Below are 60,948 nucleotides of genomic sequence, written 5' to 3' on the forward strand. Positions count from 1 at the left end.
TTCCATTCCCTTTAAAGTCTCATTGAGTGGTTATGATTGTCTTGCGTGGTAGCTAAGATGGACGTCTGGGTTATTTTCTTTGCCACAACCGCGGCGCTGCCGTAAACTCAAGGTGGATACATACATACATACATACATACTACACACTTAATCTTTTCTCCTGTAATCGGGACGATTTTGTCCTGTACTTTCAACAGCTGAAAATTACAGGACAATCTAAGGACAGCAAAACCGCACAGGAAAACAACTTTCAAACTCTCCTGTATGTTCGAAACAGGTTTCTCCCGAAGTTTGCAGTAAGTTGCGAAATTTTACTGCACGCTCGAGACGGTTTCTTCTCGATTTATACATGAATATTAAGGATTTGTTTTGCAAAAAAATAACATTTTTATTATCAAAAGCACCTTAATTATTTTACCAGATGAACTTTTATTATTTCAACTTCACTGCTGTTTTGATGATTTTTAGCGATTGTCCAATATTCTGTGTGAAAAAAACGATGTGTGAAAAAACTTCACCTCCAGGCTTTCAGCAACACTGACTGTTGCAGCCAAACAGCCTCCTGCCGCCGTTTCTTGTATCCATGATTTCTATGAAAGAGGAAAAATGGGTATTTATGATGCAGGTATTAAATGAATCAGTTGCTATGAAAGTTTTTTTTTTTTCAAAGAAAACACAACTAACTACTTTCTTAGCGGAACTTTTGAATTATGACACTTTAGTGACTTCGTAACCGTTATAAGCAACATTAGCAGCTCGTTTCCTTAAAAGTCTTCCTTTGGCCTTCGTCGTCACCGCTCGAATCTTCAACATGTCTCTATCACACAACCTAAATCTGTACGTGAAATCACGGACACGATGAAAAAGGATAAGCAAAAAAACACGACAAAAATCGTTTGACAGCTGAAGTTCCCCCGTGACACAGGAAGATTGTTCGAGTACCTGTGTACTCGTAGGAAATTCATCCAGGATTTCAGGAGAAACGATGAAAGTCCCGAGATTCGAAGGAGTTTCCAATTCTCCTGTGATTCGGAGAATCATTATCCCGAGGAGAAAAATTGCATTTTTAGTATGTACACTCGCGCTCACTCAATCGATAAACCGGGAAATTACTTTCGTGTAGGCATCCGGATTATCGTTGTTATACGGATACAGACGGTTCGAAACGCGATCACTTGTAGCGTGTGATGTCGCAATCATCACTCACCCGGACTAGACTTTGTTAAAGAAGAGCTCTTATTTCCGATCCTTCGATCTATATATAGGTTTAAGGTATAATCTTCTCCTTCTCTCATTTCCGCTTAAGTCCCAGTCCCCATCGATGACGTGTCCATTGGTTGACAGGATCAATACAAAGTTTTATTATGGTTGGTGTCTTATAATTCGATGTTTTTGTGGCATATTATATATTTTTGAATTTGAATTGTGATGTTCCGAAGAATAATATAAGAATAAAAAAAAAGAAATTTAAAAATTTACGAACAATAGTAAAAAAAACATAGTAATATTTTCAAATATCAAAATCAGTTGACCCGAGCAGCAGAGTTTAAATTGTAAACAGCAGAAGGCTGGTTACAATGGAGGAAGAGCGATCCACCGATCACCATGTTGTTGCTGCCACAAAACTCCGCCGAGTTGGGGGAAATATTACAAAAATCGTCTTAAAATTGTCCCGAGTTACCCCTATTTCAAGGATGCTTAAAATTTTATGTCCTGATACGTACTCCAGTACTCTCCGGCACTGATGGTGTTTCTAATATCTAACGAGTTTACAATTTCAACAGTACGTTAGGTACACGTTAAACGTAAGAGTATTTTTTCAAGTAACACCAGATCTAAAATTGGCACTCTTCTCAACCAAAAACTGTGCCTCCTACAGACGATATTCAACTCCGGCCTTGAAAATCGCATAGCAAATAGAATACAAAAAAAAATTACTGTTGGTAAATGATTTTTTCTTATTTTCAATATATGTTTAATAACAACTGATAACACTTTTAGTTCCATCGCGCTGCCAAGAGATGATAGATATTTTAAGCCTATAGCCTCGTGATAGCCAGAAGATAGAAGAAATTTTCATGAAATCACCTACTTACATATAGGTATAGGTAACAATCGTTTATCCCTCTTCTATGCAATGATGAAGTTATATCATCACTGTTAAAAAGTTTACTAAGAGGTAGTAGGTATTAAAGAAGGTCTGGTACCGTAAGAAAATGGGCTTATAATATAACACCAAGCACACAGAATATTGCCATTTCAATGATATTTCTCATTAAAATTTCTAATTACAAATAAGTTCTCAGTTTACTGAGACGATTATCCTTTACCTTCTTATAATTATTTGGAAGCGAGAATATCTAATATCACAGCAGAAGTGAAAATCCTTTTAATAAATGATAACGTAGAATACTGTAATAGAAATATCTATCAAGAATAAAAAAGCATAGTCTAATCGAGCTTGATGCAAATGCTTTTGCTAATTGAAAACACACTACTATTTTAGAGTTCTAGCTCAACAGTATTGCACAAAATTCTCTCAATGGACTCGATTTTTCAGTTTCTTCTTGGGATCATAAATGGTGGTTTCGATTCGAGCCAACTGCTGATGCTGTCCTACGATATGATCAATCCAGCCATTCTCGCGGTACTCCGTCTCGAATTGCTTGCACGTTTCGAGAAACACCGGATAAAGCTGGGGCAAGATGGCATGATCCAGCGTCGGGAACAGGTGATGCAAACAATGATCGCCGTACGTGATCAACACTGCAAACAGCGATCCTTTGACGTCGGACCGGTCGACAATCGTTGCAATTTGATACAGTCCAAAGTCCATGTTATCCCTGAAGCGAGAAAGAATATTGTGGTTTGTAATTTTTAATATACATTTTATTCGAACACAGAACTTGAAAGCGTGCTAAGTGACATTTGATTGAACAGGAATTGTAAGAATCATTGCTGAAAAGTTTCCACCAAAAATACTTGTATGTAAAGGGCTCCCATTTTCTTATTTACATCATATCTTTTTGAAAAAACTAAGCAACTCGATGTGTTTTGCTTTTTAGAAAATATGTAATTTTAATAGTGTTTTCGTTTATTGGAAGTGGCAACCTAGTTATCCACGAGTTTTACCCTAACTGCTGTCTTTGTGTTCGTTTATTGATTCAGAGCAAGTTCACTGGTGTTGGGAAAAAGTGGTAGAAATTTTGACATTTTGAAAACATGTTGTAAAAAAACTTGATTGCCACAGATCTTGAAAATGTTTTTGCATGGAAAATTTTCCAAAATGTGCTCACAGTCACAAAATTCTACCACTTTTTCCCAACACCAGTGAACTTGCTCTCAGAAGTCCTTCAGTTTTGCCCGAGGTTTGAACCTCAAGTAGGCGGTTGCAACCCGTAGAAATTGTCAGTGTTGGGGGTAAGCTAAGGGTGAGTATAGCAACCATGTGTTTGCATCCTCCTGGGTGAGGATTCTGTTTGTTTATTCAGCAAAAGTTTTGCCCCGCGCCAGTGGAGGAAAACGAAAACGGCATAAGTATTTTCAACACACAGGCCAATTATGAGAAGTTGTGATACTTAATCTGATCATTATTTTTCAAATTGAAAAACATTTGTTAGAAAATTAAAAAAAAACATGGAAAACTGGAAGAATCGAACCCGCGAAACTGTTGGTAATACTTACGGAATAAGATCGCCATTATGCACGATATCCGGATGGTGATGGGCTGAATTCGCACTCGTAAACGAAAAGCAGAAACTTGCAACACAGATTATGAAAATCCACATCGATAGCACCTCGGTCAGGCTTGTGTCGGGATATCCAATCAAAAACATGAATATCGGCAGAATGAATGACACACTGTCATCCCAGTGGAAGGCAGGTTTTAGATCTTTTATACTGATTACAAATCTGTGAATAAATAAAAACATAGAATCCAATTCTGAACAATGTTTCGTCTTCTGATTGAAAAATAAAAGAAAACATTAGTTGTATACCATAAACTTACCTGTTCAAAAAATCTATCATACACCCAAGGGCGTAGAAAGTTGGTCCATAAACCCACGATCCATACCGTTGGAAAGATCCTTTCGTATTTGGATCAGGTAGCCAACAGAATACCGGTTCGAAATAGGACATTTCCAAATCGAGCAACGAATTCGGATAGAGATGATGGGACAGGATGTGGGCAATGCGCCATTCTCTAAAATTTTATACAAAAGTTAGCTATAAGGATCTCATCCGAAAGTTTAAAATTTAACCTATAACTCAGGAAAGCTAGGTTGAACAATCTCATTCGCCAGTTGTCTCGTTTGTGGAAGTAGTTGTGGGACGCGATCATCGTCCATGATACTAACACCCCAGTGAGGGCGGCAAACAAGTAGCTTTGCTGCCTGATGGCCAAGGCCGCAAAAAGCGATACCGTAACTATGAGGCAGTCGATGATCGTTTTGGAAGATTCAATCGGCGTTCTATTAACGAATCGCAACTGCTCACGAACTCTGCGTTTCAGTGTTCTAAAGAATCCGTCCTCGTGGAATGTTAGCGTGACATTACGTGGGTGCTTTGCTTCACCAACTTTAAACCTGGGCAACAGCTTCTCGGCGTAGGTTTCGATATGGTGAGTTTCGAACGCTTCCGTTATGTCTGTCCCCTAAAAATGTAAGGAATATTTTTCAAAAATAGCCACCAAAAATCTTCCCCAACGCACCTTGGTCAACCGAATCCAACTTGTCCCGCCCGGATGTTGATCAGCAAAATCGCTTAAATCGTACAAAGTATCATGAATCCTCCACAAGTTTCCAACTGCATCGTCCTGGCGTTTTCCTTCCAACCAACGATAAACCGTTTTGAAGGGTTGCTCATCCCTCAAGGTAGGATATTTGCGGCAAATAGTTGACACCAGCTGTTGATCCGCCTTGTCGGAACATTTTTCCATTCTCTCCGTCATAACCAACTGATGTTTCAAAGCAGCTTTCAGTTGAGGAGATTCGGTAGCCTGAACAACAGATTAATATAAGTTAAAAGCCAGTTTTACGGTACCCGTGAATATATTTCGCCTGGTCAGGCTCCACAAATTTTACAAGAATGAACAATCACTATATGCATCAATTGTTTTAATATCTCTCTTTTACGACAAGTTTTAACGGTCGCCATACAGACCGTTAAAACTTGGCGAGAGAAGTTTCAATTGGCTCACGTTCATATAACTGATGAATCAACCACACATTATTAGAGTTGAGATAAAGTGCAACTTCGAGTTTGCAACATTGTTTAAAAATTTAAAAAAAATCTCACAGGGGATCTTTCGTTGAACTTGAAGATCATGGAGGTTCTTAACAAGATAATTCAGAAAATTCCGTATCATATTAAAAAGCATTATCAACAGAAATAATAAAAAATCACGAAAATATATAGAATACAGTTTCTTTTTTTTTAGAATTTTGTTTATTTGAAACGGCTTGTAGGTTTTAAAGAGCCAAACTTATGTTTTTGTATTTATAATTCATTAGTTTCCTTTTCTTGTGTTAAATTTGAATAAAATGATATTCGGTGTTAAAAAAAAATATATAAAAAACACACCTTAATTTCAAAATATTTATAAATTTCGGTGAAAATTCATAAAACGGTTTCGATGAAACCGGTAAAACCGTCAATTTTCTCAATACCAAAATACCGATTTTTGAACAAAATAATAACCGGTATTTCCGGTATATTTTTGTTCATCCATTGGCATTATGATGTACCGATTACCTGTTGAAATTTTTTGGATTGATTTCATAAAATTCACATAGTTGGATTTTTTTTAATCAAATACAGACCCCGCTCGATCATGGCAACATGCCCGTACATTTTGTGTAGCCAAAATCTAATGTTGCCAAAATCGAACGGTTTTTTTCTCAACTTTTTTTTACTTATTTCTACAAAAAACTATTGTTATTACCATTAACATTATTTTTAGTCAATTTTCGACCATTTTCAGTAATTTTTTTATCATGTTTTTGATGTAATTAGCACTTTTCTTGTTTTGGGAGAGAAAGCCATGAGTTTTGGGCGACGCACGCGTTTTTGTTTTCGTCCGGGCCGTGAAAAATTACCTTAATTTATTATGTAAAAAGTGAAAATTATACAGAAATTTGGATTAGTAGCTTTAACCGGATATCCAAGGAATGTGTATGGTGCTAGAGATAGTTTGATGTGATAATACTGATAATTAATATCGTTTCAACTGCGTGGGGGACGGTTCGCCGGATGTTTCTATTCTTTACTCGGAAGGGTGGTGAATTGTGTGTACTTACTTATGTACTACATACACACATATTGATATGTATGTTAGAAGAAAGTGCAAGAATTCGAACACTTAAAGAAAATAATGTGATTCAAATCATGTTTCATTTGGCTGATGATCTGGATGGAATATCCCATCAACAACAACGTGTTAAAAAAGGGACTGCGTGCAAAACCAGGATGGGACCTTGGATGCACGGATTCACCGCAGTTGTGGCTAAGGCTTCATCAACAAGTCACCGTGAGTTACGCTATATCCAGTTAATAACAGCTGGATGAGACGTTCAAGGGAATGGATTCGAAAACTTCAGACATGCTAGCTTTACATTTCAACAATCACTCTGCAAACTTTCAATAAAAAATGTAGCGTAGTTTCTGAGATATTGCAGTATGAATGAGAAAAGTCCAGAAAGTCCGATTTTCGTAGAATTACTGTATCTCAGGTCACACAGACTCCAGAAAGCTCAAATTTTGTGATATAATAGTGCGATAGTTGATCTATTCAACGCAAAAAATTTGATCAAAATATATCATCAGAGTAAAAAGTTATGGAAGTTCAAAGTCGAAGTGACAGGGCGCGTGCTTCCAATTTCTATACAATTATGAACGGTACTGTATTTTTCTTTTGAAATGGCAGTAACGATGACCTGGTTATCTGAAAAACTGAAAAAGTATTACTATGAATCGATGAAACATTGCCAGATATTTCCAAATCGCGAAACTGGCTTAAGGTGTGAACATTATGATGCAAATTGATAGAAGATCTAATTTTTAAATTTTCAAATTATCAAAATTGATGGACACAAAAGGAGCTCCATGAAAGTTTTAAATTAAATTGGTTTTGGGTGATGGAATCGAAAGTGTCCATCCAGAGCCTTTTTTGTTCAACATACAATTATGTTGATTATTGTCAAGTTCAAGGGTTGTTTTGCAGAAATTAACTATTAATGAAGGAATAATATTGGTAGCTTTAAAAATATAATTATTGGTCTTTGTTTTTGCTGCTTATAAGCTTAAGAGATTTTTTTAATTTAAATTTTCGAGCTGGTGAGTTCTATTTTAATGAAAAAGTACGTATACGATAATGTCATTTTTATAATTTTCACCATGAAATCTTTTGGAAGAGTAAGTTTCAAAAGATTTTATGAAGATTCTAACTATTTTTTTCTGTTTTTCGTGTTTCTTTCCAAGAGCGAGTAATGGCGCTATATCCAAGGTCATAGACCATGAATGAGGTACAGAGAAATTCAAAATTTACAAATTTAAAATCTGAGAAAAAAATTAGCATTTGCTTTTTGATGTTTAATGCAGAACATTTTTGAATCAACCACTTTAGATTTTGATTTCTGTGTGAAATATCATCATTTCCATCCAAATTGAGAAAGAGTAATCAAGGACCGGCATCCAGGAGCACATTACTTTCTAGCAAATGAGCTCCCAACGATAGATATAACTTATCATGGGAACGTATGGTACTGTTGTCCACGTTTCTTCCTCTCCTGTGTTCCAGTTGTCTCTGCGTTCATTACTGCACAGTGGGCACGGCCGTGTAAAGATGAGTAGTAAATGTACTTTTACTACTCACCGGGATGCTGACAAGATCTGGATGTGTATGTATCATAAGCATAAGCATAACTAGCACTTTTCTTGTTTTGTTTATAATGTTCGTTTTTTTTATATTTGTCATTTTTGACATTCTTCATTATTTTTCAATCATTTTTAGTCTTTTGTTTGTATTTTTTTTTTATCTTATTAAATTGCCATTTGTTTGTCATTTTTGAGTACTTTTTAATTTTTATTTAAATTTTTGTTTTAGTTGCTATATTTGATCACCATTAATAAACGTAAAAACATATTTATGGTGCTTGTCTAAATTATATTGGTCCTGTTATAGCGAAAACTATAAGGTAAGGTAAAACAGGGCACGTTCAGGTTAGATAGCATACATTTGAACTGGAATTCCCATTTTTACACAGTTTTGATAAGTTGGTTTCGAATTAAAATAAAAAAATATATATATGTATAAAAATCTTTAAAAACTTCAAATTCAAATTTCGTTCTCCGTCGCCGTCTTAAATTCCAATACCAATATTGTGAAGCTTTCGTGCGATTTTTAGTCATTTACAGAATTTTAAAGTTCAGTGGAAGCCGCCATCTTTGGATTTCAAGATGAAGTCAGAAAGAGAAATTCAATTTCTACTGGTTTTGACCTCAAACCCAATAATAATATTGTGGGCGTTTCATGCGATTTTCAGCGATTAACAGCATTTTAAAGCTAGTCGGAAGCCGCCATCGTGGATTTCATGATGGCGTCAGATACGGCGGCGAGTTCTACTAGTTCAGTTATTTCTCTCAATATTGACTAATTCCAAATTGACTAATTCCATATTGGTTGCAAAATCGAAGGGCACAAAATGACGCCATGTTGATGGATTCACAATGCAAGCATTTGAAAATATTTTTCAGGCCTTTTTTCCATCAGTTCCATCATGATCGACCATCAGATTGTAAGAGGCGCATTTATTTTAAGATACTATTTCATACACATTTTAAAGAAAATCTTGACTAGCACACGGAAAAACTCAGCTATTCATAAAATGAGTAGTGATTACACCTTGGTTATAACTAATCGTCTAATGCTCTAAATATGTATAACCCCAATTCAAATTTGGGTTGCCAAAATACAGAAGTAACTAAATAATTAACATCGTTTAGACAATTCTGTATAAAAAGTTGTTGTTGTTGGAATGTTAAGGGATGTCAGGCCTGACAAAAGCAAATTGCAAAAGCTTTCCTTTGCAATAGCGGCAGAAAATACTCGCAAGTAAAAGAGAAGAGGAACTTAATCGATCGGACGCTTGTTGTATGTTGTTGGTTTGGTTCCGGTTAATTTACACGAAAATCGTCAGAAGAATCGGGTAAGTAAATAAATGAAAAAAAATCTGAGCTTCTCCCGCTGCATTTCCGCCGATAGACAATTATTTAAGATCTATTGCAATTTTCTTTTCATGTAGAGTGTTATCACGTTTTATGAACAACGTTTGAAAATCAATGGGGCCGCATAACGATAAAGTTACATATACGGTCGACAGCAACCGAAATCCTTTCGGATCAGGAGAACTCAATATGCGCATCCAAAACAACGGAAAACACAAGAGGACCCGAAACAAAAAGAATTTAAGGATGATTATCATAAGACAGCAGCAGAAATCCCACGGTTTTATACTTTTTTTTTTATTTCTTTTTTCTCAGGGATTTTAAACCAAGTTGGTTTATTCATCCCGAAGTGGAGCGTTTCATGTGTTTTTGCAGACGATATTTGTATTTATCCTTGGTGTTATCTTTTCCGTTTCTTTATCCTGGGTTTTTTATTTGCTTGGACACGGTTTTATACCATTTTTCATTTAAGGTAAGCTAGAACATAATGTTTTTTTTTCACAACAAATTTACTTAACCTATCTATTTCTATTCTAGTGACCAGTAAATGAGTAAATAACCGTAATAGCTATCACTTGAAAAAGTCGCCAGTTCCGGTCGAACTAAGCAGAAGCTCTTAAAAAAGATACCGGGAAGGGGGAGAATTAAGCGATACAATTCAACGACCTGTTTGATTCGGCGATGACTGCAAATGCAAAATTTAAAAGGTATCGAATTTGTTTTCTAAACCATCTCGTTGAATCAATTTTTAGTTATTGCTTTCTCCACCTATTTTGGTTTTAATTTCTCAATAACCTTGAAAATAATCATTAAAACCACTGTGTTTTTCAGGCACTACGTTAACTTTACAAAAATATCGGGCCTGATGATGAACGCAGAAGGAGGACATCCTTCGACGGAACCGGATATTCAAGGACTATCTGTGCCGAATTACTTTAAATTTAGAACATTTTTATATGTATGTGTTTTTTATTGTAGTGATGTAGTTTTAAAAATGTTTTTTATTAAATAAATAATAAGAATTATGAATAAGATTTTTTGCAAATCGTATTTAATTAGCTGAAATTTATTTAATTCAAGAGAAAACCATTTCTTAATTGTTCTGGCATCCCTTCAAAATATACAGAATTGACTAAACTGGTTGAAAGCTCAAAATGTATAAAAGCTTATTGCTCACGCTTTGTGTAAAGCGCCCAAAGTTAAAACTAAGTGGAGACACTTTTCTTGAAACTGTATGGATTTTTATACAGAATAGAGTAACTTTGGTTACCGTGCAGTATCTATTCTACTGCTAGTCAAGATTTTATTTAAATAATATGGCTATTAATTATACCACATCATATCTCAATAATGCAACCATCATGATTACTGGAAAAATAAAAAATAATCTCCAAGAACTCACAGAATCGAAAAAAAACGAAAATGGCTAACATGTTTAATATGTAATAGCTTTTTAAAAGCTTTGGTGTCCAAAATTTTAAAGAATAATGATTTTATCGAGGTTTAAAAAATTGGCCATGATGACGTTTTTAGGATAGGGCCAAATAGCTAGATTTTAGCTTTATTTATTAGAGTTCTGGTGATGTTATAGAATGCGCTTTAGCTTTTTATGAAGATTAATGAATGCTATAGTCCTATATATTTTTAAAATTCTGTTACCTGTCCGGGGTAAGATGCAACAAAATGCAAAAAGAAAAGAAACCTGGTAAATTTCCTTTCCATATGCCAGATAATGATTTTTTGCATCCTTCGTTTATCAACATTCAAATTTCATTCATCCAAACCTTAATTTTTATGATTTTAGCTAGTAAAATTTTGTGTAGTATTTTTTTACCTCTTAATGTATGCATCAACATTATGTTCAGAAAAAATGTTAAAATTAGTTTTAAGGAGACTGAAAATTACTGCAATTGTTGTTTTTATGCGTAATGGCTTTTATGGCATCACAAATTTATCAAAAATTACAGATTTTCATACGTAGTGAAAATCGCATGTTTTAGAAATTGAAAAATAACTGAAGAAACCAATAATTTGTCTGACTACGTCAATGTGATGTCCCACTAACCTTAAAACTTTTGATGCATAAGGGCGAGGTATGATTATCTGTAGACATAAGTTTTTTAGAAGCCATTGGAGTTGAAAAGTGTTGCATGTTGCCCCAGTTTACGGTATTAATTTTTGAATTATTTTTTTTAACTACAGTACACGCAAAATAATTTTCACTTAAAAATAAGTGACATCTGTAGTAAATTCTCGCCATACGTAATTTCATTTGAATTTCAAGTGATGGGTCAAGTGAATTCACTTAAGTGACCGGTCAAGTGACCGGCCAAGTACACTATGACGTTCGAGTGAAATTTATCTGAATTTCTAAGTAAGTTTCTAGTTAATTATTTGTACCGTTTTCAAATAAAAGAACATTTATAGAACACCACTTCGATTTCAAATACTTACATTACGCTTTCGTCATAAATTTATTGATTGGAAAATTCCATCGTAGTCCCAAGCAGATTGGTTACTGCGAATAGTGCGACTTCTAAATCTTCCCTGCTGCAAACCAGAAAATCTGTCCAGTTCAACCCACAAGCTGAAACATGATAACACCTTTAAATAACTTTTTCTTACATCACGTTTAACACAAACTACCCCCTAGTAAAGAATTGGGAAAATCCAAATCCAGGATAAGCTTTAAACGCTGCTCTTTAGAATTCGCCATTTTGAACTCTGAAAATAAACACAATTACAACCCGACATTCACTTGAAATTCAAGTGATGGAGAAGTGAATATTTTTTCTCACTTCAAATTCAAGTGACGACTGAAGTGAATGTGGATGAATTCACTTGAAATTTAAGTGACTGCCAAGTGAAATGTATATGGCGCACTTGAATGGAAGAAAATCACTGGATTCTTGTTTTTAAGTGAAAAATCATGTGTTTTTTAAGAGTGAATTTGAGTTCAGTGTAGCATTCAAAAAATAATGGAATGGAGCGCACTTCCTTCTAACATTGACAAGCTGCCGCCTCTCTCTCTTTTTACTTATGAGATTTTCACACAATTTACTCCCGCTATCCAACTTACGCTCCAAGAAATTTGAAGACTGTACAATGACTGGAAAAAAGGAAAAGATATAGGAAAATTTGAGATTACGTCACAGCAATCAGTTTTATCAAAATTGATCCACGAGTTTAAGGATGCCGGTTTTTCACTAAATTAGAATTTAACACTAAACATTAGAGTGCCCCAAATGACCCGACTTCTGAAAAAATTATACGTTGCTGGCTAAAATTGATCCTAGTCCTAGTACAAGATCTCATGCCAAATTTGGGCCAGATCGGATCACAGAAAGGGGTCGCTCAACGAGCCTGAAGTTTGTATGGGATTTTGAGACATTTTGTTCGAGAGAAACATGAAAAACCAGTTTTTCATCAATAACTTTGATTCCCGTCGGCCAAATTCTTTCAAAGATGGGTTTTCTTAAAGCCTAAACTATGAAAAATATTTCATCCAAAGACTGCATTTCGATAAGAGTTAAGATAAAAAAGTTATTAGGCTTCAAACATGGGCTAACTTTTTTAACGGTGGTATTCATCAGTGTTAATGAGGCGACGATATGTTCGACCGCCTCGACTCTTGAACAGTAATGAATACCATCCTTAAAAAAGTTAGCCCATTTTTGAAGCCTTATAACTTTTTTATCTCAACTCTTATCGAAATGCAGACTTCGGATAAAATATTTTTCATAATTTAGGCTTTAAGAAAAATCGTTTTTGAAAGAAATCAGCCGACGGAATCCAAATTTATTGATGAAAAACTAGTTTTTCATGTTTCTCTCGAACAAAATGTCTCAAAATCACATACAAACTTCAGGCTCGTTGAGCGACCCCTTCCCGTGATTCGATCTGGCCCAAATTTGGCATGAGATCTTGTACTAGGACTAGGATCAATTTTGGCCTGCAGCTCATAACATTTCACAGGTTTTGAATTTCCCATACAAATTTGGGGCAGTCTACTAAACATGTTATTAATTGTTAGATACTTTATTCCTTTTTTTAAGAGTCAACACATGAATGCATTAGAGTGCCCCAAATGACCCGACATTTGAAAAGTTATGAGCTGCAAACTTTTAGCAGGATCCTAGGCCTAGTACAAGGTCTCATGACAAATTTGGGTCAGAAACTCTTATCGAAATGCAGTCTTCGGATAAAATATTTGTCATAGTTTAGGCTTTAAGAAAAACCGTTTTCAAAAGAAATCAAAAGTTATTCATGAAAAACTAAAAACTGGATTTTCATGTTCCTCTCGAACAAAATGTCTCAAAATCCCATACAAACTTTAGGTTAGTTGTAGGGTGGTCGGATTTACCGGTTTTTTTCAAATCCGGTATTTCGGTATTTGTAATTTATAAAACCGATAAAACCGGTAAAACCGGTATTTTTCAAAGTATATCGAATTCATGAAAAGTTTTCATGTAATTGCAGTAGTAACGGCATAAAATGCTCAGAATTTATAACGCAATAGATTCAGCAACATTTCCAATAAAAAATGGTATTGTGCCTTTAAATTATTCCTTTGTCATAAATCTATCATCATCCTCATAATAATCATAATACTTATCATCTTCATTTTGTTATTATAATTTCGATGTGAGGTTGCAGAAATTCTAGAAGTTTCATTTTTTTTAACGAATTTTTGTCCTATACTCTGTAAAACAGTATTCATATTTAAAAACAGATTTTACAGATTTATAAAAAGTTTATATAGCCTTGAATGAAAATGTTATGAAATTGGTATAAAAAAGATTTTTCGTCAAAACAACGACTTAACTAATAAATAAACAAAACTCAAAACACTGTCACAAAGTTTTTGGTTGACTCACTCCCCGCAACCTAGGTCGTGATTGCATTAAGTTTGCGCTCCCAATAATAAAACGAACAAATAGAAATAAAAATTCTTGAAAAACCAGTCAAAATTCAGCAAAAAAATAGTTGTTTGGATCTGATCCATACGCTTTTTGTTGCTATAATACTGTTGCAAATTTAGAAAAACTTTGTTACTGCTTTATCTGGAACAGAAAATGCTTCAACAGCATTAAAAATAAAAAATAACAGAGTATCATCAATTACCTTGAAAATATTGACAAAAAAAAAATACAAACAGTCTAACATGTGTTCAAATGCTGACTCTGCTGAAGCATTTTATGTTTTGAAACAAACTAGGAAGTTTCTAATCAGTTTTCAATATTTTTCATTTTAAATTTCAAGTTTGTGAAAGCCTGGAACCGCTTAGAACGATTTTGATAAACTTGGCCTGTTTATAGATAAATCATTTTTGCAAATTTTATCAAATTCCAGCTTTTCAATGAAAAATTCAGTGATTTTTTTTTAAAGAAAACTTAAATTTCTTGTAGCTGTATCTTTTTTCAGTCATTGTAAATTTATACAGCCTTTAAATGTTGTGGAGTTCGATAGCTGATCTGAAATGTGTAAAGTTTCATGAAAAAAAGCTTTAATTCAGAAAGTTACATCGACAAGTTTTAGCAAAAATCAAATCTCACATAAACCTTGCAGTAAGGTTTATTGAGCTTGGATTTTGAAGCTGATTGAACAAAATTTGAGTATTTGTACTCATAAATATTTGGTAAAAAAACGTTTAGCTGTGTCCATTTTAGAATGCCAAATGATGATGAAAAATTTACCGGAAATACCGGTTTTTTACCGTCCCAAAAGTCGGTATTCCGGTATTGAGAAAATGGACGGTTTTACCGGTTTTACCGGTTTCGGTAAAACCGGTTAGACCACCCTAGTTAGTTGAGCGACCCTTTCCCGTGAACTGATCTGGCCCAAATTTGGCATGAGACACTGAGCATACGTATCAGAGTAAATTTATTGCTGAATAATCAAAATTTTAAATGTTTTTTTCAAGAGTTTTTTGTGCCTTTTATTTGCTTCAATTTTGGAAAGGAAAACCAAATGTGATCAAGACCGAGGTGTTGCGGAAACATTCGTATTTTGGATAAAATTGCAAAATTTTTTTTCGCCGAAAAATTAATTTCTTTTTTAAATTTTCATGAAAGACTATAAAAAGTTTTATTGAATTTGTAAGATTTGTGAAATGTTCATAAATATGTAATCTGTGTTCCAGAGTATAAGATATAAAAAAAAATCGCTCAAAATAGTATGAAACTACTGTGATTTTGGTAACCTCACAGCTGTGTTATAATGATAAATACATATAATTGTGATAAAGATAATAGATTTTATCATGAGGGAAATAAACAGTGTCATTGATTTCAATTTGAGTATCACTAATAAGAATACAAGTGTATGTAAGATAATTTTAAGATAGCCGGGATGACGGGCACAACCCATATATTCGCCAATAAATTAATTAATTTATTATTTTTGGCAGTTCATTATAAATTATTCAAAATAATATATGAAGCACTCAAAAATGACGAAAAGATTTAAAAATAGCCAAAGAATGGCGAAGATTGACAAAACTAGCAAATAGATATTACAAAAACAAACAAACATTATAAACAGAACAAGAAAAGTGCTAAATGCATCAGAAACATGATAAAAATAAATTAAAAATGATCTAAAGGACACACCTTAGAAAACTTGTTCTAAACCAAATCTAGAGTCAACGTTTTGTTCAACTTTTCAAAGCTCAAAAGCTCAAAAAATATTTCTGTTTAAAATTTGCGAGCTAATAGCATAGTTTTTTTTTTGCTTCATTTGACACCCCAAGGACCAAGTTTGCTCACTATTGTTTTTCTTGCGCAAAAGTGAAGCCTGTGAGCAAATTGGATGATCCAACGACGCGTCTTTGCTAGCCCACACCTGATACAAAAAAAACACCTCTAGTGGAGAAATATCCTTAAATGAGAAGTAGAAAACCGGCAGCGCATCTAATTAAATAGCGCCATATGTAGAACGTGATTCGCAAACACCAAATTGCATCGCATTTGAACAAATGTGATATAATGTAAGGCGCCCTTACAACAACAGAAATTCGCTGAATCCATCAGTTCTAGGCACTATACGCCACAACATAAATAATGCTAAGAGTCCGTTATTATTTCTTTGCATTTGCATAGTTTTTCTGGCCACTTTTTCTGTTATTTTTCGATCATTCGCATGATCCAGGAAATTTACTGAACAAATAAATAACCGTAAAAAGCATGATATTCACCCGTTTAAAAACACTATAACTTGCGTTTCAATACAACAAGAATAATGTTTACATTGTTTTCATACAGTCTTTTGCAACTATTAATTCAGAATGAAAAATTCTTCATTTTATTATTTTTGAGTGGAACTTCCGACCAATTAGGGGTTAACCGTTTGCGATTTCCAACATTTGTTACACATCACTCAACACAACATGAACTTCGACCGATCATCAATAGCTGAAAAATTAGGTAGGTACCTCACGTGTGTGATCCAAACGACGGATTTGACCTTTCTGTCACCGCACGGAACTTAACACAGAGCAATGATCCACTCTTGATCGAGGCTTCAGGTGGACTGAAAACGCCAACCGAAGAAGATTCCCAATTAAACAATTTTTGTCGCCATTCTATTTTTGCGAGTTTGGGCTTCTGTCAACTAAAGCACCAAGTTGCTGATCTAATAATATACGAAGTTTTTTTTTGTTTTTTACTTCCACCTTGACATCCGTACCTATTTTTAGTTGGCCAAAGTTTAAACATGAAATTAAAGCAAGTTTAAATTTCTCTGAGGGTGCCCATGATCAGTACCACCTATATACCATTTGAAGAATATTTCTCGCGCTCGAATTAGCTTGAACAATTGATCTTAACCGAAACATAAAAACATTAGAAAAAATACCATTTTTTAATGATGGAAATAAAATAGCTAACAATAGGATTAACTAAGGGTGACTTTAGAATTGAAGTGTTCTGAAGTCGAATCTTCATCTGAAATTGTTTTTCAATAATTGTTTCAATCTAATATCAAGAACTCGTTTTTATTTGCCTTTCTCCCCTGCAATGTGGGGAGAATCCATGAACTGCCGAAACAAATTTTTCGTAACCAAATAACATCACATTTCACATATGTCTTCATCTGCTTGATAAGTTTTCAAGCTATATGGAATCTCTCTAAAAAAAATGAAAATATTGTTCGTACTACAATTCTTTTCCTTTCAAACTTGGTTCCATTTGTTGGATGAATTTTCAAGTCAAACAAAAAATTGTACTTTTTTCCCCTCTTTTATTCCCAACTGGAAAGTGACATGGTTTTTTTTAATAAACTTAGAATCATTTCTCGTACCCTTATACTCTCCCATGTAAAATTTGCTTAAATTTATTGGATGAGCTCTTGAATTTATCTCTACCTCTTTTCATTTGCGTATCCTGTGAGGGGGAACCAAATCATCTTAGAAATATTTCCTGTATTTAATACTCTTCCCAATTTGTTACCATCTATGAAAAAAAATTATGAAAAAAAAATGTATGGAAGCAACCCTTAACCCTTTCAGTCGAATAAGTGAAAGGAGCAAGAAGCCTCAAACAATCATAGAAAAAAAATCTACTCAAATAATCTCTGCTATTAAATTTGAATAATAAGTTCTCCAGTGAGCCAACAATATTGTATGAAAATCTTCCTCCATCTTCCCCTCTTCCCGTTGGAGAGTGGTAGGGGTCTCGAAACATAAAAAATCATATCTCGTACTCGAATATACTCCCAGGATAAATTTGGTTCCCTACTTCCTTCTTATCAACCCAGTGGAAGGACAGTTGGGTTCCAAACTTCGTTGAAACTTGACTCGTAGCATTATACCTTCCTATGTGATATTTGAATTAATTTGCATGATAAGTTATCGAATAATGCAATAAATTGTATGGAAGAGGGGAAGGGGCTCCTTGCTATCTCCCCAATCGAAGAGGGTGGAGTCCTAAATAATAATAGAAACATGTTTCGCACTCAAATAATCACCCATGTCAAATTTGATTCCATTTGTTTGATAAGTTCTCGAATTTAGCAAAAAATTGTATGGGAGACCCCTCCCTATAGCAACATAGAAACTTATGAGCTACTTAAGATTTTAAAAAAAATATTTCAGAGATATATGAGGTTGGATTTTTCCGTGAACAAATTTAAACCATTTTTCACATGCACATAACTATCTCATATTTCTTGGAAAACATAAAATAGCACTCAAAAACGTATTGAAATATTATAAGCTTTTCAAATAAAATATTTAAAAAAATATTAGTTAACTGGTACATGTATAATCTAAAATAAGCTTTTAAAATTATTTTCCGTCTACGTCACTAAATATTCTTTTGAAAAAATATCCAGTTGTAGCTTATTTATTTTGCAACTTTTATCTGAAGTCACCAAAATGGGCCATTCACTCATTGAAGCAAGCTTTAAAACACTTTTTGACTTATTTTCTATCCTACGTGTACAAGTTTACTGACAATCCTTTTTTTAAATATTTTATTTGAGAAGTTTTCAAGAAAATTTCAGTGCATTTGATGTGCTTTTCTATGATTTCCATTGAATTATGACAAAGTTATGTGTATTTGTACTTCAACAGTAATTATTTCGTTGCGCACAAAACAGTATTGAACGATCCCTCGTCGCTTTGTTTACATTAAATCTTAGCTATCATTGGATGTAAGTGTTACTTTTGTAATCAGGTGTTATCCGGAAAAATGGATCTCGAACAGAAACGTAGCGCTGTGATTGCCTTGTTCCTAGATGGCAAACGGCAGAAGGACATAGTTCGTAAGCTGTCCGATTTAAGTGTGTGCAGAAGTTTTGTAAACCATACAGTTAAAAGATACCTGGAGACCGGAAGTGCCAAAAAACGGAATGGTGGGGGACGCCGACCTACTGTGGTGACACCTGCCATGGCGAAGATCGTCAAGAAACGCCTTAAGAGAAATCCTCGTCGTAGTGCCAAACATTGACAGAGGATCTGAACATATCGGATCGAAGTCTTCGTCGGACCCTGAAAGATAAACTTCAGACCTACAAGATCCTAACGGTTCAAGACCTTACGGTGAAGCAGAAACAAGAACGGGTAAAAAGAGCGAAGGCGCTGCTGAAGAGGGCCGCGGAAGGAAGGTTGAAGAATATCGTGTTTACCGACGAGAAACTCTTCACCGTACAGCAGTTCGTGAATAAACAGAACGACAGATTTTGGTTGCCAGACAGATCACGAAGCCATGCCGAGTTGCTGACGGCCACCTGGCGGCGACAGAAACCAGCATCGGTGATGGTTTGGGCCGGAATCACCCGTGATGGCCGAACTCCGCTGGTTTCTTTCCCTGAAGGAGTGAAGATCAACCAAAATACATATCGGGAACTAGTTCTACATAATGTCGTCGAACCGTGGGCACGTCGACATTTTGGTTCCAGGGATTGGGTTTTCCAACAGGGCTCGGCGCCGGCTCACAAAGCGAAGAAAACCCAACTTTGGATTGCGCAACATTTTCGATCTCCGAGTGGCCGGCGAGTTCGCCAGATCCGAACCCTTGTTACTGATAGATGAGCAGCGGCTAGACCAGCCAAGGCAAGGTACTCTAAAAGTACGGAACCTTAGGGCCGGCTGGCTACTGGGTAACCAAGGACTTTACGGATAAAATACAACAAATCGGAAAATTTCATGTTTCTATGGTTTTTTTATTTAAAGTTTTCTTGTGGCGTGTTGTCTGTGTGTGTAAACAATGTTCTGGGTCTTGTGTAATTGTAATTGTTTCACTAACCGTGATGTGCTTCTGCTGTTGCTGTTCTGTCGCAGTTCCGGAAATCCAATTCCGGAAGCAGGAGGGCCGTCGATTTAAGGGCGTATCGACGGGGTGCCAAAACCGTCGGCGCCAGCGGGCGTTGCTGGACTCGGTCGTTGCAGGCGTCTTCCTTCGTTGGCTATTAATCGGCCTGCCCACGAGAGTGCCCCGTATCCGGACAGGCCGAGAAGGGAAGTCCTCCTTAATAATTAGGGATCCGCAGAACCCGAGGACGAAGATGATGATCCTATTACGCTTAGGCGCGAAATCACAAGGATCTGCGGGCCGAGCCGTGGGGAAGCCAACCGGCGTTTCCGGGCGAACTCCTTGGAACTTCACAACACTAAACGGGGACTAGACTTCACACACGGACGCCTGATATAGAAGAGAGCGATTTTCACGGAAGCAAGCTTCCTTTTCGCCTTCCATTTTCTCTTTTTCTTTCCTCCTTTTCCTCCTCTGTTAATTGACAACAGCCAGCAGTAAAATGTAGCCTACTGTGGTGCTATCTTGTTGTGAGACTGGACAAGGAACATGAATTTTCTAGAGCTAAATATACAAAACTACAAAATGAAAACGAAAATCAAACGAGTCAAAATTTCAACCAATGAGGAACCAGAATGATTTTTGTGTTAGTGTGCCCACCCATTTATAATTCTCTAGAATTTGACATCTAGTCCGGTTCCATGACAGCAAAATGTCAGGTTTGTTATGGGCCCACAAAATCGTGGGCCCATAATTTTGATGGTTGTCAAAATCAATGACAAAGGATAGGGATGTCACCCCCCTGATTTACATCCGAAAAATTTATTTTCATTGTAGTGGTTTACAAGATAAAGCTGAAAAAAGTAAGCGATGACTTTTACCAATCGCACGCGTTTTTCTCTCGCTCCGCGAAAACATAATAAAATAATATATTTTACTATGTAAATTTGATATTAAGTTTTCAAAAAGTGATGAAAAGTGATGTCTAAGCAGATGAACTGTTAAAGTGTCACCGGATGCTCCGGGAATTCTCGGTGATGTAAGATTTATTGCATTAAACGTGTTGCTTGCCGCGTGGCTGTGGAAGTGACGTGTTTTGTTACTTTTTTATGTATGAATTATGGTTCTTAATGATTTATGGGAAAGGGATTTATGTAAAGAGCGTCTGGAAAAGCGGTTTGGATGAGAGAAGTTAGTCTCAAAGTAACTTATTCAGAACAAAATGGTGATTTTCATTGAAATGTGATGGCGAAGGAAGCTTTTACTTGTTGGGGATACGATGTTTGTTTATTTGTCTGGGATTTTAACACTATCGTGTTATTCATCCCTACTTGTTGTTGTTGGGGATACGAGTCCTCTTCAGACCCTTATATATAGATCATACAAATAATCAAGGTTGCTACGATGTGTGTCGAGTTGGCAGAATGGTCGCTGAAGTTCCGCATTCGGTGTGTTATCAAGATGAAGAAAGTGAAGTATTCCAGAAAATAGAATATTTTGAAAAATTTCGGAAGAAGACAACCAACGATCATAAGGAGCCATCCGGAAAATAATCTAATTAGAAGTCAAGAAATCTAAGATGAACAACCTTTTACCGTTGTTGGCGCAGTTCTCATGCTTTTGAATTTGGTAAGCTCGTTCCTTAGTTTTCGTACTGTTTTGAGATTTTATATTACCATTCTTTTCTAAATTTCAAACTTCCTTATTTGAATAGAAATTAGCTAAGGTCTATTATTGGGGTTTAGTGGGTGTGGGTAGGACAGGGCATCAAACGAACGGAAAACTGATATACAATGGATTGTGGGTTCAAGCCAGCCGGAGTATCTCGGCAAATTTGGAATCTCGAGCTACTCAGGTACCTTTCCAGGATTCCTCATTTGTTTCGAACAGTTTGAAGGTAGAGAGATGAGTCAAACCTGTCCCAAGCCAGGGGTAACGGACCCCTTGGTAGTGCTGCAATTATTGGTAATGAGTTAAGGATGAACAATATTTGAATGCGCGAGACTTCCCGTACCGACTCGGGTCGAAAGACCTATCAGCCACTGCACAGTGGTCCAAAAGGGCTAAAAGTGGAACTTTTTTCGTTGCGCCTCTATCTTTTATCTTATCTCTTAAGTGTGTTGAGAACATTTGCTTCTTCAAATATGCTTCATAACTTGAAAGTATCAAAAGTTTGTCAAAGTCCACTATAAAAAAATTGAAAATTTTAACTTTTTTATTTCAATAGATTAAGCTTTGTTTTATATTACAAAGTTGTAGAATACGTAAAAATATGAAACTTTGCTGAATACATCAAAACTCTATCTCTTTTCAGAGCAGAGTTATATAGGTTTTATTTTGAAAGTTATTTAAAAGTTAGTTTTTTAAACTTAACTATAGTTAGATGAGGATTTACATGAACAAGATGTTCTGAACATTTGTTGGGGCATTCAAATCACACGTTTTGCACAAGATTTCAACATTCTACGACGTTTCCTAGCCAACTTATTGCAACTTTAAGTTTTCATTTACTCAACTTCACGAGCGTTTATTGCGAAAACGTGCAAGTGAATTTTTAAAACTAATGAACCACATTGAAGCTTGAACCAAGTGCAACAAATTAGTGTTGTTGTCATTTGTCTCCACGCGCTTATATTTGAACACAACAAGCATATATTTGATTTGTTTTACGTGTTTTCATACAAAAAAAGGAAAAAATTCATTTCCAGGCTACGCAGATACTACACAAAGCAAAGGCAGAAGGCAGTTGAAAATAATTTTTGTTTGGAAACACGTAAAACACATCAAATATTTGCTTAATGTGTTCAAACATATGCGCGTGGAGACAAATGAAAACAACACCAATTTGTAGCACTTAGTTCAAGCTTCAATGTGGTTCATTAGTTTTAAAAATTCACTTGCACGTTTTTGCAATAAACGCTCGTGAAGTTGAGTAAATGAAAACTTAAAGTTGCAATAAGTTGGCTAGGAAACGTCGTAGAATGTTGAAATCTTGTGCAAAACGTGTGATTTGAATTCCCCAACAAATGTTCAGAACATCTTGTTCACGTAAATCCTCATCTAACTATAGTTAAGTTTAAAAAACTAACTTTTAAATAACTTTCAAAATAAAACCTATATAACTCTGCTCTGAAAGCTTAGCTTAGCTTAGCTTAGTTGACTACTCATATCCACCTTAAATCATAGAACTTGAAGTACTTAGAAATAATCATTCATTTAAAACTTAAGATAATATATTTGATTAGAATTTTTTCAACTTACGCACTTCAAATTCCATGATCGCTGGCGTGGCTAAGAAGAACAAGTTCTACCTCGCCAATGGTTGCTACTCCGTGATTGATCGAGGCCATCAGTTTTGTTCAAGGGCCAAAAGAATGGTGCTTGGGACTAGCAGTTCATTCACAATGCACAAAACTCATGCTCTCCCTTTGAAAATGATCAGTAACGACGCCGGCCACGTCCTAGTAGTCAATGAGGAATGAAGGAAGGATTATTAGTAGGATACTTAAAAGGATCAATTAACCACCTTTTGTTCCTTTATGTTCCAAAGATTTATTCTAAAATTTTAAAACAAAGGTAAAAGGTAAGTCAATATCACCAACTATAGAAACCGTCTATACGTCTGCGAATCTATATTTAAATATCCAAGGAAGGGGTTATGTCAATAGGGGAAAGGTAATAGATCAGGATCCATTTTGGTGAATGGTGCGATCGAGTTTTCCTACACCTCCTATGCTCCTAGATTTTTCATAAGGAAACTCCTATTTCTATATTTGAGGCAGTAATGAGAAGTTTAATAGTAAAGTAAGAAATGTATTAAAATTTTCCTTAAACTAACTTGTTTTCCTAAATTTTGTTCCCTGATACACTAATGTGTTTCCAAAAACGACCCTTTAGTGTAAAGATACTTCTATAAATTTTCTAAGAATATTTATAAGCAGATATAAAGAATATTAAAATTTTGTTGAGGGATGAAGTGAATCTCCTTTTTCATTTTTTACTTGTTTATTACGTTGTGATAACTGATTAAGATCGTTTTTGGAAACTCATCAGTGCAATTCAACACTTTGCCTCATACTTTTTTCACAATTGCCCGAAGAAATCAAATCAACAAAAAATGTCAGTTATTTATAGTATACAAGTGAGAAAATCGAGTTTAAAAATTTCAATTACAAAAAAAAACCAAAACTATTTTAATATAGGTATGTATGTATTTATGTATTACTATCACCCAACTAGCAATTATTTGCTTTATAACTTGATCAAGTTCATCAACTCTAAAAATCCAAATGTCTTTGAGTGGACTATTACAAAGAACAAGACATGTAAGCAGAGGCACTTACATTTCTTAGTACGGGTAGGATAAAATTGTCTCTACCGGAATAACAAATCTAAATTATACAGCGTTTGATTCGAGGCTTTATAATGCTAAGCGCTCCATTGGATGGGGAGAGAACTCACTGTAAATCAAATGTTTGGTAAGGATAATTATCATACGTGAAAAATGTATTCAAAAATCGATTGAATTCCTCCTGTATCACATTTTTCTTGTCTTATTAACATCACAATTTACATGATTTTATCAGTTTTCAACATTTTCTTAATTACCATTTATCTAGTTGACTTTAAGTATCAAGTGTTTTTTTTTTATTTTTAGATTATTCTTAGTTTCAAACTTTAAACTTCTGACAATCTAAAAAGTTAATTCATGTTCTAAAATTTCAAAATGTTCTAGTTTCTTAAATTTCCCAATTTGATGTGTTCGAAACCTACAAGTAGGGGGAAGTCGTCTATGGCCGGACATCGCCTATGGCCGGACAACATAGATTTTTTGAAAACACAATATCCTAATAATGTTTTAACGCCATGAAAATAAAGTAAATTGTAGCCTGATATGGTGTTAGAAATATGGTAATCTAATCTGAAAAGGTAAACCAATGATAGGCATCTAAAGCTTTTGCCTAGTAGTACGGAGAGGATCGCCTAAACTTTGCATTTGTATTGTGGTATGTTTTTTCGGCTTGTAAAATATGAACTGCACATGAACGACATCGTTGGTTGGTTATCTTTCGACTACAGTAGATATAAGATAATAAAACGGAAGTTCAAACGAAATATTAGGAAAATAAAAAAAATGCGATTTGTCTATGACCGGACACCAAGTTGTTGTCTATGACCGGACAAGAAAAAATTAGAAATTATAGATGATTTTAACTTGAAACTTACATTTTTCATCTCTATAGCACCTTCAAATGGTTAGCAGAAGATAAGGATTCAATAACGGAACTATTTTGGTCCTCTGAGAAACTTAAGATTTTGCTGTCCGGTCATAGACAATTTTTCTCTAGTTTTTTCGAAGCAAATGTTTCATTCTGGTTTGTCAAAAAAACTTTTATGACTGGCTTTATGGAACGTTCAGTATTGGAAAACACATACTCACAAGACCTGTGCAAGTGATTTCAGTCATTTTGCTACGTTTTTGTGCCATTGGTGACAACTTGGGTGAAGTAAATCGTAGTGTCCGGCCATAGACAACACTTTTGGAAATGAGTGAAAACTAACATGAAATGATTTCTCTTACCACATGAATATGTTGTAAATTAATTTTTTTCTAATATAGTTAAGTGATCATAATATTGATACTCTTCAAATCAGTAGAGGGACCAATATTTACAAAATTCGAACATGATAGCTTTTAATAGAAAACCGATCAACAGCCAATTTCTTATGACCGATTCTATTTAATCCAAAACAGTGTTTCTATGGGAGTAAGAAAATGTTGCAGCTATACCGATGCTTATTTAAAATTAAGTTGATTCGCTTCCACTTTGCTCATGAAAAATTAAGCACTATGCCAAAATAAAAAAGGAACAATCTCATCAGCTTTCTCTAGTTATTGCCAAAGCCTTGGGAATATATGCCGTGGAGCTGTCTGTTAGACAAAATCAGATCCACGCTCACTCTCCGTTCTTTCTGGTCTTCACAACAACATCTATCGAACTGATACGATAAGCGTATGTTAAATCGTCTCGCTTAACGCGGCGTTTCGAAAACTCCTCTAAACGAACTCCCACTAAAATCTTCTACACCATCTTCACCAAAAAAAACCAATTCACATTTCCAACCAGCCCTCTCTAAAGACACCTCTTACCACACGATCCACCGTGTCGATTAAAAACAAGGCGCCACGCTTTCAACCCCAATCCTAATCTATAAAATCCCAAAAATATCAAAAACGAGGATTCATACTTAGCTTGGAATCCTTGGAGCTGTAACTCTTAGGCTCTTCTTAGAATTTGATGTCAAAGGCTAGCCTGAGTCCATCATTCTGTCTATCCAATCCAAAAATCTGATTTCTCTTGCTATGAAATCATTCAAAAAAAACTACATGCTCTTCAATTGATTGTCTATTTCACTTCACACACAACTTTCCGAAAAAAATTAGACCATTTTTCTTCAAATTTCCGTTCACATATTTTCAGTCGGTAATCTAAGGGCGCAGCCTCCGATCATGAACCTACGGAAAATTCAATCAAGGTCTAACGACAGAAAGTTTATGCACTTAATTCACAACGCCAGCCAACGCAAAATAACTTTGCAATCTCGGATTCTAGAGTTAAAACAGTCTCGCACTAATTTTCGTACGAAAATTTAAATATATTTAAATTTTCCAAAAAGAAATTTTCCAGCTCCGAAAAAACGCGTCTGACACATTCCCCTATATAACTCTGCTCTGAAAAGAGATAAAGTTTTGATATATTCAGCAAAGTTTCATATTTTTACGTATTCTACAACTTTGTAATATAAAACAAAGCTTTATCTGTTGAAATAAAAAAGTTAAAATTTTCAATTTTTTTATAGTGGACTTTGACTAACTTTTGATACTTTCAAGTTATGAAGCATATTTGAAGAAGCAAATGTTCTGAAGACACTTAAGAGATAAGATAAAAGACAGAGGCGCTACGAAAAAAGTTCCACTTTTAGCCCTTTTGGACCACTGTGCACTGGTGGGTCAAACATACATACATACATAGATACAGTGGTTTACAAGATAAAGCCTTTTTCCTCCGTTGCGTCACATCACGCGACTTTTCAGCGTTTTGAAAATTCTTTACGGTATCGAAGATTTCTGCTTTGTTTGACGACATAATTAAACAAAAATTTGTCGAAACGTTTTGAATGAATAGACAAAAAAATATAGTTTATGGTTTTCAATTCAAGTGCGTTTTGTAATGGTAATGGTTTGAAAACTACCTAGAACTCGAAATGTTAACTAATCAAAAGTAAATATATAATTATAACATTAGTGTTGGTTGGATTTTTTGCAAACTATAATCACACGATATTTAGAATTTTATATATTCCGTCAAACTTGTGTAGACTACAAGGCAAGGCTAGCTGATTCGAGCGTTTTGCGTATTTGTTCAACATTTTTTTCAACTTTGAAGGTTAATGACCACAATAAATAAACCAATGCACAGTGGGAAAAGTTGGACACAAAATTCTAAAAAAATCGAGGCCGCATCTTTTTTGGTCAGGCTTTTTTATGAATGTATTTCCAACTAAAAATTTCAACCAATGCTAATCAACAAAAGCAACTGAAAAGTTTTGAATTTATAAAATCATTTCAAAGGTATCATTTTCTGATACGATTCAAAAAGAGGTTTCTTTTAACCTTCTAAAGGAAATGTGGCTTTTTATTTAAAAAAAATCTCACTTGAGTGTTTAATAGAACCAAAAAATGTCAAGGACTGGGATGATTTGTTATGAGTGTAACTTCTATCGCGTATTATCAATTTAAAGGAAACTTTACATCACTTAAAAATTGTTTCTAAAACATTTCTTTAGGTAACTACAGCTTAATACCGTCAAACGGGGCATCATGCAACAGCAGGGTTCGATGCGATTATATAAAACCACACTAAATCAATTTTTAATTTTAATGTCTTGTAATAAAGTTATCTTTCAATGATTACTAAATGATGATGACATAATTTCTCGCATCTATAGCTTGTTTTTTAATGTTTTTTTATTTTTATTTAAAATTTGAAAAATCGAGTAATAAATGTACAAATTCAAACATTTTTCGATGCCGTAAAAAAACTTTACCCAGTATGACGGATTGGCTTGATAATATTATCTACAAACTTTTTACTGGTTTCCTCATGCTATACCAACACTGTTGGTGTAAAAATTTTTTTCGAACAATCACTCAATTTTTTTGAATAAATATTTTTATAATTCAGTTAGGTGTCTGCAATGCAATGCAATGCAATGCAATGCAAATCAAAGAAACACCTTATAAATCTCATATCCATGTGCTGGAATATGAATGTTTTGCATCACGCATTTGTAAACATTGAAATTTCATTCGTCCTGAAATTTATTTTTATAATTTCAGCTTGTAGAATTTTTCGTATTATTATTTTACCCCTAAATGTATGCAGCATCCTTATTTGCAGAAAAATGTGAAAATTAGTTTTTACAGACCAAAAAATTATTTTTCCAACTACGCTAATTTGATGTCCCATCATCCTTGAAACTTTTGATGCATAAGGGGTAGGATTAACTGTGAACATAAGTTTTTAAGAAGCGATGGAAGTTGAAAATTGTTGCATGTTGCCCCAATTGACGGTACTCCAAAAACAAACTGAAACCAATAGATTTCACATAAGAATTGTATGGCTCCAGGTCTGTCAACCTGCATCTTCGATTTTTTTTTTGGAATTCAATGCTATATGATAGGAAGAAATTTTTGTAATCCATCTCCAAAAGATCAATAAAATTTTAAAGAGAAAATCTTCGGCAAGTGCTGCCGAAATTGAACCGAGCTCAAATCTAGTGATTCATCGAAGATATTGTATAGATAGAACTTTGTTAACTCACGACACATTGAATACTCAATGAAGTTTATAGATAGGTGCTTATCAGCGTATCAGCTGGTCCGGCTTTACATTTTTGTTCGATTCATTTCGGCTATCGAATCAATGGCTGGCTTCCCATTATCTCCGCACAGTTTTTTATCAACCATTCGATGGGTTAGTGGGTTAGTGTTTTCCATCACAATTCGAGGGAGAAATAGTTTTCCGTGCCGAGATGCGTCATGAACCCGTTAAGAATTGCAGCAAAGTAATGCTTAGTATAGAGATCCTTTTGAAACAAATTAACTTAAACACCTTATCCTTTTTCAGGATTCCATTGTTCTGGAAAATCTATTTGCCTACGCTGTTGTGTCTCATAGTTTACAATGAATATCTCATTCATTTTTTCCATCGCCTTCAATGGGCCCAGATCGAGTGTAGAACTGGTAACCAAACGAGTGTTCTAAGCTCAAGTGGTCAAGAGTGTAGTTGAATGATATTTAACCATAAAAATTTCACAGATAAGTGCTTGAAACTGCTGCTAGTTGCCGACCCACAGATACTCGGAAATACCTTCGACACTAAGCTGTACTGGCCGTTGGCAAATTATGACTCAGACAGGTGATTGATTCTAAACGTTTATGTGTAACGCTTGTTTGGATGTGTCAAAATTAATCCTTTCCCAGTGTTTATATCGGAGGCTATAAATCAATCGTAAAGTGAAACCAGAGCCAAATAAAACTTAACATTTCCTGTACCTGAATTCATTGTTTAAAAGTCGCGCAGAGGCTCAACGGGATCGATTATCTAAGGCCTAAATCTGAATATTAGACGCAAACCAAGAACAAAGTAAGCTGGGTAATTGAAAACATGAAATTATAATTCCTACTTTAACAAATAGATATTTGTAAAAATTAGAGTACAATTTAGCAATTTAGATAACGCGCTAAATCCGCCGTTCGATAGAATTACTGTAACTTCGCTTAAAACATGGACAGGCATATTTAGCCCGCAGAGATTTCAACATAAAAATGTATTCATCCAATGTATGGAAAACGGATTTCTGTCCTTGTGGCATGCTTGCTCCTCTCAAACAACAAAGAGCCGGGAAAAAAACCCTGTTTCCAGTTCGACTTCCGAGCAGGGTTGCCAAGATTTTTTTTTCAAAAATCAGGGAACTGGTGAAATAAAAATCAGGCTCCACATTTTCACCCTAATGTTGTGAGCCTACTTGGTTGAATAATTCTACTGAATCAAAGCAATCGAAAGATTGTCTCTTATTCCCTTTTTCCTTTTTAAATAAGATTTAAAGGGAATCTTTCGATTGCTTTGATTCAGCCACACTTTCACTTTTTAACTTCAGTAATGGTACCTAATCCAGTTCCTTACTACCCATTTTTCATCACATTTGCAAAAAATCAGGCAAAATCAGGCATTTTTTAAAAATCATTGAAATTCAATGGCTTATCAGGTTTTCAGGCTGAGCTCCGGAAAATCAGGCAGATCCTGAAAAATCAGGCACATTGGCAACTCTGCTTTCGAGTGTAATCCTCTTTCGCTGATCGTGCCACACCCGTTATCCGAGTTTACATGAGCTGTAAGCAAGGTTGCCAACATTTTTTTTTCACAAATTCAGGGAGCTTGATCGAGCTGAGTGCCTTTTCTTGGTCACCGTTGAAAAAAATATTATGGAGCTGATACACAGTACCGTTCATAATTCTTTTACTAAATTAGCTACATGCTCACTGTCACTTCAACCTTCGAACGCAATATTTTTTTAATTCATGCCTTTAATTCATATTTCCTTAAAAGATTGACCAGCTTTACGTTTAACCAGTGATTGAATTTTGCTGAGCATGAGTTGATCAACCATCTCTCGCTCAACGCTTTACTCGGAAGCAAAGGTTCACGCAGCGAAAAGATTTTTTACTTCAAAGGAAAGTGCAGCGAAAACAAAGGAAAATTTCCTTTGATTTTGGGATAAATAAAAATTTCTTTGTTTCAAATGCATTTTCGTTTGTTTCAAAGAATTTTTCTTTTGAAAAATCTTTGATTCAAAATATTGATACTTTGAAACAAAAAACAGATTCTTTTTATTCAAAGTTGCTTTCTTTTGCCACAAGGTAATTTAATTTAGATTTAAAAGCATTTATTCATTGAACCATTTTCTATTTAATCCAATTGGAAGCGTTATTAATCTGTTGTTTTGAAATTCCTATTAGGAATTTCAAATAATAAAAAGAAAGGATTTCCAATTTAAAATTTAATTTTATTCCCAAATAAATGAAACACTGGGTCACACACTGGTTCACTATAATCGAATCATCCGGTTTAAATTTTAGTGGACCTGATCGCTGGATTGGAGCGGTGTCACCTCGGTTGAGGCATCCAGGGACTTGGAAAACCATCTATCGGTCCATCTATGGTCCTATGGTCCTGTAAAATTTCAAGCACTTATTGAAAATCTTCAATATTCATTCTTTAATCAACATAAACTTACCATACTTTATCCTGAATCTTCCTAACTAAGCTAACTCTGATCCACATTTTCACACGACCAGCCAAACCGATTTTTCGTTTTAAATTATTCTTACTCAATGCAAAAAACCTTCTAAGTTTGAAGTTTTTATTTTATAAAATTATTCCTTTGCATTGAATACATTTTTCTTTGGTTGAAAGAAAATTTACTTTGTTTCCAAATAAATATGCAATTGAAAAAATGTTTTTTGAATCAAAGAATTTGTTTAAAATCAAAGTCCAAAATTATTCGATTCAAAAAATTAATTCTTTCTTTCAAAAACTATTTATTTGAAATAAAACCATAATTCATTGATTCAAAGAAAACAGGAGATTGAATCGAAAAAATGAATTTTTTGAATCAAGGTCAGTTTTATTTTGTTTCAAAATCCAAGTTTGCTCTGCGTGTTGCTTTGAGGCAGCGAAAACGACAAAACCGATGATGTATACGCTCTCAACATGGCCGCCTTCATGAAGCAATATACATTCGAGGCAGCGAATCCAAAAAACCAAACGAATGGCTCTCACTCATCTCCTGTCACAACCTTGAGGGAACCGAATTCAATTCAGCAAACCCGAGTCTCCTCGTTTGTGCCTGGATCGAATGCGTGAGGTTTTTCTGCTATTGCTATTATTGCACAGCAACCGCACGCAGGCAGCTAGTTTTTTCATTTTTTTTTTCTTCCCCCCTCTTTCACCATACGTTGCGGGCCGTGCAACGCAATAAGTTCGGTTGTTTTTGTTGTTGCCTCATCCTTTGCGGTCGGCTCGAGTTATTCAAATTCAACAACGTAAATGAGTATGTGTGCCTCGTCTTCTTCATGCATCATGTAGCAACCGAACGTTGAGAGAGTTCGTTCGGGGCAGCAAACGGATAGTGTCTCTCAGAGCAGATCCTCCTCATGGGGGGAGGTTTGAATGAATGTATATGTATCGTCTCCTGTATAGCTATGCGAGGCCTCAAAGTGTGTATTTTGAATGCCTCTGATGAGAAAATTGGTGAGGATTTCAATCACTGCGTTTAACTGACGAAATATAGCGTTTTTCAAATATGTGATTTGGCAGTTGTTTGAAAATCTACCTTTTTGGACCTGTTTCATTCAAACTGTCATATTTGAGATACTAATCAAAGCCGTTTGCAAAAATTCTTCATAGTAGTTATCGCTAAGTTAAGCTTAAATTACAGATGCTAATCTGTGCTTGAATGTGGCAGATTTTAAAAGTTTTCGTAGCAAAAGATTGTTTTGAGAGAGTTTTTTAAACTTGAAACAAAAATTTAAAAACAATATCTAAGATAAATAGCAAGTGTAGAATAAAACAACGCCATAATATACTTTTCCGAAGACTGCAAGTAATTTTGACTATGAAGTTAAAGAAATTTTATTTATTTTGTTTTTCCTCTGTTGAAACGAAATTCCGATGAAATTTCAAACCAGAATGAGATATAGATATTTTTCAAAATGGGGACAAATGAGAAAACAAATCAGTCTTTAAAGTTAGTGCTGTAATTTTTTGTTCACATACATCGATACATGACACATTGATCAATTCGTATCGGATTTCAAGAGGATATCCAAAGCTGAGGGAGGAAGACTGAAATTCGCTGTATCGTTTTCTGTATCGTTTTTTTACTGTTCGGCAAAAAGCCAACAATTGTTGAAAAGATTTGTTATCGTGAACTTAAAACTATATAAAAATTTTGTTCGATCAATGGGAACTACCCTAAATCTAAATCTGTTCTTTAAGCTATTTTTAAGAACGACCATTAATCAAACAATTTTTATTGATCAGCTTCAAAAACTTTAACGAAATTTGAGCAACTCAATACGCCTGATCTGCAGAATTCGTCAGAGCAAAAGAAAAATCTAATTAAATCATTGTTTCATGCAAAACAAGTGCTTTTCAGCATCAAAAAAGTTTTATTGAAATTCACTAAATATGAAAGTAAGATTTTGAACCTTCGCACTGGTCGGTAGATTGATGAGAGAAATTTGACGTTTGAAAGATTTTTTTCTTTTTTTATTCAGTCTTCCTCCCCCAGATCCAAAGGTTAGTCCCATTTGGTTCGGGATATTCGAGGTATATCTCTAGCCAAAATCCAACATACTTATTTGTTGCATGTTTTCAAAACAAACAATATCAGCAACATGATAATGAATGGTTGACACGAGGTGAAGAAGCGTCAAATTAATGCACATTAATTAGCTATCGATTTTCAGCCCACACATGATCGGAAGGTAAATGGACAAAACCTATCTAACGTTTAAAATTCGCACAACCGTGGTAGGTACTAAATTTAGGATCGGTTGAGCTATTTTTATTGCCCCTTGCGATGAAGTAACTAGGTTAGGTGCATTTCGCTTCAGATAAACGTTAGGATAGGAAACCGCGTTGACATTGAGATCGAAACACGTGGCCACGCATACGGTTTTTGCTCAATTTTTTATGTCGCACGTGCATGCTTTTGATTTATGATCGCGAGCTAGAGCTGTGGATCATGAAAAAGGAATTGGACTTATTAGGAAATCTAAACATTGTTGGTCTTACCTACTGTAAAACCAATATATTTTCGATATCCGTTACATATGTACATGGGTATTAATACACTGAACCTCAAAAATACCCAAACTTGAGAACTTTCCCCGCCAACCCGAATGAAACTCCCTCCCTACAGGTTTGGCTATTGGCGGCATAACCCAAAGTTAAGCTTTTAAAGGAGAACTCATCCCCCAAAATCTGATACCGCAATAAAATGGAAATCGAAATAAAAAAAAATACTGCAGGTACGGGAATCACACCCATACCTGCAATGGCTCTGCGATTACCATCTCAGGATGCTAACCGCTCGACCACTGAAGATTTGTTGAGAGAGGCAGCTACATCATCGTATATGTGAAACGTTCTGCGAATGAAGCGGGAATAAAAGTTATCCCCCCAAAAAAACAGTTCTTCGCTTTGAACTTACCCCCCAAACCTAAATCTGCCACGATGGAGGTAACAGAATAAGATGCGCTTACAACAAAAACCCCCCATTCGATCGCAGTAGCTCGCCCAGTGCAGACGCATTTTTTTCTGCCTGAGTGTTTTGTTTGACTTTTTTAACCTAACAAAAGTGCTGTGTTCCGAAGTACGTTTTTCCACGAGGAGTGATTTTTTCCTGCTGGCTCGGTCGTTAATTGCCGGGGTTTGTCAACGGAGCCGGCTGGCACAGGTGTGCAAACGCCAATTTGGTTCGCTGCAGCAGGTTTTTTTTCCATCACCATCTCCATCAAGGCCATATTCATCTTCGGAAGGCGCCTTCCTGTTCGCCCTTCAAATTCGGATTTTGGACATCGTCAGGGCGGTAACTCGGAGGATTCGGTTCTGATCGCCGCATCCGGGTAATCACAGGACGGTCGAGCATTTGGTCCGATCAACGTCTACATCTTGCTCCAACGGAGGACCACGTGGCTGGTGAAAACATTTGTAGAAACAAAGTGCAAAAGCTTGTGAGTCTTTTATTCTTTTTTCACTTTTTCTTCTCTATCTGTTTCCCTTTATTCGATCATTGTGTGCTTCGTTTATATTTTCAAAACGGGAGCACTCGTGTTCTCGTGAGAAAATATGAACGATGGCGGGGAGTTGAACTCCTCAGCTGAGGATGATAAGGATGTTACCTACGAGGATGAGGAGCATTTGGAGGATTCAGATGATGCTGGTCCGTCAAATGTTTCTCATTCTTCGATGAGTGTTAGTTCTTTGTCCACCACGGTTGAGAGTAGAACACCCCGACTCCGAACCTACACAGACGGTTCATCTTTTACTGGGCCTTGGGTGGTTTTCATCCGGCCCAAACCTAATGGAAAACGTCTTAACGTGGTACAGATCACCAAAGATCTGGCGAGGTGGCCCTCCGTGACCAGCATTTCAAAGGTGCGACCAGACAAGCTGCGCGTTGTAGTGGCTGATCGGAAAGGTGCAAATGAAATTGTTGCCAGCAAGTTCATTAACCTGGAGTACCATGTTTTTGTTCCGTCTCGAAACGTCGAGATCGAGGGCGTGATAACGGAAATGAGCCTGGAGGCAGAGTACGTTAAGTCCAACGGCGTTGGAAAGTTTAAAGGCCTTGAGTCGACTTCGGTCGAAATCTTGGATTGCCGTCAACTTAAAACTGCCAACGTTGTGAACGGAGTTAAAAAGTACTCGCCTTCAGCCTCATTTCGCGTAACCTTCGCAGGTACCGCCCTCCCTCACTACGTTTTGATCAACGGAATGTTGAGGCTTCCTGTGCGACTCTTTGTGCCTCGCCCAATGAGTTGCAAAAAGTGCATGAAAATGGGACACACCGAGTCCCATTGTTGTAACAAGGCACGCTGCCCTCGTTGCGCAGAGATTCATGAGGAAGGAGCGTGCTCAGCAATAGAACAGAAATGTGTCTATTGCGGGGGCTCACCTCATGATATCTCTGTGTGCGAGGCATTTAAGAGTCGCTGGGATAAGGAGAGGCGCTCTTTAAAAGAACGATCCAATCGTTCTTACGCCGCTATTTTAAAGAGCGCTTCTCCCCCGACTCAACCTCAGTTAAGTAACATTTTTTCAGTGCTGCCAGCTGACAATGAGGACTCCACTGATGAAGAGACCCCTTTCGTTTTTGTGGCAAACTCACGGAAACGAGCCAAAACAACTTCCAAGTCCTCCAAAGTTCCAAACAAAATCCCTACTATTAGTTCTCCAATCAGCGCCACTAAAAAGTCGGTAGCTCCGAATAAAGAAAAACTAGTTCCTCCTGGATTCCGAACGACTTTTTCACCACCAAATTTCACATCAACAGCGGGGACATCAGCTGCAGCGAGTACTCCAACCACTAACGCGGTTTTGTCTGAATCAGTCTCCCAGCCAGGACTTTTCAAGCTTTCTGACATTCTTAATGGAATTTTCTCGTTCTTAAACGTATCTGAATCCGTAAGAGGCATTGTTACTACAATGCTCCCTATAGTAAAGACACTTTTGAAGCAATTGATGCAAACTTGGCCCTTTCTATCAGTGTTTATCTCTCTCGATGGCTAATTTAAGCCGAGAGGTCGGAGATATCACTGTGTTGCAGTGGAATTGTCGTAGTTTAATCCCTAAATTGGATCCGTTCAAACATCTTCTTCATGAAACTAGTTGCGATATTTTTGCCCTTTCTGAAACATGGCTTTCTTCTCAAACAGATATTCCATTCCACGACTTTAACATTATCCGTCTGGATCGCAACGATTCTTATGGAGGGGTGCTTTTGGGGATCAATAAGCGCCACTCCTTTTATAGAATCCACCTCCCTTTATCAGGAGGAATTGAAGCTGTTGCATGTCATACAACTATAAGAGGTAAGGACTTATGCGTTGTCAGTTTGTACTGGCCTCATAGAGTTGCAGTGGATCGAAGTCACCTAGAGGACCTGTGCTCAGTACTTCCTGAGCCAAGGTTGATCCTGGGTGACTTCAATTCACATGGAACTGTCTGGGGAGAACAAATTGACGATAGTCGTTCTACTCTTATTTATGACATTTGTGACAGTTTCAATTTAACAATTTTGAACACGGGTGAAAAAACACGAGTACCTAAACCTCCTGCAAGACAAAGTGCAATTGACCTCTCACTCTGCTCAAATTCACTATCATTGGATTGCCAGTGGAAGGTAATCCCCGATCCCAATGGTAGTGATCACTTGCCTATCAAAATATCGATCACCAATGGGGTCAACACTTCAAACTCAACAAACATGGCATATGATCTCACAAGACACATCGACTGGAAAAAGTACTCGGACGCAGTTATTTCAACCATCAATTCTGTGGATGTATTACCTCCGTTGGAGGAATATACTTTTCTTGCTCGCTTGATTTATGAAAGTGCAGTTCAATCTCAAACGAAACCCATCCCAGATCCATCTGTTCGCCGAAGGCCTCCCAATCCATGGTGGGACAGTCATTGTACTAAACTGTACGTGGACAAATCGAACGCTTTCAAAGTTTTTCGGAAACACGGAACCCTGGATAACTTCAACGCGTATTTTGCTCTTGAGCAGCAATTTAAAAACCTGATCAAGGGAAAAAAACGTGCACATTGGCGTAATTTTGTGGGAGGTTTATCGCGGGAAACATCCTTAAGCACTTTGTGGAATGTGGCACGCAGCATGCGCAATCGTTCTTCCACGAACGAAAGTGAAGAACATTCGCATAAATGGATTTTAAATTTCGCACGGAAAATCTGTCCAGATTCCACACCTGTGCAAAAAATCATCCGAAGTGTGTCTCCGAACAGATGTGATTTGGATTCCAGCTTTTCAATGATGGAATTCTCACTTGCTCTCCTCTCTTGTAACAATTCAGCTCCGGGAGTTGATAAAATAAAATTCAACTTGTTGAAAAACCTTCCGGATGCCGCCAAATTTCGCTTGTTGAATTTATTTAATCAATTCTTAGAGCATAACATTGTTCCCGAAGATTGGAGACAAGTGAGAGTTATTACTATCCAAAAGCCTGGGAAACCAGCGTCCGATTTTAATTCGTACCGTCCAATAGCGATGTTGTCTTGCATTCGGAAATTGATGGAGAAAATGATTTTGTTCCGATTGGATAAATGGGTGGAAACAAATGGTCTCCTTTCAGATACCCAATTTGGGTTTCGAAGGGGCAAAGGGACAAACGATTGTCTTGCTTTGCTGTCTTCAGAGATACAAATGGCGTACGCAAAACGTGAGCAAATGGCTTCAGTGTTTCTAGACATAAAGGGAGCTTTTGATGCAGTCTCTATAGAGGTGTTGTCAGACAAGTTGCACTCTCGGGGTCTGCCTCCACTATTGAACAACATCTTATACAGCTTGCTTTGTGAGAAACATCTGAACTTTGCTCACGGAGATATTTCAATTAGAAGGACTTCTTACATGGGCCTCCCGCAAGGTTCATGTTTGAGTCCACTTTTGTACAACTTTTACGTAAGTGACATCGACAGTTGTCTCTCTGAAGGTTGCACACTAAGACAACTTGCAGATGACGGAGTAGTGTCTGTCACAGGATCTACTGAGTCTTATCTGCACAGACCTTTACAAGATACTTTAGACAGATTGTCAACCTGGGCTTTGGGGCTTGGGATTGAGTTTTCTCCACAGAAAACGGAGATGGTTGTTTTCTCTAAGAAACGTAGACCTGCTCAACCTAAGCTTCAACTCCTAGGCAGAACGATCACTCAATCGAGGTGTTTTAAGTATCTTGGGGTTTGGTTTGATTCCAAGTGTACCTGGAGAGCCCACATTGAGTATCTGAAAGGAAAATGCCAACAAAGAATCAATTTTCTCCGATCAATCACTGGCACCTGGTGGGGAGCCCATCCAGAAGATCTTTTAAAATTGTATCGAACAACTATTCTCTCAGTTATGGAATATGGTAGCTTCTGTTTCCAGTCAGCTGCTAAAACTCATCTCATCAAACTCGAGCGTATCCAATATCGTTGTCTTCGCATCGCTTTGGGCTGTATGCTCTCAACGCATACCATGAGTCTTGAAGTTTTGGCAGGCATACTCCCACTAAAAGATCGATTCAATTTATTATCACTCCGGTTCCTCATCAGGTGTGAGGTCATGAACCCATTGGTGATCGTAAATTTTGAAAGACTACTTGAGCAAAATCTTCAAATAAGATTTATGTCTATATATCATGTCTTTATGTCCATGCAGTTTAATCCTTCTTCGTACTCTCCAACTCGTGTTTTCATCCCTGACTACGACACCTCTTCTGTCCAGTTTGATTTGTCTATGCAGCAAGAAATTCGTGGAATCCCTGATTCACATCGCCCACTTCTGATTCCAAGAATTTTCGATGCTAAATATAGACACGTCGATGCTGACAAAATGTACTTTACAGATGGGTCGCTTATAGAGGAATCAACGGGATTTGGAGTTTTTAACGAAATAGCTACCGCCTCTTATAACCTCCATCCACCATGCTCGGTATACATCGCAGAGTTAGGAGCCATTTACTGGGCGTTGGACAGCGTCGTTTCAAGGCCAGTAGGACACTACTACATTATAACGGACAGCCTCAGTTCTGTTGAAGCAATCCGTTCAATAAGACCAGGAAAGCACTCACCGTATTTCCTCGGGAAGATACGAGAGACTCTGAGTGCTTTATCAAGACGTTGCTTTGCCATCACCTTCGTTTGGGTCCCCTCACATTGCTCGATAATGGGTAATGAGAGGGCGGACTCTCTGGCAAAGGTGGGGGCGATGGAAGGCGACACATATCACCGTGAAATCGTCTTCAACGAATTTTACTTCTTAGTTCGAAGAAACTCTCTTGTCAACTGGCAGCGCAAATGGGACGAGGATGAGAAGGGTCGGTGGCTCCACTCGATTATTCCAAAGGTAAGCCTTAAACCCTGGTTTAATAGATTGGATCTGAGTCGGGATTTTATTTGTATATTTTCCCGTCTCATGTCCAATCATTATTCCTTAGACGCGGTACTCTATCGTTTTGACATTGCTGGCAGCAATTTGTGTAGTTGCGGCCAAGGTTACCATGACATCGAGCATATTGTCTGGTCGTGTGAGGTCCATCTTGTCGCCAGAACGAATTTAATTGACTCCCTTCGGGCCCGAGGAAAACCACCTAATGTTCCAGTGAGAGATGTACTAGCTGTGCTAGATTTGGACTACATGTTCGAAATCTACCTTTTTCTAAAAGCTATCGATCTTCGTCTATAATTCTTTTTTATTTTCATATTTCCCTTTCCTATCTTCTTTCTCTTTAAAATAAAAGTGTTAAGCTAAGCAAAATATTGTAAAAACAAAAAACGAGTTTGGCTCCTTAAAACCTGAAGGTATGAGCCGTTTCAAATAAAGATTTACAAAAAAAAAAAAAAAAACAAAAACCCCCCAAAAAAACAGTTCTCCGCTTGAAGGACAAGTTTGGCGTATTAGGATATATTGACAGTTCTTCACGAACACCACCTTAGCAGAAGGCCTCAGCCCTAACCTCAAACCATGGAAGAACAGAATCGATTTTTGAGAAGGGCGCACGATAAATGCGATTTTCCGGTACTAATAACGACAAATTCGCCCCGTGGAAAAACGATACACAGGTGTTCATGTTTTGATATTTTGGGTGTTCAGGGATGCCAAATGCATTGATATTTGGAAAATGATTTTATTTTTTTTCATTGTATGTTATTGAAAAACCTTTTGATGAGTACTGAGAATTTGCAACATTCCCATAGATTTCTCTTCGAATGTGGAATTAAACGCAACATTTATCTGAACGAAATAGCAACTGTCTGTATCGCATACTTAAACGATGTAGCGAATTATATGGACATGTTTTGAATAATCAGAGGATGTAGACGATTATTTTCAAAGTCAACATAAACGGGGCTTTCATTAATTTACTTTTTTTTTGTAACAGTTAATGATTTCACATTCGTTTAGAAGTTTGAAACAACATTTTTTAATCTACCAAGCAGTACATGAAAATATCTTTCTGATGTTTAAATTCACCTTGAAAATTCATTAGAGAAAGATGGCTTATCTTCATCCATTTAGGGACTTCCTTTAATAAATTCAAACGTTTTGTTGTTGATAGTTAAAAAATTTAATCGATTCAGAAATATTATAATTCGTTTAAAACAAACAAATACTGATTTTAGTAACGCACCTAGCATCACTGGTGAGGCCGCCAGCAAATCAAAGTTTGAGGTTATGGCTGGGGCTAATTTTTCGCCAATACTATCGTCCGTATATATCCTTATTGGCAAGCTGTGATTTTTTCACAAACTTAAGTTGTCAATCTTGAACTTAGGTTTGGCGGGTGGCAGTTCTCAAGTTTGGGTATTTTCGATTTTCAGTGTAGCTGTGGAACAATGAAATGCTTCAAAAGCGTTGCTATTCTGGTATTCAAATTTGCTTTCAAATAATATTTGTTCAAACAGTAAACTCTAGACAAGATCCCACTTAGGGCCACTTGGGGGTCATCCACCTAAGGCACCGCATATCACTGTCATACTTTCACAGATTGTTCCTTATGCTTTTCCAAACACTCATACCAAATTTAGGATTATTTGATTTTTTTTTTTTTCGTTAATGCACTATGAGTTTTTGTAAAAAAAGTAAAGTTTTCTGTGTTATTTCTATAAGTATATTCTAGAATTATTGATAGATTTTTCGCATAATTATGCTGTGATTTAAAACCCTTTGATTGATGTTTTTAACATAGAAAACAATGTTAGCAATACTGAACTGGTTTTAAATCAAGGAACAATCTGTTTTTGAGTTCATTCGAATAATTTTATGCTGAAGTTGTGAATTTATTTTAAATAGGTGAGTGAACTCTTGATTTTATGTAAATATCTAAGTTACCAGTAACGTGACGTTTGATAACATTTTTTTAGAGTATATACATATGTATGAAAAACCCCATGTTAGTAATTTTTTTCCAGACCTACACGCTCTTTTTTTTAAACTCAAAATTAAGTTGTTTTGGTTCAAAACAGCACTTCGATGGCATCCCTCAACTTTGAGTTTAACTGGGCAATATAGCAAAACTAAGTTCTGCTAGGCATACTCAATACTAAGTTCGGCAGCCGAACTCGAATTTATCCTTTTTTTCGAGGGTAGCTTATTTTCAGGGAATTAAAGGATGATTAAAATTTGTTGTACCCGGATGTTGCTGTTTCGGTACAGAGCGGTGGAAAGTTTTGACACTTCCGGTCAAAGAAAACTTCCGGATGTTACTTCCCACGGGAAGTAAACAACATCCGGAAGTTTCCGGACATTCCAAGCCGCTCACCATATGATGACAATGACGGACAGAATTTTACGCTGACACGGTGAACATGCATTCCATTATGAAGTTCCTGCATAGTCTTCCGATAATTGTTCCGGAGCGACAAAATTTTGCGACGTGTTCGTTGGTTGCTGTTCCGGTTCGGACTGAACTCGCTAAGTAGGGGAGAAGTTCATATAACGCCCCATGTGGCTAATACGCGCCACCCGTGTTTCGAAGATTCTGAAACATTTTAAGCCTGCAAAATATTACCAATTTGTTTTAAATGCTGTGGTACGCCATGGCAAGTATGAATTTTTCCTTAAAATGTCCCTGTATCGTGATAATTTCACAATTTAGGACTTTCTTCATTTCGATCTAAATTTCAAAACACTTTCAATAAGGTGTCACCAAGCAGAGAAAAACGAATAAGACAATATTTTCTGACACATCGATAGAAGAGAATCTAAACTATGATTTTAGGCTAAAAAATCAAACTGAACTCGCAAAGGTATGCTTTTTATGGGTATGTTCTATCACGGCCCATGCGCTCGTTATAACGCGCCAATCCTAGTAGGCTGAAAAAAGCATTAATTTTTCAAAAAGGCCAATTTTCATAGAAAATGAACAAAAACTCTAAAAACATATTTGGGCGTTATTTCAGCCCAAAAAATCTACTCCTCCATTTTTTTTTAAATTTTGATTAGTCCATTTTGGTTTTCTTTTAAGTCAAAGTGTCTGTAAGTATTGGTGTGTTTTCGGTCATCGGCTGCTTTCGGGTGTGTTCGGCTGCCAGGCGCATACTGAATACACAGCGGCGCGTATATGCAACACAGATTTGTTCTGTGGCTTTGAATATGGTTTTAAAAAATTTAGTTTTTGAAGCAACTATAGCAATCGTAGTAATAAAAAATCATAGGCATTTGTAGAAAACACTTTTCTTCAACGATTACACCCATTTTTAACACATTTTGTACGTGGAATACAGAGAAAATCAGCGATTCGCTTAGGTGGCGCATAATAGGGCATGTTCCCCTATTTTCAGTCCAACAAAGAGAGTTCAATTTTTAGTTCATAAGGTCCAACTCAGCTTTGATCCCTCGCCGAAGGAAAAAAAGGGATCAATTTTGAGTTCGCAGTTCGAACTCCGTTTTGATCCATCGCAAGGAGGAAAAAGGGTACATAACTTTAAGTTCATAGAATCGAACTATGTTTTGAACCTCGGTCATACTTAAAGAGCGTGTACACAGCAAATTTTTTTTTTGCTGGAAACAAGCAAAATTTCCAGCAATTTAAATTGCTGGAAAAAACAGCAAACGTTAATGCTGGTTTCCAGCAATTCAAATTGCTGGAGAATCAGTAATCCAGATTGCTGGAACCCAGCTGTTTCTTTCAAAACAATCGGCTGTTTTTAGTACCAAATTTAAATTTTTATTCTAAATTAAATATTGAATACTGGCTATGCATATAATCATCAATTAAAAAGAATTATTTTCTGTAATTTTGTAATTATGTTTGTTTTTATTTCCAATTTTTTTTCAATTTTTCAACACCGGCTCTGGAGTGGCAGGTTTGTGCCAAAGTTTTGATCATTGACCACCTAAGAAAAGAGTTCTGATTAGTATCTTTTTTAAAATCTGTCCAATAAAAACTCACCCTCAAGTTATGTCTGGTTGCTAGAATAAAGAAGAAAATAAAAATAATTATATTAATCTGACCAAAATTCGTAAAATAAAGTCTTACCTTGTTTCAGCGTACGAAGCCAAACAGACTCCAATGTGACAACTCGATTGCTGATTTTCCAGCAAAAAAGGCAAGAACACAACCGATTGCTGAAAAATCCAGCAATTAGAAAACCGATTTCTGGTTTCCAGCAAAAATTTGGATTGCTGAACGTTTCCAGCATTTTTTTTTGCTGGAAATTGAGCCAAAAACTTACTGTGTAGTCAACAGCTTTGGATCTGCGCGTTTAATTAGCATTAGCAACAGCATTTTTGGCGCCCATGTTTTAATAACTGTTTTTGCAAGATTTTGTTGTCCTGAATTCGAGATATTTGTCAGATTTTGTCTTTGTTCCTGTTTCACATAGAGTCTGGTCGTATCTTTCCATCTACTGCAGCGCCCCTAGTTGTCACATCGCGAATCTATTGACAGTGATTTGATCCGGATGTTTTGTTTACTTAGTGGTGAAAATTTCATCAAGATTGAAGCAGTCAGTCAAAAGTTATCGAACGATGGAACGCGAAAGGCGAGAGAAAATTCTGCAGACTCACGTAGAGAAACCGACGTGGTCAATGGTAAAGATCGCGAAATTCCTGAAATATCCAAAATCGACTGTAAATTCGGTGCTGCATCGTTACCGGGAGACCCTTACAGTGGGTCAAGCAAAACAAACCAGGCGTAAAAGTGGAACATATGACCGGAAGCTGCGAGCAAAGGTAATTCGATCAGTTCACAATAATCCTGGAATCTCCTTACGTGATTTGGCAAAAAAGTTCAAGACGAACCACAGTACAGCTCGACGAGTTTTTTTGCGAGAAGGCTTGCGGTCGTATCATGCAAACAAACACCCCAACAGGACGCTGAAACAAAACCTGGTTGCCAAAACCAGGGTGTCGGGACCCCCCGTCATCATCGTCATCAACCAACTCATCCGCTGACAGCCGTCAGCCTGATAGACGTCACGGCTCCAACGATGATGGGCGGAAGCTCAACATAAGTGTCATTCCATCTTTACATTTTTATATTGCGATCTCGAGTAGTTAACACGTTTATTGTTGTTCTTAGAGTTTTAATATACAAGTAGAATTTTAAACTGTATAATACTGTTTTATTACGCTCACACAAAGATATCGCAACAGTGGCGACGAGTATTTTTCGAATCCGTGCTAAATTGTGCGTAGCCCATCGGTTAAAAAGAGTTACGAAGTCGGTAATTTCTAAATCGTCGCGTCATGACAACTCCTACGGTACCAGGTTCGGTGGGCAACCAGCAGCCGCAGAGCATGACCGAGGCCATTATGCAGATTTTGTCCAACCAGCAAAGTCTCATGACCAAAATGTCGGAACAATTGGTCTCAACTCAGCAGACGATCCAAAGTCTGTCACGTGACGAAGTCGTGTTGGATTCGCTTTCCAGTAATATGGCCGAGTTCACGTACGACAAGGAAGGCGGACATACTTTCGATGCTTGGTTTTCGCGATACATCGATCTTTTTGATCGCGATGCTTCCAAGCTAGACGACGCAGCAAAAGTACGACTCCTTCTGAGGAAGTTGAGTCCAGTGGTCGGAAAATCGCTCAAGAAAAGCAATCAGGAATGGTTTCTAGCTAGAATGATGCTACCTCCGAGTGCTGTGATACGCACGTGGTAAAAGTACCCATTGAATATATGTCGAAAATCAACACTAACTTGATACAAGAAGATATACCATGCCCCACCGGAGGCTACCGTTGCTATTCGTCACGTGGCTAATCGACGGTGATCGACATACTTGGTGATACATTTTGAACGTCGCTCCCTCAATCATTCCCGAACGTCTATCCTCGCATCATTGTTGATAATGCTCGTTATTGATAGACGATCATTAATGTTTCAAAAGGAAAAATCTGAATAAATACCAGGACCACATGTTCAAAAAAGCTGTAGCACATGCTGGACAGTTCATTGCGGTTACCTAGTCATGATTTTGTCCTTCTAGACCAGTGGTTTTCAAACTTTTTTCACTCACCGCCCCCTTATGCAAAATTTTCGAGCTCGACGCCCCCCTGAGCAAATTTTCAGAAAATCTTTTGAAAAAATGAAAATTTGGATCGTTAAAAAGCCATTTGTTTTTAGGTTGATGTTGTTGTAAGACTAACTCAAAATTCATTCAAATTGATATGAGGCCCTCAGATCCAAAAGGGTATTATAAGTGTGAAAATTTCGATTCTTATATTTCGAACTATATTTCATGATTTGTCAGATTCTTAGAATTTTATTTGCATACTATTTTGTTCGAAAGAAATGAGCATTGTTTTTAATTATATGGAAAATTACTAAACATAACAAATTAGAAGCGTGTTTTCTAGAAATTTGCTATTATTCACTTATACTAAGGTTGCCAGAATTTTCTCAGCACGTACCCGAGCCGGAAAAATCCGGGAAATTTTATTTAAAAACCTGGCAAAATCTGGGCATTTGATTTAAAAATTGTCGACCAAAACCCGGATAATATCCAGGCAAATTTTCTCAATACCCAGGAATTTCTTGACAAAAAATCAAGAAAAAAAACTTGTTTTCTTAATAATTTATCAGCAGTTTTTATTCAGGCTTTCAAAAACTTTCCAAGATTATTTCCTTTAAAATATTTTGAAAAAATTTCTTTTTGGATTCATAAATAAAAATTATAACAACACAATTTGTTTTTATTTTGTTAGTTTTGGCAAATGAAGTGAATAATTCTGGGCAACCGAGCCAGACCGAACTTTTGACGACTTTTTCAAGAAATATCCGGGCAATCTGGCTACCTTAACTTATACTTATTTGGTTCCAAGCGCCTCGTATTGCTTCAGACCTCCAGTAAACACATAATTCTATGTAAAGTTTTCTGGACTCTTACTTAAACTGATTAATAAGTTTGATATCAAATCATATATCTTAAATTTTGGTAACATTTTTTTTTCTATTTATCATTATTTTGCATTAGTGTTGAAAACTAAATTGCATTATTGAATACAAATACTGTAAAGCCGGTTAAATAACGTGAGAAAAGTATTACTTCCTGATATCTGAATTTGAGTCCTGTTCAAAGTTATGCAGCATTCAAGGGTCTTGAAGTTTAAATAAGATTCTAATAACTAAATCCGGCAATGTTTGTGATAACCGAAAAGATTAAAAGTTTATCCACAAATTGATTTTCTGCATCGATTGAAATCGAGATGAACAGATAAGAACTTAAAATAAAAATTTTCTGATCTAAAATAATTCTTACACAATTTTTTCCAAAATAAATACAGATTTTTTGAGGGTAATTTCTGTTTATCATCATTTTTGGAGACAATACATTTTAGATATTATCAAGCAATGCCATCTAAAATTATTCTTGTTCTAAAATAACCCTAAATATTTTTACCAAACAAGATCAACATGTAGAGCGTATACAAAATCAGTGACAATTTAAAAAAAATCTTTTAGTGACATTAAAAAATAATTATTGAAAAATGGAACAAAAAATTTGCTTGCAGCTCTGCGAAATCATAAATATTTTAGTCTTTAACCTGATGTCTAGTTTTGTAGAGTAATTTCATTTTTGCATCAAACTTTCTCGTTGTTATTCCAAATCTATGTTGTTTCGTGATTTGTGAAAAAGTGGATTTCGACCTTACCACCCCCTTGAGCCTTTCCAACGCCCCCCAAATTTCAACATTGAGCTCACCGCCCCCCTGGAAGCTCTTAACGCCCCCAAGGGGGCGGTAGGGACCACTTTGAAAACCACTGTTCTAGACAAAACGAAAAATAAAAAATCATCTGATAGCCTACATAGATCGCTCAGAACTGATACATATCAGTTATGATCCTAAAGGTTGAAAGTCGTTAGGGGAAGGAAATCAGCATCGAGACGTTCGTTGCTGATAGTCTGCGTCCTTTTTTACCTCATCATGTATCGCAAAAGTGTTTCAAATACAGAAGCGTCGTTGTCATGCATGATTGTTTGTATGATTTGGTTGAAGAAGGAAAATTTGACTGCTTTGATTTTTTGGCTCTGAATGTAGTCAAGCATGGCTCAGTGAAAATGATTGATTTTCGGAAGCATGGTTGAGTCCCCCCGACCATGAGCGGTATAGCAGTTTCATACTACCCAAGCTCGCTCGGGACTTTTCATTCGCGGAGATGGTGGAAAAGGTGAAATCTTTGTTTGGAGCTTCTATCTCTTCGTTTCGGAGGCGCTACAATTGCCTGCAGACTTCAAAAGAGGAGAGTGAAGATTATTTGGCATATTCCTGCCGTGTGAATAAAGCTTGTGTTGATTTCAAGCTAACCGAATTGCAAGAAGAACAATTCAAGTGTCTCATTTTTGTGTGTGGCTTGAAATCAACCGTTGACACTGAGATCCGTATGAGGCTTATAAATAAACTGAACGAAAATGTTAACTTAACGCTACAACAAGTTGTCGAACAGTGTAACAGCCTAGTGAACCTCAGACAAGATACGGCCTTAGTGGAAACGGCTCCAGCAGTGAAAGTGGTGGTCCAGAAAAAGTGGCCGAAAAAGCAAAACCATCACCCGAAGAACAACAATAATGTGCAACCAAGAACTCCGTGCTGGACTTGCGGGGGCATGCACTATCAGAAAGACTGTCGCTTTCGTGAGCACAAGTGCAAACAGTGTGGAAGAATGGGACACCGCGAAGGATATTGTACGTGGATATTGCCTTCGAACGTTTCGTCATCTGTGTCCGGGAGGAATAAAAAGAACAACAAAAGTGTATCAACAAAAACATGTAAAAGTGAATAGTGTACCATTACGGTTGCAATTAGACACAGGATCGGACATCTCAATCATCTCCCACCGATCCTGGATCAAAATTGGCCGTCCGAAGATCCAGCAAGCAGATTGCAGTGCCAAAACAGCGTCCGGAGAGGCGCTCAATCTGGTATCACAGATCCAGTGCCAGATCACAGTCAACGGAACCACCAAGGGCGGTCGGTGTTACATCGCTTCACCTAACGTCAACCTCGATATTTTCGGCATCGACTGGCTTGATTCGTATGGGTTGTGGGACAATCCGATCAGCACTCTCTGCAACAAGGTCGACGTTCAGCCATCTCAGAGCTTGGCTACCCTGCGAACACGGTTCCCCAACGTTTTCACGGACAAGATGGGCCTGTGCAACAAATCTCCAGTCCATCTAGTGCTCAAGGGTGATCCAAAGCCGGTATCCCGACCGAAACGCCCGGTCGCTTATAGTATGGAGAGTGTCGTCGAATAGGAACTCCATCGGCTCGAGAAATTGGGAATCATCAAGCAGGTCGATTTTTTCGATTGGGCAGCCCCAATTGTCGCCGTGCGGAAGCCGAATGGAACTGTGCGAATCTGCGCGGATTTCTCGACCGGCCTCAACAGCGTTCTCGAACCGAATCACTACCCGTTGCCTCTTCCGGATGACATTTTTTCGAGAATGGTTGGCTGTCGGATTTTCAGCCACATCGACTTATCCGACGCATACCTGAAGGTTCCGGTGGACGAGACAAGCCAGCAGCTACTAACCATCAACACACACAAGGGCTTATTCCAGTACACAAGGCTCTCGCCAGGCATCCGGTCCGCCCCTGGTGCGTTTCAGCAACTGGTTGAGACCATGCTAGCAGGCCTAGCATCTACATCCGGGTATCTCGACGACATTCTGGTGGGTGGCAGGAACGAGGAAGAACATCAGCGCAACCTTTCTTGTTTCTACAGCGATTGAAAGAATTCGGGTTTACCGTCCGAATCGAGAAGTGCAGTTTTTACATGCCACAGGTTAACTACTTGGGCCAAATTCTCGACGGCAACGGTATCGGGCCTGACCCAGCAAAAATCGCTCCCATAGTCAACATGCCACCCCCACACGACGTCCCATCGCTGCGCTCCTACCTTGGTGTGGTGAATTATTATGGGAAATATGTGAAGGAGATGCGTGCCCTACGGTACCCCATGGACCAACTGCTCAAAACTGGTGTCAAGTTCGAATGGTCCAAAGTTTGCCAAACCTCCTTCGACAAGTTTCGGTAAGTTCTGCAGTCACCCTAACTTCTGACACATTTCAATCCGAAGCTAGACATCATTGTGTCCGCCGACGCCTCCAATGTTGGCACTGGCGCCCGCATCGTTCATCACTTCCCTGACGGCAACGTTAAGGCAATTTGTCATGTTTCTCGTGGCCTCGCCCCGGCCGAGAGCAATTAGGGGGAAGTGTCCCTAAATGCGCATGTTGGGTAATATGCGCATACAGCCGATTGACGATATGGCTGGAGATTCAACATATCTAATCAGTGCAGTTTGAGGGTAATACGCTTTTAACACATGTCATGAAAAAATTTAATTGTTATATAAAGTCGAAAAAATTTAAAAATTCAAACAAGATTTTTGTCAGTTTTGTTAAAATATATTGAACTTTAATTATCGTGCGTACAGATTCTGTGAACAAAAATTTTAATGGTTTTTTTTTCTCATTCACCTGGAAAACGGAAATTCAACAAATTGAAGCTTTTGGCAAAGTTGTAAATGATAAGATATTGGAATAAGAGACAGGTTCTGAATGCCCATATCAAGGCAGGTTAAATGCCTATATCAAGAAAAAGAGATTAGTCTTATAAATTTTTGTGGTGGTGAGTGGTGAATATAAATTCCGCGTTCATTTTCACGTCCGAATGGCAATGTGCATTCTGAAAAGAATTTCACCGATGACGGAAAATTTTTTTGATCCATAAAAATTAGTTTTTAAATTGCAGGCACATTAGAAGGCGATGAAAGACTTAAAAATACTACGAGTTTGAAATGAGTCGCATTAGATTTTTTTTTCTCATATTAAAAACTCACTTGGACACCATTCAATTGTACCTGTTGGGAGAGTTTCTCAACGAATAAATGTAAACAAGAATCATGCGAAAGGCCAGAGTCCATAAAAAAAGTAGAATCAGCTCTGTTCAAATGTGTGACTCAGAAAAGGTATGGAAATAATTTTAAAACTCTTCAAAATTTTAAAAAATAATGTTTTTTTAAAAAGAACTGAAAAGCAGCAAAATCACAAGCAAAAGTAAACTGATGCATTTGAATTTCATTAAAAACTTTTCGATAGTTTCATTTTATGTAAAAAGTAATTTTGATAACCTTTTTTTAGCAAATTTTTAATCAAGAACAAAAAGAATGGGCTATTTTGCATAAGTTATTCATCACGTTTTTTTTCAATAAGTTTTTCAAAAGAAACAAATCTCTTAAGCTAGTTACTCTTTGATAGATAAATACTTTTTGAGAGTACTCAAAATTCAAATTTAAATTCATTGTATTCACGGATAAAAACTTTTGGATTTTTTTTTGTTTATATCAATAGTTTTCAAAGATGAATATGGCTTGAAGAAGAATAGGTTTTATTTTTGGTTCTTTATATATTTCTTAAGAAATTTGAATTTAAATTTGAACACCGGTTCGACTATTATCGATCAAAACTTTGGTTGATTGATCTATCATTTACCGATCGAAATCAATTTCGGTCTGTAATTGAACAAACTTGTTGCTAATTTGGGAGATTTGACCGATTTGACATTTCACTGCGGAATATTTTTTCACTGTGGTGACTTCACGTTCACGTTCGAGTTCGAGTTCACAAGAACTGTAAACCGGGCTTTACAGCGAAAAAAGAAGGACTTCATACTGATCCGATAAAAATACGATATGAATAAAATATTACCATGAAATATGGCCATATGGCATACTTAACTATGTTTCATGCAAAAGAACTAGTGATGTAAAAAATTTCACCAAAATTTCAGCCTTGACGTATGCTTAACATCCGTTTCTACCATTTTCAATTAAATAATATCAAAATATTGCAAGTGTTAATGAAATATAGCTAAAAACATAAATATGCGCATTTAGCCCGCCAGTTTCGGAAATCGGCTTTTTTGACTTTTTTTTATTATAAAATTATTCTCACAAAAACTGTAAGAGATTTTGACAGAAAAATTGCTCTAACGTATATAAAACAGATGTCCGCTCATGTGTATATAGTTTTCAGACTCCTATCTAGTGGAATATTGGAGAAAATGAGTGCTTTCCTTAATATGCGCATATAGCCTGCCTCTCCCCTATAGCCAAATTGAAAAGGAGGGCCTGGCTTTAATTTTCGCGGTCACACGGTTCCACCGGATGATTTACGGTCGTCGCTTCATCCTGGAAACCGATCACAAGCCGCTCCTTTCCATCTTCGGATCCAAGCAAGGCATCCCGAATGCGCTCCGTGGCTCGCCAATATGTCTATTGGCCTAACATCGACGAAGACATCGCCAAACTCGTTCGAGCATGCCATCATGAGTGCGCTAGTGTGGCAAAAACTATACTACCTCGTACTTGTCGACTCTTACTCGAAGTGGCCAGAAATCGTTCATACCAAGGAAATTACCACAGCAGCTACTCTGCGGATGCTCCGCGGAATTTTCGCCAGATTTGGGGTCCCGGAAACGCTTGTGCCCGATAACGGCACACAATTTACCAGCTCCCAGTTTGAGCGTTTTTGTGACACAAATGCTATCATGCACCTAAAGACCGCACCGTTTCATCCACAGTCAAACGGTCTTGCCGAGAGATTCGTAGACACCTTTAAAAGATCTCTCAAGAAAATAATCGCCGGGGGAGAGGCACTAGACGAAGCAATTGATACGTTTTTATTGTGCTATCGTTCAACACCATGCAGGAGTGCACCTAGTGGGAAGTCGCCTGGAGAACTTCTGCTGGGCCGACCAATGCGAACCAGCCTAGATTTGCTTCGACCACCTTCCGAGGTCCACAAAGAAGGAAGAACCAACCAAGAAGATCAGTTCAACAAACAACGACATCCAAAGTCTCGTTTGGACCAAGGTGTACCGCAACAACGATTGGACCTGGGATGCCGGTGTCGTCCTGGAACGCTTGGGGAAAGTCATGTATAACGTGTGGCTTCTCTCTAAGAAATCTCTAATTCGTTCTCACTGCAATCAAATGAGAACCCGACATGATTCCGAAGACGATCAACAATCAACAACAACACCTGTCGCTCCTCAAGTTCCGCTGAATATTCTGCTAGACAGTTGGGGCTTGAGTGAGCCAGAACCGAAAACGGGGGTAGAGCCTACAGGGCTAGGACAACGCCAGACAGATTTGCAGCCGCAGGCTCCCCGCCGACGTACACCAAGACATCCAGCACCACCGGTTCCTACTCGCACATCTTCGCGGGTTCGAAGACCACCTGTGAGATATGAGCCGTACCAGCTTTTCTAAAAGGGGGAGGTGTTGGGACCCCCCGTCATCATCGTCATCAACCAACTCATCCGCTGACAGCCGTCAGCCTGATAGACGTCACGGCTCCAACGATGATAGGCGAAAGCTCAACATAAGTGTCATTCCATATTTACACTTTTATATTGTGATCTCGAGTAGTTAACACCCCGAATAGACCAAGACCATGGTTCTACATTTTAATAACAATGGTTTTCATCTTAACAATGAAAAACAATGTAAAATCTCAATCCCTTCAAAAAGTAATTTTTTTTTGTATGGTGAAATTACCGTAAATATAGCGATTACCATGAAATATATGGTTAATACATAATATTTCATTGTATTTATTATCTAGATAGCTGGGATTTCAAGATGAGCGTGTACCACGCGAGTGGAAAATATTTTCTTCTAAAGTGCGCCATTTTGTCGGACAATTTTAATATTGTTTTCACGCGATTGTATCCCTACAAGTTTTTACTTGTGCTGGATCGGGAGCAGCCGGAATCGAACCGGAAAACGATGGCACAAACGCCGGTGACGATGGTGAATAATTTTGGTAACCATATAAAACTAGGAATTTTATTGAAAATTGCTTATTCTTTTCAGTACCAAAGGAGAGAAGATTTTCGTCGTAGGTTTCGGGATTTCGGACGTGGCCCTCTTATGGCTTACTGGGACCAGATTAAGGTTTGGAGCACAAGCCCCTTATGTACTCTTACACCCGGTGCATGGAGCTAGGAGTGTGCCGAAGCCCTGAGAATTATGGGACAGGATGAGGACCGCTGCACCACCGACACACAAGGCAGACGAAAACAAAAGTTTGTGTAAAAGTGAGTGTATCACAGTGAATTTTTATTTAAATCCAAAAAAATAAATAAATTGGAAGCAAGTAGGTAATAAATTAAATAAATCCATTCTATAAAAATGATGACAACCAAAAACAAGTATAAACAATCCTTCCATGAGCAAAGATTTTTATTTTAGTGGGTAAACAATGTTAATAATAAGATTTTCATGGTTTTACCATGAAAAAATGGAAGCTGTTATTACCATGACCTTTATATTTTTGGGCTTTCTAATCTATGGGAAATCGCCATTTTTTTCATGGTCATGCTGCATAACAATACCCCTTTTTCATGGTTATTTTCGTCAAAACTATGATATGTATGGTCGGAAACTATGAACTTCAAAGTGTATTCACGGTATCGTGGATCGTAAAAGTCATGGTGTAAACCATCAAATTCATGTTATTCTGATTATGAACTTCATGTTTTGTTCACGGTGCAAGTCTATTCGGGACGTTTATTGTAGTCCTTAGAGCTTTAATATACAAGTAGAATTTTAAACTGTATAATAGTGTTTTACTACGCCCACACAAAGATATCGCAACACAGGGCAAGGAAGTTATACGAGAAAGTTTGAGCAAGAACAACGGATGCATTTTAATGGACGTCGAAACTTACGTCAAAATATATTTTGGACAAATACCCGGTAACAAATTTTATCTTGCGAAGCGTAAAGGGAATTTTGCGGGTAAATTCAAGTTTGTTTTCGCAGATCAATTTGCTCGTAAGTCGATGATTTGGCAAGGGATCTTTAGTTGTGGAAAGAAGGCTAAGATATTCATCACTGGGGACAGAATGAATGGAAATGTCTCCAGAAGAGGGTTTTGCCATTCATTCGGTCCCACAAAGGTCCGGTGAAGTTCTGGCCGGACCTGGCAAGCTGCCACTACAGCCGGGATGTCGTTAAGTGGTATAAGGAGAACAAGATCGATATTGTTGAAAAAGTATCAATCCACCAAACTGTCCGGATTTTTGTCCCATCGAGAAATATTGGGCAATAGTTAAGGGCAAACTGAAGAAGTGTGGCAGAACCATGAAAAAAACCCGCTCAAATGGAAAAGTGGTGGAACAAGATGGCGAATGAGATTACCAGCAGTACTGTGCAGAAAATGATGGGTGGTATCACAAAAAAAAAGTTCGAAAATTCATCCGAAAAGCTGACGAATGATTTTTATGTATTTTTTTCCTTAAAGTGCAATAAAACCCTACAAAATGACACTTTTACTTTTGTTGTACGTTATTTCTTTGCGGAGAAATGATCTATTTTATCCGACCAGATTCTATGTGAAACAGACTTTATGGGGTGTGGAAATTTTAAAATTGATCGATATTGAGTAAAATCGCAATCGAGTAAATTTGAAATTTTCAAAAAAAAACGAAGGGTTTTAAAGTAGGGATACCATACGTACTCTTTTAAGAGTACATGTACTCTTTTTCAATCGGAAAATGAGCGTACCCTTTTTTGTGAAATTTTACGAAATATACTCTTTTTTTTTGGTGAAAGGAATTAAATAAAATGTTCTCATATAAACTAACTTATTTCTTGCGATACATGAAGATTATATTCATATGAATACAAGAGTTCCATCTTTTTATGCATTCGTTGCACAACACTTCAGTTTTGCTTCTTTTGTTGAATGTTTCAAAGGATGGCTACCAATAGAAGGAATCACGAGTACATTCATGATTTCAAACGGGATTTTTCGTTCAAAATTAGCGCCTTTGAGTATGCAAAGAACTCCCGGACAATAGGTAATATCCAAAATCACATAGTACACAAATCAAAAGCGCACGAATCAGCAATAATGTTTTAAAGAATAAAAAAAAACCTCTATGAAAAACTATTTTAAAAATGCAGATTTTTTTATCAAATTTTGAGTAATACAACTTAAAATACTGTGTATTTCTCACGTAAGTCACATATCTTGCGGTTGGCGGTATTTGAATGACCTAAAACATCTTGGTTTTTGAATAAATAGTGTTAATATTTATAATTTTGAAAAATTTTCTCAATGTACTCTTTTTGGCGTTGCAGGATATGGTAACCCTAGAGTAGTAGAAGAGTAGGAGTTTAATTATGAAGCGTTTATCCTCAGTGCATTCTGATTTTAAAAAAAAAAAGGTGAAGTTGAAGAAATATTTGTCTTCATGATGTGAATTTTTTCTCTTTTAAAAAATAGATTTTTTTTCTGATGAAAATAGAAATAAAATGTTGAACTACGCATGATGCAACATGTTGGATAAACAGGGGGCTCTTTAAACTTTCTTGTGTTGAGTGTCAACAAGCAATAAATTTCTTCTCACTGTTTGAAAACTTATTTTAATTGTTGATTTTTTTTTTATTTAAACAGACATCTGGCCAAAACGTATCGTCGTGCGGTCGAGCACACGGCACCGAACGTAATATGTTTCCTCGGGGATCTGATGGATGAAGGCAGCGTGGCCACTGCCGTTCAATATGATGAGTATTATGCGCGCTTCTCGAACATTTTCACACAACCGATTGCCGACACTCTCATGGTAAAAATAAAGATGATACCTTAAAATTCAGAAAAAAAATGTCATATGTCGACCTTCTAATTTTTCCGCAGATATACATTCCCGGAGACAACGATCTCGGTAGAGAGGGCTTGGAGCCTATTACTGCAGAAACTGTGCAGCGATTTCAGCAATATTTCAGTGAGCAATCAACGTGGGAGCTTCCTGGGCATGCCAAATTTTTCAACATTAACCGAGTTCGTAGGACTCAACCAGTAGCGGCGGACATCAACTGGGATCCAGGATCGATGAATCTTTTTCTCAGTCACCTGAGTTTGCTCAAATCGGCCGATGACTTCAGCGAACAGGTGTGTATTTACATAAAACAGGTGATTCATAACTCAATTTTTGGGATAGTAAATCCAGTTAGTTACTAACACCGTATTTGTTTTCTGCCCTCGTTCAGTGTTGCACTTAACCCGATAAAAACAAACACAAATCGTCGCCAGTGTATTGCTACTTCACTCACAAATACGGTATAACTTACTTACTTACTTACTTAATGGTTCCGCGTCGATTCTCCGGCGCATAGGGCCGTGTTAAAAGACCTCCCAGTCAAGATTCTCGTCAACAATTCGGATTTCGGTGGCTAGGCTTCGCCGCCACGAGTTTCTGGGTCTGCCTCTCCTTCGATGTCCTTCTGGATTCCATTCAACGCCTCTCTGAAAATTTCGTTCTCATCTTTCCGCAGCGTGTGCCCAATCCATTTCCACTTACGTTCCCGAATCTCGATTTCTAGCGCCCTTTGATGCCACCGGCGATTCAGTTTCTCATTTGAGATTCAGTTGCCAGGCCACCAAGCGCGGATTATATTCCGCAGGCAGCGATTAACAAATACTTGTAATTTTCGTGTCGTCACCGCATATGTGCCCCAAGTTTCACACACGTACAACAATACGGATTTTACAGTTGAGTTTGAGATGTACATTTGAGATTCGGATTTTCGTTCGTAGAGAAATCTGGCGTGGCCGCCAGATGTTCCGGGGACTCGCAAACACAAATCGGGCCTTTATGATGCGGGTTTCGATGTCTTTATTGGTACCACCATCAGGCGTTATCTGGTTTCCAAGATACAGGAAGCACTCCACTTTCTCAACCTGTTGCCCAGCTACCACGAAATTGGAACGATTTTCTGTGTTGATTTCTATTGACTTGGTCTTTCCGATATTGATTTTGAGACCTGCTGCCTTGGAGCTTTCGGTGAGGTCGTCGAGTTTGCTCTGCATGTCTTATAGTCTTTGGGCGAGCAAAACAATATCGTCTACCAGGTTAAGTCATTCAACTGCTCTATTGTCGCAGGATTCCACGACAAACCTCGGTACGGTCTACAATCAATCGACTGTGCTTCGAGGAGATGGAATAGTTTCTCTGGAATCCCTCGTCGGCTTAGAGCCGCTCAGATGTTTTCATGGTTTCCTGGATTTTTTTTTCGAAATTGACGAACACCAGCAGAAGAGATTCCTGGAGTTCGTTGACTTATTCCAGTATTATTCGTAGCGTTGTGATGTGGTCCACATATGATCGTCCATATCAAAATCGAGTTTGTTTCCGTCGGAGTGTAGCGTCAATCTTCTCCTGGGTTCTGGGATCCGCAAGCGGAGATTGCGGGTTCAAGTCCTGCCGGTGAGCCGTTGTATATTTTTCGAAAAATTCATGATATTTACGGCTTATCTTCTTTCTTTCTCTGATACCTCATGTTTCTCTAATAATTTTCATCACCTTCGAAAATCAGATTAACTTGTATATTTATTCATTTCAGGCTATCAACCAATTCCACCCGCATGTGATATTCGCGGCCCATGAACATACGTCGAAGTATGCTTCAATCCACAGGACTCGACTTTTCGCTGATGTAACTCACCTGCCACTGAACACTGATCGAGCGAATCGCCATGAGGTACTGGAATTCAACATCAGCCAGATGCACCAGAATCAACAGTTACTGGAAATTGTGATACCAACCTGTTCCTACCGGATGGCTAACGGTAAGATAGGGTATGGCTACGCCGTTCTAGATGGGGACACCCTGAGATATACAGTGCTGTGGACATCTCACCGTTACTTACAGCTGGCTACCTACTCGATGATGATCATCCCCCTGAAGCTTCTGTGCGGTCAACTGTGGTGCAATCTTTTCAAACGCTATTGGTGCTGCTGTCGCAAAAGAAACCATAGCTATGTGCCTCTGCATTCAGTTAGTTGATTCAACGAGTCTAGAAAATCGTTAGTATTTTATTCACTCGACTATTTTTTTATTCCACTTCACAAAATCTCTGTCTAAATAAAAAAAATTAAGTCAAAACTGTGCCATTCCGAATGACTCAAAGAATTTCAGAAACGGAAACACGGCATAACTTTTTTTCCCATTGGGTAAAAATGAACCAAATTTTGCACACTTTCTCATGGATGTGTATCGTTTACATGCTGTCAAACTCGAAGTCGTGTTTTTCGATTCAACGAAAATGGAGGTGAACCAACGCGAGTCGAAAGAACAAATTCTTTCCAAACACCTGGAATTTCCTGACCTGTCGCACCGGCAGTTGGGAAAAATGTTGAACATTCACCATTCAACTGTCTTCAGAGTGCTGTAGCGGTTCCAGGAACAGGTGACGTTGGACCACGGTAAAGGAGCTGCAAGAAACCCCGGACCTAGGAACAAAAAAACGGAGGGATAGGTGAAGCGGATGATTAAAGCAAATCCCAACGTCTCTGTAATATATTACTATTTGCATGCAATTGATTTAAGTAGTTACTTAGGAATTCCTTTTGATTTTAAATAAAGATACGTTTCTTAGATGACTCCGTTAACGTTCACGGCTTCGAATAGACTGTCCGTCTTTTTATTCTCATAGTGTGTAAGGTTTCGAATCGCAATCCATGCGATGTTATCAGTAGTTATCTGTTATCAGTAGTGTACAGTGTCTTTCGTAATTCGAGACACCTTGAGGATATTACAGTACTTCCCCTTTTCTAAGAAAGGATCTCAAATCCTTTTTATAATTTTTTACCAAATCTTTTAATATTTATATATATATATATATTTTTTCATTACTGAATTCAAGTTATGCACATTCTTCGTATCGTGTACGGGATCTTGTTAAGATAGGGCTTCTTTCATGCACATGCGGTTTCTTTTTCGGTCGAACCACTTCTAAATTTTCTTTTAATTCTTCAGCTGGATAACCAAAGAAATCCTCCTCATCCGAGCTTTCCATCCTGGTCCTTTTAGTGCTATTCCGCAGACCTACTAGTAACATGGAACTTCGCTTCTTTAGATGCCAGGGTTTTAGTTGATCTCGGTGCGCTGATAGTACTTGGGATCTTATGGAAATCTGAAATATATTTTTAGACATTTTTTTTATAAATTTAGCTTCTAACCATTTTGGAAAATCTTTTCGATTAGGATTTCTATAGTATAACATATCCCCGACCAGTAGCTTATCTAATGGGTTTTGGGGAGGAACAACTTCATGATCGAAATTGTATTTTTTCTTTGGTTGTTCACTGAGATGATTTTTGTAACTTTTACATGGATTTAATAAATCCAATAGTAACTTTGATACGACAACACCTTTTCCGTTGGGAAAATGCTATCTTGTCCAATAAAACTATTTCTATAGTTCATGAGAAAAAAACTTAAACGGTCATCAAGATCCAAGGATTTTGTTTTAGGGTCAATTAAAAATTTCTTAAGGATATCCTTTGTAACTCTTACCATCCTCTCTGCCTGTCTGTTGCTTTGGGGATGGTAAGGAGGACTTTTTAAAACCTTGATTCCTTGCTTTTCTAAGAACATGACAAAATCTCCTGAATTGAATGGAGGTCCTCCATCGGTTACGACTACGTCAGGCAAACCGAAGCGAGAAAATAGAGATGAAAATTTCTTTATAACTTGTTTAGCATTAGTTCCTCTCGACATTGGCTGATATGAATAAAGCTCTAGCAATTGCTTTTGCTATTTTCGAGCAGGTTTGTGAGTCAAATACTTCGAATAGCATGCATATTTTTAATCCGGAGCTGGTAGATTGTAAATGTTCTACTCTGCTTTTTCATATCTAGTTGAGCAAATGCTTTCAAATTTTGCCATTCTAAAGTTCGAGCTAAGTAAAAGTTATCGAAGCAATTGGTCTTTTCTTATTCATACCACCTATTATATCTATTTCTAACCACTTAGAAAAACTGTCGATTATTAAAAGAAAAGTGCTTCCATCAAAATGGAAGAAGTCGGCATGCAACCTACTAAACGGACGTGTAGTAGGCGTCCAAGGTTAATTTTGAGAGCTATTTATCTTTGTCTCCATTTTAGCACAAGTTGCACAACATTTTACAAAATTTTCAATGTCTTCATTAATTTTTCTCCAATATAAGGTACACCGGGGCAAGTGCAAACTCGGGGCAAGTGCAAACGATCAACTTTCCTCTGTTACAAAAAAATTAAAAAAA

General features: G+C 37.2%; 2 protein-coding genes and 1 long non-coding RNA gene across 3 annotated transcripts; 2 read left to right on the forward strand and 1 right to left on the reverse strand.

Annotated features, from left to right (window-relative positions):
- Positions 1-2,532: 2,532 nt before the first annotated feature.
- LOC129742435 (cytochrome b5-related protein-like) lies at positions 2,533-5,328 on the reverse strand. The gene is made up of 6 exons (XM_055734333.1): positions 5,299-5,328; positions 4,712-4,999; positions 4,263-4,654; positions 4,010-4,204; positions 3,685-3,912; positions 2,533-2,843 (listed from the first exon to the last, which is right to left on the reverse strand). The coding sequence occupies exons 1-6, from the start codon at positions 5,326-5,328 to the stop codon at positions 2,540-2,542; spliced, it is 1,437 nt and encodes a 478-aa protein (XP_055590308.1). The 3' UTR covers positions 2,533-2,539.
- Positions 5,329-9,100: 3,772 nt separating this feature from the next.
- On the forward strand, positions 9,101-10,150 carry LOC129749606 (uncharacterized). Its single transcript, XR_008738101.1, has 4 exons — positions 9,101-9,206; positions 9,303-9,697; positions 9,763-9,932; positions 10,057-10,150. It is a non-coding gene; the product is annotated as an uncharacterized LOC129749606 (long non-coding RNA).
- Positions 10,151-29,000: 18,850 nt separating this feature from the next.
- Positions 29,001-59,230, forward strand: LOC129746303 (uncharacterized). The gene is made up of 6 exons (XM_055739904.1): positions 29,001-29,105; positions 29,168-29,283; positions 29,359-29,458; positions 56,319-56,487; positions 56,559-56,813; positions 58,265-59,230. Exons 1-6 carry the CDS (start codon positions 29,080-29,082, stop codon positions 58,706-58,708), a joined length of 1,110 nt encoding a protein of 369 aa, XP_055595879.1. The 5' UTR covers positions 29,001-29,079; the 3' UTR covers positions 58,709-59,230.
- The last annotated feature ends 1,718 nt before the right edge of the window (positions 59,231-60,948 follow it).

This window comes from Uranotaenia lowii, chromosome 2, assembly GCF_029784155.1.
Source record: "Uranotaenia lowii strain MFRU-FL chromosome 2, ASM2978415v1, whole genome shotgun sequence".
Taxonomy (NCBI): domain Eukaryota; kingdom Metazoa; phylum Arthropoda; class Insecta; order Diptera; family Culicidae; genus Uranotaenia; species Uranotaenia lowii.

Bases quoted from the DNA above. Each gene is read 5' to 3' on its own strand.
- LOC129746303 (XM_055739904.1), top strand. From the start codon at position 29,080: ATGAACCCGTTAAGAATTGCAGCAAA. The intron at 29,106-29,167 runs GTAATGCTTAGT...ATCCTTTTTCAG, and splicing joins CCGTTAAGAATTGCAGCAAA to GATTCCATTGTTCTGGAAAA. The intron at 56,814-58,264 runs GTGTGTATTTAC...TATTCATTTCAG, and splicing joins CCGATGACTTCAGCGAACAG to GCTATCAACCAATTCCACCC.
- LOC129742435 (XM_055734333.1), bottom strand. From the start codon at position 5,328: ATGATCTTCAAGTTCAACGAAAGATCCCCT. The intron at 4,655-4,711 runs GTGCGTTGGGGA...TTACATTTTTAG, and splicing joins GTTGGATTCGGTTGACCAAG to GGGACAGACATAACGGAAGC. The intron at 2,844-3,684 runs GTAAGTATTACC...TTCTCGCTTCAG, and splicing joins CATAATGGCGATCTTATTCC to GGATAACATGGACTTTGGAC.